Below are 66,553 nucleotides of genomic sequence, written 5' to 3'. Positions count from 1 at the left end.
AAAGTCGTAGAGCTACAATCATGTCAGATTGTTGTTGTTGTGATGATTTTTTGAATTTAGAGATTAGTGAGGAAGAAATTTTATGTGCAGTTAAAAAATTGAAAAATAATAAGGCCGCAGGCTACGACCAGTTGTTAAATGAACACATTTCATCAACAATAGCTATATTTTTGCCTGTATTATATAAGAAATTGTTTAATTTGATTTTCGATAGTGGAATCATTCCAGACGAATGGCTCACGGGTATTGTCAAACCGATTTTTAAAAATAAAGGTGACCCAACAAATCCAGAAAATTATCGTCCAATAACACTTTTAAGTTGCCTTGGTAAGGTTTTTACCTCCATTTTATGTAAACGCTTGGAATGTTATGTAGAGAAGCGAAAGTCAAACTGGCTTCCGGAAAGGTTATTCTACCTTGGATAACATACTTAGTTTACATTTTCTTACAAACATGGTGATGTCCCTCAAAAAGAAACTTTTTTGTGCTTTTATTGATTTCAAACAGGCATTCGACACTGTGTGAAGAAATGGACTTTGGTACAAACTGTTGAATAATGGCATCAGCGGTAAATGTTTTACTTTTATTAAAAACATGTATAATGGAGTCAAGTCCCTTGTGACTATGAATGGTCTTTCATCTGAATTTTACAATTGTAATATTGGTGTCCGCCAAGGAGAAAATTTATCACCTCTCCTGTATTTTAAATTATTTATTCTGTTCTATGATGACGATACAGTTATAATGTCTGAATCTGCAGAGGGTTTACAGCATGCTCTTAATGAGTTTCATTCGTATTGTGTACAATGGAAATTGAATGTCAATGTAGACAAAACAAAAATTATGATTTTTTCGAAAGGTCTATCTGTTAAAAATGTATTTTATTACAATAATTCTGTTATTGAAATTGTGAACGAATTTAAATACCTAGGTATACTCTTTTCCCGATCAGGCTCATTCTGTAAAACTAAAAAACATTTATGTGAGCAAGCTCAAAAAGCCATGTATGGAATTATACGAAAAATTAGACAATTTAATTTACCAGTAGATTGCCAGCTTGATTTGTTCGATAAAGTTGTCACTCCACTACTTCTGTATGGATGTGAGATATGGGGTTTTGAGAACATTGAAATAATTGAACGCGTTCATCTTAAATTTTTGAAATTTATTTTTAATCTAAAAAGTAGTACTCCTAGTTATATGGTTTATGGCGAAACAGGTCGCTTCTCTTTGTATATAACAGTGTATTCAAGAATGATATCCTATTGGGCAAAATTATTGGTAAGCCCTGAAAATAAGATTGTTTATGTTACATATAGACATTTATTTGAACAGTTTTGTTCAGGGAGTCATAAGAACCCTTGGATTTTATGTACATGTATTAAGAATATACTTGATAGCTGTGGCTTCTCAAATGTATGGAATGAACAGAACTTTTTAAATATTAAATGGCTAAAAGCTATAGTTGAACAACGTCTTAAAGATCAGTACATACAGAAGTGGAGAAGTAATATGCGCGATTCGTCTAAAGGTCTCAATTATAGTTTCTTCAAAACAGAATTTGGACTTGAAAAATATTTAGCCTTACTACCAAAAAAGTTTAGAACAATTTTAATTAAACTAAGAACAGCAAATCATCGTCTTCCAGTTGAGACTGTCCAGATGGTTTGGAATTCCCAAAAATGATAGACTATGTAATCTTTGTAATAATGGACAAATAGCTGATGAGTATCACTATATTTTAGAATGTAAATTTTTTTCCGAATGTAGAAAAAAATATCTTCCTAGTAGATATTGTAATAGACCAAATTTTTTCAAATTCTCAGAACTGTTGTCATCTGCTGACTCCAAGGTATTAATTAAACTTTGCAGTTACATAAATAGAGTATATGAAAAAGTCTGTCCTCCTTAATTATTTTTTTTTTACTTCATATGAATGTATTTCCGCCATTTCACGTGTATCTTGTATATCATTTTTTGTATATATTGTACATATATTGTTGAACCTCATGTACCATTTATATGGTTTGAGCGAATAAACTGAACTTGTCAGAGACTTATGTTACACTGCATCTTCCAAAGCCAAGCTGAAGAAGGCATACATGAGTCGTGAGTTAAGAAAGTTAAGTAGGACAGGTTTCATTCTGCAATAACAGGTAATGGCCTCCCTTACTATATATAAGTTAAAAAGAAATGTTTATTTGTTTACAGTTTGCAATTTTATTTGAGTGAGTTATTTCAGTTTCCATTTTTTTTCTTGCATCTTTTTTTCCTTTCCCAGTATATCAGCTCCTGAAGGGAAAACCATTGGAATTAAGGTATTTTTCATTTTTTTTGTTATTGCTCAACATTTAAGAGATATATTTAGTTGAAAAGGCCATATGGACGCAATGCGTTATGAATTTTAATAATGCTTCAGCGTATTTTTTAAAATAAAACGACAGACTTGTATTACGACTGGTATTACACAAACAATACTCTTTTTTTTAATCTTTCAGTGATTGTTGAGATTGTAATTCATGTTTGAAGAACTCGCTGTCAATTGATTGTGTAGAGGTATCGGAATACACAAATAACATTATATTTACAACTTTTTATCATACTGTGCATGTGGGCTTAATTCAGAAAATATTTCATATTTTAAAATGGAATTTTTTTTAGGCACGAGGCTGTATAAATTAATTTGAACCCCCTCCAAGATCTAACGTAAGTACATATTGAGAGAGAACATGTGTTTAAAACATACGAAATATATTGTTTATATTATTTATATAACACAATTTTTGCGTATTTAATCCTGAAACACATGCAGGTTCGTCCCATGCCCAAAAATCCCCTCTAAAACACCAGAGGCGGGATCGTGTGCCATGAAGGAGTGAACTGACTGGTCACGCTCGCCGAGTGCGCTTGCCCTGATCTAGAAAAACGAAATAATCCGTAGACAACTCAGCTGAAAATGTAAAAAAAAAAATATGGCCCAACAATTAGTATGAAAAGCATCATTCACCATTTGTCTAAATGATTAAGTTGTATTTGCTGACAAGGGCATTGTATGGACCATAGAACTTGCGAAATGATGACTTAAAACGAGGCTGCTGATATTCTTGTTTTATTAACTTGTTTGTCAATAGCTTGCTTTGTTTTAGAAATTGTTCATACGTAGAGCATGCTCTTGCATATCGAATCACCTGAGAGTCAGAACAAATGTGTCAGGCTGTTTGGTATCTTTTATTTCAATCTCATACTTGAGATTCCTTACGTAGATCGAGTTGACATATGAATGGAAGTAACTATTGTTTATTGATTCGTCGTCTGACAGTATATCTAAATATTGAGTTGAAGACCTCAACAAGTGTTTTCTTCTCTTCATGTTAAGGATTTTGAATACATTTTACTTCATATGAATACAAACATAGGTCTGTGAAGAACGTGGCACAATTGGTATCCATTGCAATTCCGAAGATAGTTGGAAGACATTATCTGTAAAAACTACATAGATATTTTCAATCAGAAACTCAAGTATCATTCAGAGTACTTGTGTGTTCTGTATAATATGAATGTTTTAAACAAAATAATTTGGCAAATTACCAAAAAAACAAGGTTAGTGAATTTACGAGTTCCATTTATTATTGAAAAATATTTAAAAAGAATTCCTTTTAATACTGTACAACTGTTGCCAATGCTAGCATTTCTTGATTTATTTTTAATGCTGTTAACTAGGTGAAAATTTTTCTTCTTTCTCTCTTTTATGCAATATTTGTCCAAGCCTTTCCAATTTGTACATTCAGGCATCTGAAAATGGAAAAGATTTTAAATTTCCCTTCATTAAAATTTATCTTCCACTACATTTTCCAAATATGTTAATAAGGCACGTAATTGTGTCATATTCTCAGAAGTTTTACGAATCTTGCCTCTAGTAAAAAGCCATGCTGAGATCGTAAAGACGGCATGAATACAAAGCAGTGTTAAGATGGTAGAAGTTTATAAATATTTGACAGAGTAATCTTAGGTTGAAAACATTAGAAAGTAAAAATTGGCATAAATGTGTAAACAACAAAAACACTTTATGCCCAAGAAATGCAGAAATGCGACCTAGAAATACAAGTTAATCGTTTTCCAAGAAAAGTTGTATTCAGTTATTGCTCATGAGTAATGCAGACCATCCAGAAGAACAGCATTAAAGCCAATTTTAAATGGCATTCGAATAAAATATTAGCATCTACCAGGTCGAACCATTCAGGCAACGTGGTTGTTTTGAAAAAAAAGAACTCGTGACACTTGCATTACATGTTTATTGTTAATATGAAAATAATCTTGTTTATTTATGATTTATTTACCTATTTTGGACATCTTTTACATGATGATTTGTCTAGGTTAAGCAGAGAAAAACATTAAAAAATGATAATCTAATAAAACGCATAACCTTAATAGCTTTTAAAAGCACTCCTAGATTGCAAAGTTTTCGATTTTAATACTATTATCCGTTAATCTTCAAAACAGTTTTTAAAAAGTATAAATATTATGTTCTTGATCCTGTGTTTAAATTAAACTATAGCTATAATTGTCACATTTTGGAGAGCTTGCATGGGTTAACTTCGTTTTAATTGATCGAATTATAATCGAGAAGTATTTTAAAATGCAAATGATTCAGAAATGTAATTGTATCATAAGTGTAACATGTGAGTTCTAGATCAAGGATGTATCCTATATTTATATACACATATTTAACGATACATGCAGATAAGTAACATTGCTGAAAGGAATCCCTACATGAGAAACATAGAATTACATTAAATTAACCAGAATTCCAACTGCTGCAGGATTTTGATCGTGAAATAATAAAATTGTTATATGGTCGAGAATTGCTAAATTTCGATTCAAATTTTAAGGATGAACGTGTTGAAAGAAAGTAAATCACTGATGAATCATATATGAACTAAACATTGAGATAATTATGGATATTTAAATCTTTTAGTTAATGGTAATGTAGAGGAACCATTTAAATTCTCTAAGTTGTTGCCAGATTTGTGTTGATTTTGCATGACAGATTACATAATTTTGATCTAGATAATGGTAAAAAAGTTAAAATCATCAGCTACATGAAGAACTGTGTTCTAAATATGATAAAATAAATGAATAAAAGAAAAAAAAGGTCATGTATGCTTGATTATCTCTTGAAAAATATTCACGTCTATAATCTTGAGAAAAACTTTATAATGTGTTTCCTGCTTTCTGAAAAATATTTTACTTTCATAATTCGAATTCTATGCGCTTTATATAAAAACAATATATTTTTAAAAATAGATATTATTTGTAATAATTGTACCCGGGTAATATTTGTGAAGAAGAGTATTTAATTATAAGAATTAATTAAAGTCATTTATGTAAACATAAAGACGAATAAACAACACGAGTAAACAAAGATGAATCTATAATATGTGACCTTCTTTTCCTTCAACCAGACAAAGGCAAATATATTATAATTATTATAATCAATCGCTCCTCATCTTGAATAGACTAGTAACACACCGTATTTCTCGATTTTCTTCATATGTCTCTGAGCAAAATCTGTTTACTATTGCATTTTACGCAATGTATTTTCAGATTACCGGAATTAAGATTAAAAATTTGATACCAAAGTCTTCAAACAGAATACAATGATGTTAAGTTAAATACTGAAGGAACTAAAATAATTACTACCGTATATTAAACCCCCAAAATTTTCCATCGAAATAAACCTGAAAAGTTTCCCTAGAAAAAGCTGTCGCCATTTCAGTTTTATTAAGAGAAAATCCGTTTAGAATTGCACTGAAATCAGATGATAAAAATCAGTTTTATCTTTAAAACCGGGATGTTGAAACGGATGTTAGAAAAATATTTGTATTTCGTATGATTTCAAAGTTTAATTAGTTACACAGAAACTACAATGAAGGAGGCTTAGGGTAAGTACAGACCTAATAATAAAATTTTAGCTAAGTTTAGTTAGTTTAAAAAAATTATTTCATGCAACTTAATTAATGGATAAATAAATTAATCATTTATTGATCGTATTCTAATGATTATAATATATGCATTCTTTAAATATCTAAAACTAATCTATAAATCAATACTTTGCTTGGTTGTTACAAATTTATCGATTTTTGAAGAAAAATGACATTAAAATTCCAACAATATATATAAAAAAAACTGGTACTTGATCAATAATTCTGAAATTAAAATATATATATAGTAATATTACTATGGACGAATATTTATGATAGAAACAAGCACCTTGATCAATCACTTAATTCTGTTATTGTTTTGAATTAAATCATGATAAAAAAAAAATGGTCATAACGGATTTTTGACCAGCGGATTTTGAAACAAAATCTTGCATTCTTAGTCGAGTCGAAGATAAACCAATACTGTTTAGTTAAATGATTTGTCGTTGCTGGACTATATGTAATCTGAATATAATTATATTTATTTGTTTTACCTATGAATTATGAATGTAAGCTTATTAAATTTTGAATTTCCTTTCGTGTGCATATCTATAAATCAGTAATGTTACATGTATTGTCAGTCAAGGCAAACAAAAGCATCTTTACCGATCTAGGTACATGTATAGATTACTTAAATAGAATTATCTCATTGAAGATCTTTAGTTGGAAAGTTTAAAATGTAGTGCTTTCATGTATTGTTTAACTTAATATGTTTCTTGTTGCCTGAAAATCATGAAGAACAATATGCATTTTTTAAATTTTGCCTACATAATAAGTATACTTTTGTTTCCAACAATTAGTTGTAATCCCAAGGATGTTATGAGTTATTGTATGATAATATCTGAGTTTGGATCTGTTATCTAGTGGCTGCTGAGGGCAACCAATGAAAATAAATATTACAAACTTTGTTATACTTCCTTAACAACACCGACATTTTTTAAAGAACGATGATAAAATGGCTATCCTTTAGGAATGGCACCGACATCTGCTCTGGACATATATTTCAAGTCTAGAAAACACAATTAAGACAAAGCCCCATTTGTTTTCTATGATATAATTATGTAGTACTTTTTTGCTCAGATATTTTCAAATTAAAGAGATTTGGAACATGCAATTTTTGACATTTACTGTAAAATGGTGAGAAAAATTAACACAGCATGAACAAAATGCATTTTGCAACTTGTCATAAAAATACTTAAACAAATACATTGTATATGAATACAAGAAAGAAAGATGATTACTAATTTTCATGTTTTTAACATTTAAATAGTCTTTTATGTAAGAAAAAAAACATGTAGAAGACCTTTTCTTTGCTTTACAAAGAAGATACAAAAAATCTTTAGTTGTGAGTTTCCTGTTAAATCCTGACAGAATGCAAGAATGTCGAAATTTAACGTCCCTGTGTTTTGGCTCAATCGAGCAAGCCAGGAACGTGATTGAATCAGTTCTATTTTTCCGATTTTGTTGCATTTCTCACCTTTTTTTGTTTTCTTCGCCTTTGAAGAACTGGAAAATATTTTGTAGGTTTAGAACTTATAATAATAAATTACCTATTGAAGTTGAAAGATGGCATAATGTATCAAGAGAAAATAGAATTTGTGAACTATGTTCCAAAAATGAAATTGGCTATGAATTTCACTACTTATTTAATTGTAATAATTCATTTATCTTGAAGTCAAAATTATCATTAATACCAAAATATCACTATTCACATCCAAATGTGTTTAAATTTGATCAACGTTTTAATACAAAAATACAGTTAAATTGACAAAACTGTAAAAATTTATAAAAATTATTTTTGAGAGAGTTGGCTCTCCTGGTTAGCTCATTGTTAGTTTTGTAATTTTTTTCTTTTTCACGCATGCACATATGTTTGACTATACTTGTAATCTGTCTCTACATTGCACTTTATGTCAGCTTATGAGAATAAATTCACTGTCAGTGTCATCGTGTTTCTCCCCTATTTTTTTTTTTTTTAATTTTGTAACGTTTCCCTTCTGTTCTATGTTTTAGTTTTGCTTAATTATTGTTCGTTTTATGATGGATTTGTCAGATGTATAATAATTATCGTTGGACTTATTATTATTATTATTATTATCATTATTTTTTTTTTTTTTTTTTTTTACATTTCTTCGTTATTTTTTTTTAAAAATAAAGATACGTACATATATTTTTTATCTAATATAAAATGTGAAATATTTATAGTGTTCTGAAGCAGTCGTTTAGTGTCAGAATTTTGTTAAATTAGAATTCTTAGAATCTCAGTATCTTTTCATCTGACTTAATGCTTTATTAGGTTTTATTAGAGTCTGTCGGAGACACGTATATTCCTCAACAATACTCAATGTATGTTTTTTTTTTTAAATCTTGAACCTCTGTTATAAATCTTTAAACTTTCCCTGTTTATATTTTTTCTCGGTTTATCTGGTAAAAGGCAAGTCTTTTTAGCACAGTGGCCATTAGATAATAAGTCATATATTCCTTACAACATTTGTGGAACTGACATTTATCGAAATTATTAGTTAAAGACAGCATTTAATACTTTTATTTAAAAAGTTTATATATTAGTGAAAAGAGTCAACAGTTTTTGAAAGTACAAAGTCTAATACTAGTAGTTACAGTGATATGACCCACATAAAAAATCTTCTAGGACAATAGTTTCAAGAAATTTGTTGTAAGTTCATTAATGCATCAGCTTTTCTACGTAAAAAACATGACAGGTTAGTTCAATTTATTTTATTTGCTGACTACCATGGCACATGTAACACATAGCATAACATAAAATACAGGTGAAAAATGAGGAAGATGCTTACAAAGTTCATTTTAAGAAGGTTAAACCATTAATTTTTGTCATAAATTTACAAATTGTTCTGTTAATCACACCATAACAATACTTAATTAAAATAAATAGAGAATTACATTTCCTACTTAAAAAAATCACAAAAAATATTTTGGAATAACAGAGATAAAATTACAATATGTGAGTAAAGTTTTTAAGGTACAAAATCAATTTTCACCTTATATGTCCGGTTTAATTTTTTAGATGTAAATACAAAGTTTCATAGAATGAAACATATGGAGATAACGAACAGTATTCAAGATCAAAAGTCAATAAAACAATGCAAAAATAATTACAGAAATGAAATAATTGAATGAAATGAAACAGAAATGATTACAATATGTAACATGTGAAGATAACAAACACAATCAATCAATAAATCCAGTAAACAAAATGAACCATGGACAGGAAAACACGGACGCCAGAAAATACTCGGGATGTAATCAGGTGCCCAAGAGAAGAAAACATCCTCAGTTAACAGGTCACATCCGCCTTCAGATAAGGTAGATTAAATGGGTATGTGGAATTCTTATATAAAAGCAATGACCTAAAAATGGCATGAAACATTCCAAACAAAGTACGATTCAACTATTGAATGTATTTACAAGCAAGGTCATTATAACTACTGTAAAATTTGAGAAAAGCTGACTTTGTTGAAGTCCTTGTAACAACTATCTGTTTGTTAGCAGCTTGTTTGGTTTGAAGGAGACGTAGTGGTAATCTAGCAACAATATTTTTATGAACGTGATGGCTTACACTTTTCTTTTATCGACCCTCTTATTTTTTGTGGCAATAATCTTATTGTATGACTAATGAGTCTGTCTCCCAGCTGATTTCATACGCAAGAGCATGTTCTACGCACATCTTTTGAATTGATGCCGGGTATCAACAAATAAGTTGATGACACAAAAATATCGAAAGTATTGTTTAAGGTCATCATTTTGTATATATCATTGATACAATGACTTTATCAATATATATAATTCATCAATAAGTGGAATGTTGGCTTACGTTTTTCATACAAATTGTTAAGCAATTAGTTTAACACTGATTTGTCTACCGATTCTTCAGTTTGCCCCATCATGACGAGGAGCACACACACATCGAGTGTAAATGGTCGACATGGGAAGCTTGTCCTCCAATGGCACCTGATCCCACCTCTGTTGTTTTGGAGGCCCGTGTTTGATTTGCTCAGATTTCTGTTGTTTTGGAGGCCCGTGTTTGATTTGCTCAGATTTTGTACCGTTTCAAAAGATTCATATTATATCAATTGTATTTAGTGTTTATTTTTGAGTATCGAATCAATGTCAAAAATATTTTTAAAAAATTAAATTATCATTTTCACAGTTTTCACGTTTTTTAGGATCATTTTTTTTTGTTTTTTCCAATTTCCAAACAAAATTTACATAATTTTTGCATTGAGAAGAAAGTTTTTCATATTTATGTACCTTCAATGTCAATTTTAAAAGGTGTACCACATGAAAATAGCATGCTTGTATAAACATTTACTCTACTTCGCAGGAATATTAGAGTTAAATGATCTTAATATAGCATTTTATGCATTGAAAGTTGCGATCTTCGTGCCTTACTGTGCCTATATATTTACGTACACCTTTACTCTAGGGAAATCACCTTCATTCTTCTCAATAAAATTTATAGCCATCCACAGGCACATTTTATGCCTTAAGTTGTCAGAACATTTCATTAAAAAACCTTGACCTCCATAAAAAATGAAATTAATTAGGATAAATAATGAAACCGGAAAGAACAAGTTTGTTACATGTACATGCTGCCAAAGGCGGAATACTTACAGATATTTGTTTACAATACTTGGGCTATGGTTTAAATCTTATGCGGGATGCAGAAACGAAGATATGCAGATAAAAATGTAGGAGTGACAAGTCACTCTCAAATCTGCATGTTATGTTAATTACTTCTCTGTTTTGAATTCATTTGTCACTTTTGTTGGTCGGGATTTTCTCTTTTTTCATATTTTTTGTGAAAAACCCAAATGGAAGGTGAAGTCGTAAAAACTTTAAGGTATCGCAAGTTTTAGCATGACTGCATTTCTGCTTAACGCAGGAATATATCTTATTTCTCATCCTAGTCAGCATTAAAACTTTGATCCTTTAGGTATTTAACTCTAATAAGAAACTTTATGAGGTCTCCCTTAAGTGTGTTAAATTCTTTGCAGACGGCATATCGATTGTTTTTGCATAGCATTCATCCTTATGTCGGTTATTATTACGACATGAGCTCCAAAATACATTTGTAAAAAAATCGTAAGTGATATCAAAAACTGGTTCAAGAAGGTTTTGCTGAACCTGCAAGTAGACGGAACATTTTTTTTACCTTTTCAAGTAAACTTTTTAAAATTACAACAAAAAATAATGCCAACTGTCAGGGAAAAGGAAAAAATGAATTTTTCAGACATTTTTTATAATCTTAACCAAGAAGACGAAGACATTCTATATACGAAGTCAATCCTCAGATTTTCCATAGGCGATTCAGGGTTAAATGGATAATGATTAAAACGAATTGAATAATATATTTAAGGTGAATATTGCTATTATATGCTGATAAACTTTTTTTTATACGAAAATTGATTTGATAATCATAACGCGCTGAATGTTATTTTTGACTACTTGTCTTAATGTGTTTATTTTTTCTTGCAATATGTTTTTTATTGTTGTAATTTCTAAATATAAAAAGGAAAGGGAATCATATCACTATACTTTAGGATCGTTCTATAAATCTTAAAATCTCATTTCACAACATGCATTTGACCAATGGAATGCTTAAATAGCAGGTAATATTCCGAGTCTTAGAACAAAAACTTTAAAACCTCTATAAAATTCGGATGTTTTCTGGGGAAAAAATAGAAATAAAAAGGAGTTTATATTATGGAAATAGGTCTTCTCCGATCTTAATAAAGTTTTTTTTTTAATTACGATAAATCAAGTGACATGTGTTAGCGCCATTTCAAGAATGCATTTTTTCCTTGAATTCCAAAAATACATACTGCTAAGAACTCGTAAGAAACCTGTCAGTGACACCAATTTACACATCCCATTCTTAATATATTTATTCCTGTTTAAAGATTCTTCGTTAGATTTTTCAAAAATGAGCATTTATTTGGAGGTTACACATTTTTAAGATAATTTGATATCTTCTTTTATTTTGGTTTAAAAAAAGGATTTTTCCCGGCAAGGAAGTATAACCAGTAGCACTCACACAGAGTGTTCTGTAAAGGTACAACTTCTCTGGTAGCACTAGTTTCCCCTATAAAATATGATAATAACGAATATTAATTGAACTAAAGAGTTCATTGAAACAAGGCAAATTAGATGCAGAGCAGACATTATCCTCTAAAACATCAGAGGTTGGATCAGATGACATGGAGAAGTAAGCATCCCCGGGCCAAAATCAGGCAAACAGAAAAAAATCTCGCTGTGGACAATTCTGTGTGAAAAAAGTGACCTATCAATGAAAATCTTCAGTCAACATTTGACTGGATATAGATTGTCTTTCCTGACAAGTCTATGCATCGACCATAGCATTTGCGAAATGTTGACTTTAAACGAGACTATTGATAATCTTTATAATTAATTACTCTGATTATCATTTGTTTCCTATCACTTTTAAAAAATCTATGAAAATTATTGCTGTTTACTTTGGATTTGATATTTTTATTTCAACTTTTGTTTTATCTAGATGTTCATGGAAATATTTCTTGAATAACTTGTTATTTTCGTACCTAATGTTGTTATAATTGTTGTAAATATCAATGTGATACTTATTTTCAAATCACTCATTTCCGTGGAGTAAAATTTTTGTAGATTGAGGAAAAATATCCTTCAAAGGGATTTGAAGTTGTGGTTGAAAGAGAAACTTTCAGGAAGGACATGAATCTCTTTACACCACAAAAACGGCAAAAATTTAACCTTTACGAATATTATTTATTTTTAAAGTAATTATGTAATAACTATTTTTTCCATCTACAACTATTATTGTAGATTGTTTGTTTGTTTGATGTTTAACGTCCCTTTCGAGAATTTTTTTTACTTTTTATGGAGATCTCACCACTTGCCCGTGGAGAGCTGCATTTGTCCTATACTGGGCACTTAGGGCCATTTAGCAGTGAGGGATCTTTTCTGAGCCAGCACCTACTGCGACACGGTCTTACCTGAAGGACCGTTCTCTGCGTCCCACAGCTGGGTTCGAAACCGCGACGTAAGGAACAACTCTTTACTAGGCGACTCTGGAGCAGACGCTCTAACCACTGCATCACGTGGGCGACCTTATTATTGTTCCTATACTATTTCAGGAATAAATTGTTCTTCTTGTACCCATTGTTGTTATAAATGATCCGTAACATCGCGGGTTCGAATCTAACTGTAGGTCGTAGAGATCGATCCTTCGGACCGATAAACCCCCGTGTCACAGTCGGTGTTGGCATGAAAAAAGAAATCACCGTTCAAAGGCCATACGTGCCAAGAACAAGTTAAAATATGCATCCCACAACCGACAAGTGGTAGTGACTCAATAATATGATAGAAATTCTCGAAGAGACTTTATAGAAACAAACAATCTGTTGTTAAATTCAGAAAGCCTATTTTTATTTTACCTACTATTGTTAAATTTAGATATTTCTGAGATAATTTGCTATTTTTGTGTCTACTTTTGTCAACCATCTCTTTGCTTCTGTGTCTAACATTAGTGAAGAGTCAGAGCACTTTTCAGTCAATGTACCTTTTTAATCAACTTTTCATGTCAGCATTCTTAATAATACTCTTCTGTGTGCACTTATATTATTTTTAAAAGCGGTTAAGCAGCATTTTACGTCATCAGAGTGACATGCATCATTTCCTCCCCTTTTAAATTCATCAAAACCACAAACCCATTTCGTTTACGATCTCACCCGACAATACACTAAACACGGCCTTTAAATTATCCCTCTGGTATTTCATGTAGCAACAGAGATATTATATGTCTGGACATAATACCAAACGGGGTTGACCAATCAAACCTTGCTATTTTCCATCAAATATCGGTCCTTTTGTCCTCTTTAAACTTCCTTGCAGAGTATAATCAATTAAAAGCATCTGCAACAAAGAAATAATTAATTTAATGAATCAATACGGTACTTTGTTTACGAGAATATTGAAAAAAATCAACAAAGTGCATTGAGAGTGATCTGATCCAATGTATACTTTTTGACCCATTTAACTTCCTTTTTTAATTAAGCACATATTGTTTGACTAAAACCGAATGCTTCATTTTGCGGTCAGCTTTGAGGCCTTCCTTTTAGATTTACCAAGGTCAAGTTCAGATATACTTACTCTCTTATAATTTTGATGTATATATATTTCCTAAAACATTCACAAATGCAAAATTCTGATTTAAGTTGTTGAAAGTATTTAAGATATCAAAATATAAAACATGTATCGATAGTGTTTTTAAAAAGTGTTTGCCTGACATGGTATTAGTCATTAGGGATTTTAAAGGATTTTTCCAAACATATCCTTATATGCATTTTATTTCAAGTACACTACATATCGCTGTTATTTTATTTTTTTTAGATAAATATCATGCTTTCCTTGAGCACTATAAAATAAAATAAAATACACACAATGCATATCCTTAACTCTTATACAACCTTATACCATTTATCCTGTGTATATTAATTTATGATTTAAGGAGCCATCACTTCGTGCAGCGATGCACAAACCGATATACACGTAGTACGAGATATAAGAAGATAACGAACACAATTCAAGCTCAACACAAATCAGGAGCAGAGCAAACACAAACCTCTAAAATATCATGAGTGGGATCAGGTGCCATGGAGGTCATTGTATCGGCCACAGAACTTACGAAATAATGACGAGACTGTTGGTATATATTGCTTTCATAGATTTTTTTATGCTATTCAATCCTTGAAATCTAGGATCCAGCAAAATTTTAATATATTTTTACTATAATAGTATACATGTACCTAAGAAAAGTCGTGAGAAGTTTTCGCCAGAATGAACATTCATTCATAAAATTTGACAACACCCTACTACGCGACATGTTTACTATCAGATAAATATAGTTGTATAAATAATTGGGACATGACGTCAATAGGTGACATGAAAATTATTCCAAAGCTTCCAAAACTATTAAAATGTTTTCTAAAACTAAAACGGAAAAAGAAAATGAGGCATGGTCATAGAAAAAAAACAACATTCTTTTCAGATTTTTAATTGTGTTGAATTTGAAGCTGTCTAATTACTTAATAAATTAACATATAAGAAAAAAAAACTGTTTATTGATTAACTTAAAGGGTGCTAAAACGTATTTGTAGAATGAACACAATCATATGTTTGAAAAGTGCAACCTGCTTAATATCAAACTATAAAGTCACCTAGAACAAAAATAATTAATATTTTTTGTTCTGATGATTTGTGTAATTGCGTTTTAAATCTTTACGTCTAGGACTCATTTTTGTGCACTTCACGTCTTTCACTCTACAAACTGTCCAAAATGCAAAATTTGTATTTGCTATCGATTGTCGTAGTTCAGATACCAAATGCGATCATCAAGTAAATATTTGGCATAGCCCATAATAAAACAATCGCATACATGAACACGATTTAAGGATATAGAGGGAACAATGATTTTCAGTCGAGTGCTTCATTTAGTTTAGTCACCAAAACCTATTTTGAACGCCTGTCATCCATGTATTGAAGCAATTTTTAAAGTTTTAAAAACTAAGTCTTACGTGTTTTAATTATGTGTTTGGAATTAATATCTTTATTTATCTAACAGAACATTTAAATACACAGGGCACACCCCTATCTTGTGAACTTAAGTTCACTCGACCTTCTGACGACCTTGCACTGAATGACACAGGTGTAGCTATGGCTCGACTTTTTATCGGATATTCGGACTAAATTTAGATATTGACTCAATTAAAAATAAAAAGGTGTTTTCCAACTACGTTTGATTCACCGACTTTTAATCAAGAAGGGAAATACGAGAAATTCTACAGTTGAATCATATACTAGTTAGTATCATTCTTATGATTTAAACAAAGTTTATTTTCGTTAGAAATGAAAATGGAGATAAAGAACAGTGATCATTTTTAAAAGTCCATTTAAACTAAAAATTAGAAGCAGAAACAAATATAGCAGTATGCTTTATTATTTGATAATTTTGAAAATGCAACGATTCAATTACAAAGGCAATGTTAAAGGAACGAAATAAAAAAAAAAATCATTGCAATATTTAAAAAAAAAATTGAAACCCAAAATTCTTCTAATAATTGTAAAGTCAAGTTCATATGAAATCCAGCATTTGTTGAGGATTACTTAGAAGACAATTATCAAATTAATTTTCTTAAGAAATGTTCATTTCAAATTATTCTACTTTATACATGTACATTAAAATCGACTCCTGTTAGTTTCACACCATCAAGCATCGACTAAAGGGTCAATTGTGCGATAATGCGATGCCACGATGACGATGATGCGAAGGTCCTATAACGCGATGATGATGCGATGATGCGATGGTGCGACAATGCGATGATGTTATGGTCATCGCTATCGCACCATGGCATCATCTTGCTATCTTTTCATTGTGCAATCGCATCATCTTCATCGCATTATCGCAATTCCAACACCACTTCATTGTTATTGTATTGTCATTCATCAGTTCATATAAACATGCATACTTAAAAATACGATTCATTTAAGGCACAATCAGTTTACTAGCCGCTACTGTAGTAAGTTTACTTTTTCCAAGTAAAGTCCAGGTGGTTTATACGATTTGCTATAAATGCTTTATTGACAAAGGATGTATCTGATATTATTGATAATGTTTTAAGCAATTTATTGCCAAGAAAGAGAAGTGTTCTAATGAAATGTAGTTTCCAACTGTATTATCACGTTTGTTGTTACACAAAATTGACAAATAATAAAACAATGATTAAATTCGATTTTGGGCGGTAACATCACGGATCTTACAATTTTTTTTATCTGAAAGGACAGCATTGCATACACAATAGTCGGTAACCATAAGTCATGGATCTTCCATTTCAAGAACCTTTTTTTTTCCTAAATCTCCGATGCGATAATAATTTGTAAAATTATAAAGATATTCCCCTTATGAATTCAATATTTAATTATTTTGTCCTTGACATTTATTAATTATTATTAATAATTTAATAATGTTAAATGAGTCGGCGTTATCTTATCTTACTGTGAACTTTACAAATAAACTTCTAAAATCTTCAACCCCTTACTGTTTGTGTGAAATTTAGAGAGCATTTTATTTACATGTAGATATATCCATATCTGTGGTCCAAGCTGCAATAAAATAATGTTATAAATACCATTACATTTATCAATAAATCAGTTTCCATGGGGTCACATGTACATGTTAAACAAACTTATCAAGAACTACTCAGAATGAATTAATCATGACAACAAACGAATGTCTTTATAAATCAATGTACAATTGAAAAAGATACTTATTCACCACCACAGGCAATAAATCGTTTAGATTTTCGTATACGACAGTCAACTGCTGAATGCCAGTATAAACTGCCTAATGCTCAACGCTTTAGGCTGATCTATACATTTGTGCTATCTTTGATATGCATGTTTAAATACCCCCCCCCCCCCCAAAAAAAAGCAACAATATTACACAATCAAAATAGGAAGAGACGGGTCAAGATGTTTTTTTCCTGGGAGGGAGGAAGAAGGAGATTTTTTTTCTTGAATTAAATGAAATATGCTGAAGTAATAAAAAGTTATTCATCTCAATAAATTCTGCAGAAGAAATCCAAGAAAAGGGCACAAATCACCTGTAACACTCCTGAAATTACGAAGGTGGGATCGGGTGCCTAGCAGGCGTAAACATCCCCTATTGCCTGGTTAAATGAAGACCGAACTTTACAATAAGTCAGAAGCTTCTTTGGCAAGCAAAGGGGATACCATTGATAAAGAGAAAGAAAAACAGAAGGAAAGAAAACAAATCCAACTCTCGATTTTCAATATGTACGAGTAGGGTCATTTAAAGGAGGAGCGGATCACATCAATAACCTCTAATTAGGTCTTGGATTACACCAAAAGAAGATAAATTCATCAGAACTATTATGTAAGGACCACAAGTTATTTCGCTTAAAATGTATTCATACGAAGCAGAATTTGTCCCAAAAGAAGAAAACACTTGCAGTGGCCTTCAACTCGACATTTAGATATATTGACGACGTATTGTCAACTAACAATGGTTATTTCCATTCTTATGTCGATACGATGTGTCCTGTTGAGCATGAGGTAAAAGATACCAAAGGGTCTGACACATCTGTTTCATATCTGTATATTTTACTCGAAAAAGACGTTAATGCTAATCTAACAACCGAGCTTCATGATAAAACATGATGACTTTAACATTACAATCGTCAACTTCCCTTACTTATGCAGCAATATACCTTCATCACCTGCATACGGAGTTTATATATATCTCATTTGATTCAATACGCAGGAGCATGCTCTACGTATGAACAATTTATAAAAACGAGGTAAATTTTTGACAAAAAAGCTGAGGAAACAAGAATATCAGCTGTCTCGTTAAAAGTCATCATTTTCCTAAGTTCTATGGTCGACACAATCACCTTGTCAGCAAATACAATTAACCATTGAGTCAAATGCCGACTGACGTTTTTCATACTAATTGTTAGTCCATTCTGTATACACTGAATTGGCGACGGATTTTTTCTTATTTTCTGAGCTCGACAAAGAGCACATGGCGTGTGTGACCAGTCGACAGGGGGTGCTCACTTCTCAAAGCACTTGATCCCACCTCTGATGTTTTGGAGGTCCGTGTTTGCTGTGCTCCTATTTTGTATTGTTTTATGGACTTTTGATCTTGAATACAGTTCGTTCTCTCCATATCAATACCTTTTAGAAATTTCCTTATCACCAAAACTACTCTAGAATTATTTTGTTTAATTTTACACAAAATTATTTGTGATTATTTATAAGTGTTTCTAATTTTAATCATTGCCATGTTAATGTTATTCGTAATCTTATGAAGAGAATATTCAGCGTCCTTCAACCATCTGCGTGTACCGTGATACACCTAGTGGAATTTTTCACTTTTTTCATTAAAGTGTATCTCGTATTCCTTTACGTTTCGTCATCAAGAGAAAATATCCTCTCCACTTCATTTTTTTAAATACATGTTCAAAACTTGGGATTTTATATTGTGTATTTGTAATAAAATGACATTTTCATCTGCATGCAGTAGCAATTAGCAATGACAGAAGAATATCGTTTATGAGATTTTAATCTCATCAATATGGAATTCTATATACGACAGCAAGCTGCCAATGCATATACCGTGTATTGCCTGTTATTTTATCTTTACAAATATATTAATTTTATTTCTTGTTTTAAGAGATAATATAATACAATTTTTTTAAAATAACAACCAGTATTTTATTTCAGCCAAATTAAAAGTACATATTTAGATTTTGTTTTCTCTTATTCACTTTTTGTGCCTCTGCTTTTCTATTGCAAATTTCTTTTACTATAATATGTTATTCTCAGTTGTAAGCAAGAATAATGTCCAAAATTAATCTTTCATATGATGTATGATTACTAATTAGCGCACTGTGTACACCTGGTGCAATGTCAAAAGATTTTTTTTGATATTTAATCAACTCCCACAGAATACATTTAAGAATTTAAAGCCGAGTTTAATAATATTTGCAAATGATTATCCAAAAAAAAAATTCACAAAGGCATATGGGTTCTGCAAAACATACAGAATATCATAAACTTAATCTAGATACAAATGCTCTAATTTTATCATTTTGACTCCGACTTTTGAAATATTATTCCTATATCAGTATATTTATTTACATTTAAATTTTTTTTTTAAAGATCAAAATGAAATGATTCCTTTTCCTTTGCTTAAATTCTAGGTACTCTTCTTTCTTTGTTCTTAAAGTTTGTTTAATTTAATACATGGCACATTGAAAGGGGTTAATATCTAATTCCCAGATTTTCTCCCAAATCAATATGTTTTTAAAAATTTCAAATACCAAATTATAACGTGCCTTTGCATTTGCCGTTTGAACTTGCGGAAACAAATTAGATTTGCAATTAGAACTTTGTTTTACAGGTAGGTTACATAAGAAAATTATATATTGCCTTTAAAGTCTTCCAAACATTTATCAATCATTCCAGAGGTAACCTGGAAGTGCCATTAGATTTGTAGACAGTTGACATTCTTGTTAAAAATGATTTTAAAGGCCTACTAAACATGTTTTTGTACTTATTATTTATTTAATCAGATTTAAATGCTAAAATTTAATGACAACTTAATTACAAGCTCTAATAATTCTCCGTTGCTGCTAAGGAGAATCAACGTTCTAGCTTGGAAAATGAATTTCACACATGACATTGTGATGAGGGAATGTTTGTAAATATACCTAGCTGTGTAAATGCTACAATAAGATACTATATTTTCTTTTAAAAGACACATTTTATGCCTCAGTATATATGCAGTGGCATTACAAATCCATTAAATTAAATCAAATCTCAGTTTCAATGACGTCTAAATATTTCTTTTCTTAGACATACAAGAATTTCAACCATGATATGACGTAATAACTGTCATTCATTCATGCCTTTTAATAAATTCTCACAGTGATAAAGCTAAGAAGGTTTTATAATAAAAATTCTAGATCATTGCTCCCTTTGATTTAATATGTTTAAAAGGGTTTCTTTTACTTAAATCTAATTTAATGCACATATCTTATCCATTTATTCATGCTTTTACTGAACGAAATATTTTCATACGAAATTAATATTTAAATAGGAAATTTAAATAGTTAATAGAATTAAAATAAATTTGTCAATCTCCGCAAGGGCATTGGCAAAGGTTTTCTTTTTATGAGTTCTTTGCTTAAAGAAATTTCAGTGATCACACTGCGAGAAAAAAAAAACAAACAAACAATTTCTTAAGATAAAAAAACTTGGAAAAATATTTGAAAGCTTGTTTTTGGATGAATAATTTTTTCTCTCCTGTTAAAAGAGAAGCAGGCTAACTGTGTAACAAACCTCGTAATATCAATATATTAAAGTATACTTTGTGAACTAGAAAACTGACACAGTCAGAGAGGAAAAGTGACAAGCGAAATTCACACAGCAATGTAAGATTCAAAGATCACACAAGGAAATAACACCTGTTTGTTTTAGAATGGTTAGAATTTAATGAAATACTGTAGTTACCAATTTATTTGCCTATTTTTCAACGTAATTCAAAATGTGAGAAAGAAAAATATCATGTAAAAATCTATAGATGTGTTTCATTATATTACAGCGGATATGATCGGTCGGCACCTGATCCCACCTCTGATGTTTTGGAGGTCCGTGTTTGCTCTGCTCCTATTTTGTATTTTTTTATTGATTTTTTTTTCTTGTTTATCTTGAATACTGTTAGTTATCTCCATATGTTTCATTATTATCTTCTTATCTTGTATTCATTTCGAAATTTACATTTATTACGCAGATTTGTTTTTTATCATGCAATGATTGATGAATTACATGCAAACATATTAACAAACTTTAATAATTTAGCTTCCAATTAGATCCATAGGTACCAGTATTTTTACTGCATACTTTTTCTTTCTGTACAGCACCTGAAATCGATAATGTAAAAGCAGTTGGAGAAATCACTCACAATAAGTGTTGACAAACAGACATAAACATAGGAGTCATTATGTTATGGTACTTTTGTCAACTTCTTCCATTAATTTGAAATAATTTTTGATTTATTCATAGAGACATTCATTGGGACAAACAGGGGGATAATATCTTAGTGTTTTAAGGCGTCTTTCTCTTATTGTAAAGTAAACTTGGAAAAAATTCAGCATCATTTAATGGAGGAAAACAAGGAGAACAATCAAAGTATTGCCCATGTAAGTATATTGTCCAGATGTACTGAAGAATATTTTGAGGCTGAAGGCCAATTTCTACCTGTTTCATGTATAAGTGCCCTGTTCTGAAAAAAAGTTTAATCTTTTCTGAGATATATGGAGTGAAAAGGTATGCTTTTCGTCTTATCAAGCAATGAACTGTAAAAATCAGATCAATAGCAAGAATGATTTAAAGAAAATTATTGAGTCCACCAAAATTGCAATACCAAGATCATTGACTTTACACAAAAAGGGACTCTCTGTCGAAATTAATTAAATTGGTGTCAACGCACGAATCGCTCTAAATATTCTGAAAAGACAACTCAACACGGTGTTATGTATGGATACACAAAGAATGGATTCTTAAAACAAAATGTTATTTTGCTCTGAAAAGTAATGCAAAAGTCACTAAAAGCCGTCTTACGATGTTATATTTTTTTATGCATGGTTATTTATTCTTTACGTGTTTCAACGTCTTATTGACCGAACAAAGACCTTTTTGTAACAGTTTTCTACAGTAAACAGATTTCCTTTTTTCTTGGAAAAAGATACCATTACCCCCAATAAGAGCATATTTTTATTGTGTACAGGTTTATCAAAGATGATCTTCGTTTAGGAACGTAATTAAAAAGTTAAAGACAGATGTCAAACTTGTAAAATCGGTAATCCTATGTTTCGTAAAAAAGCAATATCGTAATTTCAAAGTGCCTTCTTCGGTAACCTAAGCATTGATGATGAAAAGATATTTTATTGAAACTAAAAAGTAACAATCAGGATATTTTTGGAAGCAGGTGGCAAACATCGTGCCAACAGATGGCGCGTGTGTAGCGTATGGACCAACAGGATACACGAAGTTTGCGATGTAATAAGAGGTCATGTACAATATACCCATAAATGATAATACATGTATTTTGTATTTATTTAGAGATATTATGAATTTACAGTTATTATGAATAAATTGTTCAGAGAAATAAAATCACATAAACACCTGTTGATAGTGCTTTTTGTAAAGAAAATACGTAGATAACTTTGCCATAAAACTATTAAAGGAACACTCGCATCAAACTTTGAATTTAATGTTCAGTTTAGAAAAAAGTATGAATATTATAAAATATCAAAATGTGCAAAGAAGAAAAGTAAATAAAAGGGGGATTTATAAATATATTTTCGAAGGGTTTTAAGCAGTTTTTAAAACTTTTATACGGGGTTTATATCTCTCACTTGATTAAATACGCAAAAATATGGTCTATTGATTCAATACGCAAGAACATGTTCTACCTATGTACAATTTCTAAAACGAGGTGAATTATTGACAAACAAGTTGATGAAACAGGAATATCAGCAGTCCCATTTAAAGTCATCATTTCGTAAGTTCAATGGTCGATGCAATTTCCTTGTCAGCAAATACACTTTATCATTGAGTCAAATGCTGACAGACCTTTATCATATTGATTGTTAATCCATTATTTTCACACTGAATTGACGACGGTGTTTCCGTTATTTGCCGATTATGACAAGGAGCACACGGCGGGTGTAACCGGTCGACAGGGGATGCTCACTCCTCCATGGCACCTGATCTCACCTTATGTTTTGGAGGTCTGTGTTTGCTGTGCTCCTATTTTGTATTGTTTCACTGACTGTTGAGCTTGAATACTGTTCATTATCTCCATACATTGCATGCTTTGTGAAAAACAGTAAATGAAGCTATGACTTCAAATTCGACAAATGATGCCTGCTTCAAAGTGCTCACGAATCTCCAAGCAAATAGGCTTTGTGTACTCATGGATTTTAAAATGTCAATGTAATCATGTGTCATTTCATATTTTGTTTAAAAAAATTGCAAAGGACATTGATTTGTTTCAACATAAATGCTTGCAAGGACACAATAAAATTGGCGTTAAGTAATAAATGGCTTGAAGATCAATATAAAGAAAAAAATATAGAAACTGATTTTCTCATTACAAATACTCATAATGTTAATTTTACTTTTACAAACTTTATCATATGAAAGTGATGTTTAAATAATGAAATCAGTCAGAATTAAAGACCGAGGACGGATATTGAAAGATAAGTTGGCGTTCAAGGGATTTCTTCGACCTAGGTCGAAAGGGGAATGCGTTATACTTCTCCCACCTCTGGAATTTCCAGGGGTCCGTGTTCTGTGCCCTCTTCACAGACATGTATTGTTTTAATCTTTTTTTTTTTAGATCGATCACTGATCGTTATCTTCACATTGAACATGAAAGTCAGTAATTTGTAAATTATATGGTCGTTATAAAGAATATTGAAAACAAATATAACTATAATACATATGGTCGTATTATTTCTGACATATTTCATTTAAATTTTGAAGGTTTAATTTTTTTAATACTAAATTTATCCACAGAACATGTATTTTCCTTATCAGTACAAAGGTCTTATAGTGTGTGTGTCTGGTAGACTTGTGATGCTTACTTTGCAAAGGTTCCTGATCCCCCCGCTAGAATTTTCTGGGGTTCCCAGTTTTATGACCTGTTCACAGAATTGTATTGTTTATATTTTCTATACATCGAATACACTTTATCTTCGCCATTACGATATGTTTTATCAATAATTGTACAGAGAATGCTTAAAAGAATTTTATAATACGACGCTGCTTCCTATTCCAGTTCATAGTCGACAAATAGTGATAAATAAAGTGTTATGTATCTATTACCTAAAGCTTTGTTTGCTTTGATTTAGAAAACTTACAGGTTAACCAAGTCTAATGAGCACGTTATGAATGGTATTACGCGCACGTGTTGACGCGCAAATTGTATATTGGATATTACTGTAACTTTTCTTTTTTTGGAAGAATTTTTTTGAAACCATAATATAAGGATACATTAGTTGTCAGTCAACAATGGCAGACCTTTACGTTTACTGAAATCTTTTGTAATTTTGAACGTAGTCCTACATTATAAAGATCTACAGCATGATATATAAAAATTTCAACGACATTTGTATCTGAGAAACTTTAAATGGCGTTTTTTGTGCATTGAAATTTGAAACAGGCATTTCAAGGCATGAAATCACGCGCATGGTGTGCTGCAATTATTGGCTGAAACTATATGGCTATATCTCCTTTGTTTTTTGACGAAATGTTTTTTTAATATAGATTCATTTAGATACCCTTCAATACGATAAAGATAAAAATTTATGAAATCACACGCATGTATGTGTGCTGCAATCTGATTGGCTGAAAATTCAAATGGCTATAACTCCTTTGTTTTTCAACGGGATGGGATTTAGAACATAGATAAATATAAGGGACTCCTAAAAGAAGGTGTAGTCATTATGCACGTGCTTGCACGTGCGTGCACGCAAAATGAGTAAAATTAAAAATACATTCGAATGAGTGTATTTTTTAATACTTATGGATTAAATGCTTTGATATTAAGTATATTAAAATTTTAGATAGTGTAGACAAGATAATATGGTCGTTACGCAAATGAACACGCGTATTTCTTATTTAATAGAGATTACAGGGAATATGGCACCAAAAGGGAGGTGGGGAGAGTTTGGGGAACATCTGTAACGGTCCCCGTTACAATTAACACTAGTTATTATTATTATTATTTTTTTTCTTATTTGTTCTCCGGTACTTTTTTGTCCGCGAGTGTTCTCAGGTGTGCGGAACGAAGGTCATTTTGCGCGCATACGCCTGCAAATGAGTGAATTGACTGACTTAATATAGCTATAACTTTTACATTTTTTGAAAATGCTTTGTCATTACATAAGTGTTGCACGTGCGCCTTTCTCTGATTTGAAACAAAAATTTCAATATCTCTTTTGTTTTTCGACGAAATGTTTGAAATTTTAAACATTTCATGAATTGGGATATCCTACAACATAATATGGAAAAAATTTCATGAAATCACGCGCATGCACGTGCGCTACAATCTGATTGGCTGAAACTTTAAATTGCTATATCTCCTTTGTTTTTTGACGAAATGCTTTGAAATTTAAAACATGGTCATGCATTAGGATATCCTGCAATATGATATACAAAAAATTTCAAGAAATCACGTGCATGTACGTGTGCTGCAATCTGATTGGTTGAAACTTTAAATGGCTATATCTCCTTTGTTTTTTGACAAAATGCTTAGAAATTTAAAGCATAGTCATGCATTAGAATATCCTGCAATATGATATACAAAAAATTCAAGAAATGTGCGCATGGACGTTTGGCTGAAACTTTAAATGGCCATATCTCCTTTGTTTTTTTGTCGAAACGCTTTGAAATCTAAAACATAGTCATGCATTAGGATATTCTACAATATGATTTAGAAAAAAATTCTTGAAATCACATAAAACGTGTGCTGCAATCTGATTGGCTGAAATTGAAATGGCTATGATTCAATTGTTTGCAAAAACAATATATTAAAATGTAGGAAAATTACTATATAGGGATTAACTAGATTTTTTAAAGTGGATTTTTAAAATTTTTATATAGTATATTTAAATATATAGAAATGGAATTTCCAGTATGCACGTTCAATGTTAAAATTTAAATTCTTTTGAAAATTCCAAAAATGAGAGTTGTTATAAAATATATGGAGATAACGAAAAGTATTCAAGCTCAAACGTCCATAAAACAATACAAAATTGGAGCAGAGTCAAACAATGGCAGACCTTTACGTTTACTGAACTAGGCGACCGCAACCTCTTAAACATCAGAGGTTATTGGAATATTTCAGTGTTTTAATGACATTATAAAAGCTGTCCCTTAATGGGGAGATTCTGAGTAAATTTACCTGTTAATTTATTTACAATATTACGTTTATTATCTTGAGGACACACCAGGAAGTTTGTGTGTTGCGTTTTCAAATGTTGCATTTTAAAGCAACCTGGTCAAATAGCAAGCAAATATTTCCACACTAAAACGCTAACATGATTAAATTGAGGAAAATTACTATATAGGGATTAACTAGATTTTTTAAAGTGGATTTTTAAAATTTTTATCTTAATTCGAAATGGAATTTCCAGTATGCACGTTCAAGATCTCATTCTTTTGAAAATTCCAAAAGAGAGTTGTTATAAAATATATGGAGATAACGAAAAGTATTCAAGCTCAAACGTCCATAAAACAATACAAAATTGGAGCAGTCTTACATCGCTCACACCTGCCTTTTGTTACTTGTCATGATTGGGTAATAACGGAAAATCCGTCCGTCGACAACTCAATGTGTACATACTACATTATATAACAATTAGTATGAAAAACGTCAGTCAGCATTTGACTTAATGATGATTTGTATTTGCTGACAAGGTCATTGTATCGACCATAGAATCTGCATTTGACTTAATGATAAATTGTATTTGTTGACAAGGTCATTATCAAAAATGTTATGCAAAACCTTTGCTTTGCAACAAATCATTTATTGCTTAGTACACTTATTAACCATATAAAAATACATGTGTGAATCTTTTACAGCAAAAACATGTTTTAAAAAATCAGGTTTAAATTGATATATAATTCCGTTTGTCTGATCATGGCAAGAAGCACACGGCTAGCATGACTTGTTGATAAAGGATGTTTACTCTTCCATGGCATCTGGTTCCACCTCCAGTGTTTTAAAATTCCATGTTTGCTCTGCTCCAAATTTGCATTGTTTAAATGGACCTTTGAGCATAATTACTGTTCGCTATCTCCATATTTCATCCTATAAAAATCAATAAACCTGTAATAGACAAACATATATACATGACATGCATGTCTGAAGTACTAATGATACATTATGAATGGCATAGATGCCGTCTATAAATGCAGATATGAATAAAATATACAAGGCGTATTTCTTCATAATTATGCAATGTCCATTACGAATACACGACAAGACATGTTAAACGAAACGTTTCTTTATAATCTTCATTTTAAAATATTACGGGAATTCCCATTTTCTTTTGTCTTACGCCACGAGAGATAGATGCCAACATTTTATGTTCAGATGAGCCACTTTAACTGTCACACATTTATAATGTAATCTGCTTTATCAAACAAAATAAACCTGCCTACATCACTTTACATTATATATTTCAATGGTACTTTTTCTAGTTATTTTTTAATTGTTCTCATCAATTACTCTAAATGTCACCAAAAACACAGAAAAATCACTGTGCTTTTTTTTGTAAAATGTCACTGTTATAATTTTTTACTGTTATGCTAAAAAGTTTCTATGGTAATTAAAGGTTTTTAATAAATTGCGATATACCGTTGAAAAAGTGGAATTCGATCAACTGTTATGAGCAGCAGATAACAGGTGGTATCATGCAGATAATGAGGAGATTTAGATACCCCGTGGATAACAAAAGGCTCCGTAAAATAGCTTCAGGCATCTGAAACTAACAGCGTGTATGAAATAAGTTTTTTTTTGTTACAGTTTAACATGTTGCAGATGACATTAGATATTATATGTAGAATTTAAGCAGATATTCTTAGAATATCATGAAAACCTGTACGTTGACTTAACCTTTAGGTAGACGTCTTCAAAAACCGTATGCTAAATAAATCCGTATAGTACAATGTCAATAAATTCTATATATTAATAAATCTTTTTATATACTAGATGACTACTAAGATAACCGATCTAGTAGAAAGGTTTTTAGTATTTGTATAATATACGTTTGACAAGTAGTAACTAATTTTTGTTACGGTAGCCATATTGCAGATTAATTAGTCATTTTAAGCAGTTTCATGGTGCCATTAGTTACATGGTTTGCTGTATATTCCTACAGAAATTAAATGCTGAACGAAGGGAGGGTCTTAATAAAATGTCAACACATGTACATTTATGCATATTTATTAACTTTCAAATTAACTTGTAAAAGTGTTAAATTAATTTATATATGCTTAAGAAAAATATTCATATATTTTTTTCCGCAACCAAAGTTTTAATTGTTTTTTTTTTTCCATTTTATAGCAATTTGATTTCATTGATTCAGAAATTAACAACAAATAATCCAAGGACATGATGATTTTCTATAAACAATTACAGCTAATCTAGAATTATATTTCACCTAGGAATTTTGTTTTGTTTTGCTTGTTTTTTTATATTCCAACACTAAATGACTGGAATAAAATTATTCCAATATTTAATGTCAGAAGTCCAAAAACTCCATTGTACAATTACTTTTGTTCCGAATTTTTGCTCCATCAGGAACACGGAGATTAGATATTTTTCTCTCACAGATTTTATGTCATATTAGGAATGAAAAAACCCCACATAATATCCATAATATCAAACTGGCAACTTTCTGATGAAGTTTTTTTTACTTTTTCCTAAAGTTTGAGAATGTTTGCTGATTATATTTTCTGCCTAACTCTCTCAGGCTTTGCATAATTGAATATTCCTGAAATTTTTCATTGAGATGAACGTGACTTTTTCTCAGTTAAAGCATGTTGGTGGATGAGTAAGCAAATAATCATTACAATTTGGTGAAAGTGTAAAAATAAACTGGCTTATAATTCCAATTGATAAAACCTGCCACTATTAATGTTTCACCCTGCTTTATCGGTGTTAAATCTGTACATTGTATTCATTCTTAAGACTTGCTAAATACGAAGTAAAATGATAATTAAGGTATACATTACTATACAGTTGCTTTGCAGCATTTTACATACCGTTAAGAATAGCATTACGTACGTCATCGTTTTCTTATGAAAAAATAGAGAAATTCTCGATTATTTTATAAAACAACCATAATTTGAAGCAAAAAAATTGATTGACATATTCTTTTCACAGATTTAACGTAATTATCATTTCATATCACTTGAACGAAAACTAGACAGGAAGACGTAACTTTACTATAGCTGGTGAATTTAAATGATCATTTGATTTTTTTGTTTGTTTAACATCCCTCTCGAGAATTTTTCATTAATATAATGGAGACGCCACCACTTGTCGATGGAGAGCTGCTTTGTCCTATACTCGGCTCGTACGGTCACTGAGAATTGAGGAATCTTGTTCGTACCAGCACTTACTGCGACACGCGACTGCGTTTTATACGGTCTCATGCAAAAAGACCGGTCTATACGCCCCACAATGGGATTCGAATCCGCGACGTAAGGATCAACTCTAACTCCGCGACTCTAATTCAGACGCTCTAACCACTGCGCCACGGAGGAAAACATCTATTAAATTTCTTAAACTGAATTATACAGTATTTAAATTATTTTATACCCTTTTAAGTCAAAAAGTTTAAACAACGTTGAAATTTGAACTTAATTAAAATTAAAAATTATCTTTATTTCTTCCAAGTCTATTAAATAATGGTGCTTTAGCTTTTATGATTTAATATGTAAGAAACTTCAGCTCTGATCGAGAGTTGTAAAAGGAAAGATAGAGTCTAACTGACGTGATGAAGTTTATATAGTGAGTCAATAATATGTACATGATTCAGTTCATAATATGTACATGTTATATTTTAAGGAATAACTGTCTTATTTTTCGATTTCATGAAGTGATCAATCGATTGGCTTGCGTGATAATTTGCCGAAGGCGTTTATGCATAAAATTATCACGCAAGCCAATCGATTGATCATCTTCATGAAATTGAAAAATCTGACAGTTATTCCTTATATTTACATGCTTTGATTCCGCCAATCCAGTGCTCCAAGCCCTGCTTCTGTCCAGCTGTTTGTCCCGCCCTGCACGTGTTTTTTTTTGGAACCGCGCCAATACATTGATGGGGAAATAAAGTACATTTACATTTGGTAATTTTATCTCGGACAAAGACATTGGAAATGTAAATATATATATATATATATATATATATATATATATATATATATATATATATATATATATATATATATATATATATATATATATATACACCATAAATACTAATTATTTAACATCATGTACATAGTAGTTTATGTTAAATTATTCAATTAAATAACTTAAAACATTATTTATTCGACATATATTAATTGTTGTCAATGGGATATAATAAAAAAGTTAATAACACTACTAATCTGAAATGCAACACTTTTTTCGATAATAAGATAAACGGATGTTAATTATGGTGAATGAAATTTTATCTAAAAATACAATAGCGCTTGAGTATAAAAACTTCTGCCATTCACAGGTGTTGATACATTTCAACAGTAGTAAAATTGGTCAATTACAAAAAAAATCATCGCAAAATATAACATTTTGTCCAGTAAAATTGAAACTCAAGCAGACCTGTTGATATTACTATACTTTTGTGAGTTTCATCCGCTGTCATCATAATCTATAGTATAAATTAAAACGTGACGGCATTTGCTAAAGGTAATGGCCTTGAAATCAACAGATGTCTACAATATTATTTATTCGACATTGTTTATCAAATTTATTTTTTATAAAAAAAATTCAATTCAATTTATATATATATATATATATATATATATATATATATATATATATATATATATATATATATATATATATTCATTGAAAAAATCTTATTTATCACTGAATAAGTAACAGATTTAATAAAATAAATTAAACAAATGCAGTGTATGCTATTCAGATGTTAACGGTTTATATTTTAGTTGTCGTAAATAATTAATAATTTAATGTACTATTTTTTGCATCTTCTAAATTGTTGCATTCAAATAAAACGATATTAATAATATTGATTTCAAATCCTAAAGCTGTTGTTTGCAAAGAATAATAAATTCAAACTTGTCATTTAATGGAATGATTTATCATTGCTAAACAAATGAAAGGTGAAACATACTAAGTATTTGATTTGCTTGCATATTTTGACATGCATATATACCTTACATTCCTTAATTCAAGCACATTACATTGTTATGTAATACATTACATTGCTTTAAGAATGTGGGCATTAAATAAACATTACCATTACTTTTTTTTTCTTAAAGTAATGCTTTACAATACCATTACTTAATTTCAAGAAAGTTTTCAAAAATTAAAAATACTCTTTGTATTTATTACATATTTATTTGTACATCTTTTTATTATTAATAGGAACTTCGAATGTTTCAATAGCTAATAAGAAAAAAAATCACGTACAACATGCATTGTTTAACTATTAAAGCAATATATCTTTTGAAGCAATATACTTCCTACCCAAAACTAAGACAAGTAAAGTTTATTTTGATCTAGTACCTTAAATTATAATAGAAATATAATGCATTAGCAGACTTGTAAAAAAGGGTTAGACAATATGTAAATTTTCTGCTTTCCAATAAGTAGAATGCCTGTTTTCTATTCCATTTGGTGCAATGGATTTGTTATGGTTAGCTTAAGGTAGACCGGCTCAATTAATGTTTTACAGACACAGTCAGAAATCTTTGGCCGATTTTTAGTACTGCTCAAAACAATGCATTGTTTTATATGTTAGATTACCTTAAAGGCATTGTGTATTTTGATGACAAGGTTGCAAATATAAGTTTACAGTTAACATAAACAATTAGTGTGCTTCATACTAGAATCATCTTTAAAGAAGTTTTTAAAATATCTTTACAATATTCTTTGAAACTAGATTTGATCTAAAATAAGTAAGAAAATTTCTATGTGTGATCACTATACTTTCAACAGAATACAAATATATTTCAACAGATACAGGTAGCTTATTTATCTTTATAGAAATGGAAATCATAGCTCATTTCTATAATTAAAAAAATGGGTATTCGCAAAATAATAATTTGCGAGAACTTTATTTTCGCGTAATTACGTGATACAGTGTGCTCGCGAAAATTTAAGTCTCGCGTATAATAGTATTCATTGTGATTAAATAAAACAATAACCACAATTCGTGAAAATTTTGTCTCGCTAATCAAGATTCAATTACTATCTCGCAAAAATAAGGTGTCGCGAAAATGTTATTGATCTCAGTTATTTTTCTGTCAAATGACATTTTCTTTGCAATTTAATTTTCACACTTATTTCAGTCATAAACTTTTATTTCAAAGAAGATTTAAATAAGTTTGAAATCCTTTGAAATTTAATTCAAGTACGAGGTACACTTATTATGAAAAAAGAAACAATGTATAGTGATGATTGCCACCTTTTGTATATACTGGGACAATTAATTAAACACACAGTGTATAAAGGATTATGTAACAAAGCAGGCAATTGCAATGTATTGTTTTGAGAAATGCTGCAAAAACCAATCCTTTTCTGTTGTCTTAAAAAACAAAGAGCCGGTCTTATTCGAGTCAGTCATGACAATATCATTAATAAGTCCAAAAGGGTAAGAAAACAGACATGATACTTATAGAAAAAACAAAATGTCATTTTTTTTTCAAAAGAGTTCAGGGTTCGGAGTAGGAGTTAAAATGTCTGAAAAGTTTAAGTTCTCTGGCATATGTTGCACATGATTGAATTTTATTTATTTGTTGGTGATGGGTAGATTTCTTCTGAATAGAAAAATGAGACTAAATAAATCTAATTTACAGTTTTGAGTCAACATTGATCACATTGGTAGGATTTTGGTGTTTATAATAATAGTAGCACAAGGTTGTGTACTGACTAATCAAAGTAGTGATGATAATTAAAATGTAATGCAATACCAAGGTAAAGGCCACAAAAATTAACTTTTATGAATACGTTTTAAAATTAGTATTACCATTTCTTATTGATTCAATATATTTCAATAATAATTGATTTATATGTTACAAAACAAGGAAGTGCAATCTCATTCCTCTAAAAAATTAAAAATGTAAAAATTCCAGTAAAACATCAAAGACTGAACAAAATATAAATTTGATCTATACCTCATAAAGGTAAACTCACACCAAAATCAACTCAATCTCTGCAAGGACACACAGGAAAAAAGTGTGAAAAACCAAAAAAAAAAACTGGTTTTCCTTAAAAAATCCAAAAAAAGAAAAACAAACAAACAAACAAACTTAATTTTATGAGAAAATTATTGAAGCAAAACGAAAACTAATCTGATCTGTAACTTTTCAAAATAACCTTACACTCCGATGATGAGCTCAATATCTGTAAGCGTTTAGAAAAAGCTGCGGAAAACTTAGTGGGACAGGCTAAAAGACGAGTAGGAGGACAGAAAACAGACACTTGGGCAGTCTTATAGACGGACAGATGAGGGGAAACCTTAAAGCACCCTCTAATTTCACCGGTGGGGGGCTAATGAGTCTTTTTTGTGTCATGCAATAGAGTTAAATGAACGAACTGACTTTGAAAAAAAGCATTCTGTGGCTGTGCAAACATAACCGCCTACGTGGCTTATTTGATATTATACAGAATTGGGCATTCCATGCTTCAAATAAATAATGGTATACAAAAAATCTAAGTGTCATTTTAAAGGATATTCCCATTAAGTTGCAACACAAAACACCATGCATTTAATGCAGAAAACATGATAGCCCCATTATTTTAAAGATATTTTAGAAAACTCCGCGAAAACAGGAAAATAAGCAAATCATTTAATATATAGATCAGTATATGTTAATTTTCTACATTAAAAAATCGTCAATATTTTACCTAGGAAAAAATATCATCAGTACCTGAAATTCTGAGATTTTATTAAATTTTCAATTTCCATCACTTCCTGCTGAGCGCATGTTTGGTATGGTCGGTCGAGGTGGTACTTACTCTTTAATGACTTCTAATTTCACCTCTGATTTTTTTTTGGAGGTCCGTGTTTTTCTTTTCCGAATTCTTTATGTATCAAAGGACTTTAAGCTTGATAAGTACTCGGTATATTTTAATTTTCTGACCTTATAGAAATCTCCGATTGCATTTTAATGTCTTGAACATATATACACCCGTTAAGTTTATATTTCTGAACACCTTGCGAGTTATAACAGGCAAATTATTTTTTTAAAAAATATTTGCATAATGATGCATACCTAAATGATATACCACTATATCTGTATCTTTCAATATTCCAAATTTGATCTTGATTTCATTGTGCTTATAGTTTAGCATGAAAATGTTAAATGTATTTTTTAAAAAATATATATAAAGAAGAAGAGGAGTAAAAAAAAAATCTAGAAATAAAACTCTACACAAAATGCTGTGAAATCGCAAATTTTCGTGAGGGGGTTAATTTTCGTTGTTTTTGAGGTATGAAGAGACCCACAAATTCATGTCCACCATGAAATGTAAAATGTTACATATAAACTGTAAAATCACATATTTTCGTGGGGTCAAATTTGGTTTGAGTAAAAACTCTTGGTTCGTTGGGATTTGAATTCGTGGATGAGGAATTGTTGAGTAGTTATGTATGTAACATTTTACATTTTGTGGTGGACATGAATTCATGGGTCTCTTCATACCATGAAAACAACGAAAATTAAACCCCATGAAAATTTGTGATTTCACAGTAACTACTGAACAATTCTTCTTCCACGAATTCATATCCCCACGAACCAAGAGTTTTACTCAAACCACGAAAATTTGACCCCACGAAAATATGTCGATTTTACAGTAGGCCTATTCATAAGACTTATGAGTGCAAAGTGATAATATTTGGAAAGTATAGAACGCTCTAAAGAATCTTTAAAGGAAACAGTCATGAACAGAAAAAATGCTTAAATTTCACTCAATATTATATCATATTGGCATTTTATTCATTTATCATAAAATACAAAGTAGATTTTTTGTTGATTTTTTTTAGCTTTCAAAACTACAATTTATTAATGTAAAAATAGTTATTTTAGTTGTTCTTTGAGAATTTATTTTTATTTGTATTCCTGTTTTAATGATAAGATTGGCAAGCATAAAATATAAAGTTGACATGTTTCTGCCTTGTCTATATTTAAAAAACACACCTTGTTGAAAAAAAAAAATTCAAAGCAATGCAAAAAAGATTGTATCGTGTGCAAATTCAGAGAATTTGACGTCATTTGTAGTTAAATGTATCTTGGTCATTTAAACCTAGAGCACGCGCACTCAAGCCGTTCGATTTTCGTGTCGTGTTTTGGGATAGAACGAGGAATCAACGCATAAAAATAAAAATACAATACAAACCACTTTGTGGTTATATTGACTTCAGAATGACTTTGTTAAATTGCATCGATCCAGCTGAAGCCAGACTAATTTAATGAAAAATATTTGTTCGTCAATAAACGGTTGTTTTTTAATTAAATTTCAGTTTTAAAAAAATATACAAATTAATATCCCTTCGAAGATAAATTTATCAATCATATGTTTACAACAAAATGAAGAAATAAATGCTATAACGCTGATACAGGTACACCAAGTAACCTAGAGCGTATTCTAGATAGTGTGTAAATGTGACCTATTTCAATGTTTACAATATCCCAGTTAGGAGGAGGGGCGGAGTTTTAAATCAACCAATCAAAATTGGATTGACGTAAGGGTTTTTCCAAATACAGTCGTCCTACACTTTTTATAAAGAATACTTTCCGAGAGTATACGAATGGGTCCCTTTTATTTTGTTTAACAGATTTTTCATTGATTCAATAGTCACGTGTTCTACTACGGAATATATGTTTTCTCGGTTAATGTTAAACTCTAACAGTTTGATTCTATGTTTCATATCATAAAGACGGACAAATAACATATCTTAAGTATGCATACCGGTAGGAATTTATCTGCAAACAATACATTTATTTATACTTGATATTTATGCAATTTCTAGATATGGACATTTTATTATTTTAAAGACATTTTATGCTATTTCTTTTTTTTCAGAATTTTCAGCACTTAATCAGTATCTTGAAGCAAGCCAATTTGCCCAAGAAGCTACAATGGACTTTCATGTAGATCAGAAGGTAATGCGATTATACGTTATAATTTTTTTTTAATTTTATTTTTTGTTTTTGCTTGACATGTTGTTACAATACATCTTGATTTCTTATAGGTTCCCCAGAAAACCTGTATTCTCGGATCAGAAAGTTTGAACTACCCAAACATTGTTAGTGAAGGACAGTTTACTTGCTCACTGAACAATTTCTTAGAAAATATGGGAGAATTTGCCCCCAGATCACACACTGTTGTGCCTGTTATGGAGACACCCCAAGAATTCCAAAATCCAGAGAGTCCCAAAAGTTTCATCGATATGGACAGTCATAATGATCCGACAGATCATGACATTTCATTATATGATCCAAACTGTGTTGTGAAAACGGAAAAAAATTACGTGCCATGTTCGATGTCTTCAATAAACACCGTTTCAAATCTACCGAACTTTTGTAGTATAAACAATGAACCCTACGTCCCGCCTGTAAAGACGGAAACATTGGAATCTCTCTCATGTGGAGATCAGTTTGGAAGTTGTGATATAGGCTCCGCTGTTGTTCTGGCTCTGAAGAATGAAATTAATCAAGTTTGCAGAATATTGGGAATTTCACCAGGTATGGACTTAACCCTTTTGAGAGGATTTTTAAGACAAACACGAAAAAATCATGCTGTTTATATTTTATATTGAAAAACACTGCCCTAATGATGGGATGGGTGCGTGTATAAACAACGTTTGCTATGTTTAAACGTGATATTACTCTTAGAGTACATGAAATCAATAAAAACCGAAAAAATCAGTCAATTAGAACGAATAGCTTTTGCGAAAATATAACTTAAGATTTGATTAATGATAACAATAATGACACTGCACACATCAGTTAGCAGAGTAATATTTTTTAATCGGTAGACCATGACGCTCTGTGTGCAGTTTTCAGTCTATTTATCTTGTGTATTTGAAGTAGCAATCGGCTCTTACCTGTAGTATGTTTCAAGGTATTGAACTTTTTTCATTGTATTTTATTAGATCCACGTATGTGGTCTGAATCCGATGTTCAGAGGTGGATGGAATGGCATGGCAATCAGTTCCAGGCATCTTATGGCGTCACAGAGGCTTTCAGAATGTGTGGAGCACAGTTATGCCGACTGAGTAGTGAAGATTTTAGAAGAAGATCTCCCGAGGCAGGAGCCAATTTGTATGCACAACTGGATGTTTGGAAAAATGGTATAAAATAAAATCCTTACATTAAATTAAAATACCTTTTCGACATTGAATATAAATGTATCACGGTTACACAAAATTCCAATAAAATTCAGATGTATAATACCTGTCATTGTTAGTTTCGTATAAATCCTAGACTTTCATAAATGTGACTAAAATTTCATTTCATTCCTTTAATTTGATCAATCTAAATTTTTTTGCTCACACATTTCATGCCTTTTCCAGCTTGCAGTTTGCCAAATCCGCAAATAAAGCAGACGACACCAGATTTTTATTATCCGCCAGCGCCCCAAGAGTCCTTCGTGCCAGCGTCTCTCTCCCCCACTCCCAGTGTAGCCAGCGAAGAAAGCTACCGTAGCAGTTCGCCGATCAGTTCTCATTCAGATGAAGAAGTCACCACACCGAATTGTAAGTGTATAAAGAAGATTCCTTTGTGTAAGAAAAACAACCAAAACAAATAAATTCATTCTTCTTTCACGTGATTGTTTTCTTACCTGTCCTATTTATTAAATCTGTTGTAGATCATAGTAATGTAAACAGTGGAAAACAAACAATCCATCTGTGGGAGTTTTTAAAGGAACTTCTACTGCAACCAGACAATTACAGTGGCTGTATCAAATGGGTTAGTCGTACTGATGGTATTTTCAAAATTGAAGATTCATCTCGTGTTGCTAGGCTTTGGGGAAAACGAAAGAATCGACCAGCCATGAACTACGATAAACTGAGCAGGTCTATTCGCCAATATTACAAGAAGGGGATCATAAAGAAGACAGAGCATTCCAAGCGACTTGTGTACCAATTCTGTCAACCCTATCTCTGAAAAGAAACATTTTACTAATCAGTCAATTTTAAGGACTTTCCCCAAAATGTCCATTTCACGCTTTCTGCGTGATTCATTAAAATGGTTACTGTTTAGTAATTCACGTTATGTTCCATAGTTTCCAGTTTCCCCATTGTGACTGGCTTATATAATTGATGTATTCCTAAAAACTGGCAGCTGTTGTTTCATGTTGCTCTGGTGCAGGCACCAGTTGATATCTCATAGAGTGCTGGCACCAACTGATATCTCATTGTGACATATTCATCTGAGATAGGTAGATTTTTTAATATTATTCTTGCCACACTTCTTACCCGGTGGCCATAATGCTATGTATTTGAATTCCACTACACAGGCAAATTAAAACATTGCTTGTGTTTGTTTTTTATATAATTATGTATGTTGTAAGAGTAAATGGTATCTGAGGCGTTTTCTTCTCAATTGTATTTATATTTGTTAGATATTGATTATTATTCTTTTAATTTTTTTTTCTAGATATTGCTAAATGCTGATAATTGATTTTCTCATACTTAGTTTTATCTATAGTACTGCAATTGAAGGCATTTATGTGATATTTGAAAATAATATGACCATATTTTAACATGTTTCCAGACAATAAATCAATTTGAAAACATGCATAAACTTTCTTCTTGACTACACATGGAGTCTTCTTTCTTTTCAATATAACGACAAGTTATGGAGATGACAGAGTCCGAAAGACGCAATAGGCATTGAAGAAAAAAAATTCCGCAAGATATTTCTTTTGAGTAAAAACTTGTTTAATGAAATGTTTAACTTGTAAAACTTGTTTAAATTTCCAAGAATCATTTTGAATTTTTTCCCACAGCTATTCTCTTTTGAATTTCTATACGAAGTGTTCGCATATTTTTCTTAACAGAATATTTTATTTTCAATCACTGTAAATAAATTGTGAAAAAATATGTGTATAATTTAGTAAATTTATTCTGAATTCCGGGAATTTCCCTAAAAAATAGTGACTGTAAAAAAAAATATTGCATAATTGTTTGATTAATCTTATGTACTCAGTCTGACAATGAGGACTAAACCAATCCCAGTGACAATGTCAGACATTGCATTAATTAACGTAATTCTTATAACAAATTTGTTAATTTTATGTTATTTCATCAGCTGACATCCAAGACTTTTTCTGTCTGTTTACAAACATTTATTCCATCCAAAGTTGTTCTATCTGTAAACAAGCATTTTCATGTATTCCAGTTCGAAAACATGGATTTTTATAAAACTAGCTTTTACGCTAAATAATTCATAATTGCATGTATATGATTTTATAAGAGAAAAAAATAATTTAATACTATTTAACCAGCTGATATCCTAACCTCTGCCTGTAAACAAACAATCTCAACTGTAGGAATTATGTATTTTTTTTCTGTTTAAACTAAAGTCGGTTTTATGAAATTAACTACTAAGGTAAACATTTCATAAAATTATTTATTGACGGAATATAATATTTTTTTCAGGATATGAATTTGCTGTTATAATTAAATTCTAATTTTTAAAATTAATTTTCCTTTTCATTGTTAGTAAAATGAACGACGAATATGAATATTTGAAAAATGCATATTTCATTTTTTTTAATTCATTGTTTTGTTTTGAACATATTTTATTGAAAGAATCAAATGGATTAGAAACAAATTCTTATAACTTACTAGTTCCTCTCCATAAATATAACAATGTGTCATGCAAATAATACACTAAAATATAATATTTATAATATTTCCAAGTGATATAAGTTAATAGCAAGTCAATTTAAAATCTACGTGTTTCAGTAATAAATCTATGGACAGCAGCAAAAATATTATTATTAGTTGATACAGGCAAATCTCTATCACCCCATATTAACAGGTTAGTGTCAATTGTTACCAATTCTTCAAGCATGAACAGGTGGTTAAAAAGATTGTTTCTACAAGCAAAAAAAAAAAATAATGGTAAACATCTTCATACTTTCCACATGAACAAAGAGGACTGTTGATAATATTGCGTTTATATATAGATCATAATTAAGTAAAGAGTTGTGTCTTAGTTTAGTATGAAGTATGTTTGTGTAGCGTTTGCCAAAAGAAAAATACGTTGGCGGATTGATGATTTTTGTACAAGCTCTAATTCATTGGGAACCATCTTATCTCCTTTAAAGTTTAAGGAGATTTGTGTTACTATAGATCAAATTCTGTACGACATGTGATTTTCCTCGTATCATTAGCATGTACATTGGAATATCCTGACTTTATCCATTTTTCTCACTTTTTATTATATATTATAAAAATTTTCTCACTTAATCTCTCTCTCTCTCTCTCTCTCTCTCTCTCTCCATATATATAATTTTTTGGTATTGGTATGAGTGTTCAGATGAAAAACCCATCGATGACCCGAGCTTTGTTACAAATACATTTAAGACACTTAACTTCAAGTCGAATCATAACAATCTATACGACGCTTTGTTTTATTATCATGTGAATTCACTACATTTATTTCTATTTTTAAATGGAATAAACATAGTGCTCACGAAATATTTATGCAAACATATCTGATTAATTCAAAAATATTTTTTTTTATTTCCACTTGCTATCAACGAATTTTTTTAAAAAGAGAACGCATGTCATGTATGTTCATTTCACATGTCCATTAAATATTACATATAAATAAGCCAAACTTCAACGACAACTAGGTATTTAGTATGTTTTTATCTTTGTTTAGCATATGATTATCATACCTAGAATTTAAATAGGTTCTTCAGTTTGTTCTATACTTATCAGAAACAGTTAATCTGCTGAAATGTATTCAATTCTTGTTTGGCGATTATACTTCTTTTTAAAAGATATTTACGTTGCTTTTTATAAACTTTGCAGAAAATACAAACTGGGTCTGTATTTTATTTAATCTTTAATATCAATGAAATCATTTCAATTCTAACAGAAAACCTAAAAAATAAAATATCAAAGATTTCAATAGATATTTGGTAGAATAGTATCTTGTTCTCTCATGTCATTCTTTTTGCTGTATTTCTAGTCCAAACTTGAAAAGCAATTTCAAGAAAGACAAAATAAGAAAAAAAAACTTTTCTTTAAACAAGAGTTGGAAGCATTACTTACAATAATTAAGATGATTAAAAAAAAATTGTTCATAGACGTTTCAGAACAAATAAATGTGTTCTAAAAATAATGAGGTAATCGTGTCATAAAGTTTGGTTTTCCAATTTTCGTTGTTTTTCTTGAATACATTTTTATTTAAATCAAAAACTACATGTAAGTCCATGTATGTTACACGTATTGATTTGAGATTGTATCTTGTTTGGAACGCTTTGCTTAATCCTTACAAACGAAAACAAGGCAAATGGTAAAAAAAAAAACATTAACAAAAAGAATGCATATTTTTTCTGAAAAGTTTCCTCTATAAAAATTCTTAAACTACTTATTAGATAAACCTTTTATTTTTTCTTGAAAAAAACATATGGCGATACAGAGTACATGGTAATGGCCGAAGTAAAGTTTTACTTTTTCTATATCCATCTTCATTTCTCTATCAACTTAAATTTGAATATAAAAATTACATAGATTTATTTTTTTTTATTTGTTTTAGATTTTTTTCTTTTCTACTTTTGCCGACTTTTGTAAGATCTGCTTACGGATACAAGAACCAGGAAGTGAATAGTGATAGAAAATTACAAAAGGTAACAAGAGACGATTTTTAAAAAAATCACAAAAGGTAAACAGATGTTTTTTTCTAAATTCTTAAAAGCATGTCATTAAACAGGAAAGAAATCAATAGAAAGATATTTGCATGCATAATCATTTACATATATTTATAAATAGTATTTGTTATGTCCTAGGTCACCGTATCTTAGCGATGCATAGTCAAACTAGCAAAACAGAAACAACATTGTAGCGGGCATTCAACATAATAAACAAATAAAAAAAAAATAAGGATAAATACTTCATTTTTCTTAATGGGGGATTCCTTTTCGCTTGTTTTCTTTGAGCATCTCCAGGGATCTGAAAAGAAACCAGAATGAGTAATATCTAGGTCAAATGGAATTAAAGTATTGTTTGTTTATTTTTAAACATTTTATTTATTTACATGCATGAACTGTTTCCTGGTTGTGAAGGAAAAAGTTTTCATTCTTGTTTATTCCAAAATTATCGAATGATTGTAAGTTTTATAAAAAGCTAGGTTTAGGTGTAATAAAAATTCATATGAATTAATTGTATTGTATGCATTATTAATAAATTGCATTGTTATTATAGATTTTGTGAATAAACTGCGAATAAATAAAGTTATTGTTATTAATAGAGCAATCAAAAGTAATATTTAGATGAAAGACACAAATACTAAATAATGTGCATAAAGGCTTTAAAACAAAAACTGTATTTCAAATGTGAGCTCAGAGGAAGTACATCTACTAGCACAAGTTCTACACTTTTTTATATAATAATTTTGTTTATATTGAGAAAATGATACTTAAGATTAACATTATTATTGAAAAAAAAACTGTTCATGAATTAGATATTTGTTTGCGAATGTTACAATGAATTGAATCGGGTTGTACAAAAAATATCCAAGAAAAATGGAAATAAATCTTTTGTACTAATATATAATTGTATACTGTATAATATAAATTTCCTTTGTTTTTTCTTGATTAATTTTAAAGGACTTCTGAGTTTTGCATTTTCCCTAAATATTAGTAAGTTTCACGAATTGATTGTAATATAAAGTTGACACATATATTTTTGTGCGGTTAATGCAAATACAGCTATATTTTATTACTTGCTTTTTTGTACTATTATTCTGACTTACATACAATATTGCACAATAATACTCATCTTAAAATTAAATCTGTAATTGACATGCCATAGAATCAAACCAGGAAGTCAAATTGTCCAGACATGCATCCCCTTAACTATGCTCTACTTAGTTAAACTGACAAAACAGACAGAAATACCTTTGCTTAGTAAACAGATAAGTGATATAATATTATTTAGCTTGTGTCCTTGAGTCTTCTCTTAGCATTGAGATAAATAAAAGTAAATATCAGAGTGTAAAAGTGTTAGTTATAATGCAATCAATCTTAATCACAGTCTATTTAAGGCCTAAATGTTTGATGTATTATAATATTTGTTGAGTAAATCTGAAAACAAATTTATCAAACGTTCTCCTGACACAACCTACAGTAAATATTTATAATAGTTCATCCTTAACAAAAAACTGCAGCAAAAAAAATCGTCATCTTGTTAATTTCTATCACTTTTAAAGAAAATTAAAACAATTCAAGCGTTAAACTACATCTTTCAACCACATCTTCAAATCATAGATCCGCCAACATAAGGCTAAAATATTGCCATATCGGCGATAAACAATAAAACAATTAATCACCAATCAATCAATCAATCATAAAAATAAACATTTCAAAAACGTAATCACATTATCATTTACAAAATATAGATTAGAGAAAGACTAAACTGCAAAAGTGCGAACGTTATGATAATATGCAAGCCATAGCGATATACGCGCAAATACCTTTTATCAATGAATTATCTACCAGATAAATTAAGTCATAGTACGGGACTACACGGTATAATAAACTTTCTGGTCAAAAGCTACTACAGAGTAAAAAAAAATGAACATCTTGTTCTTCATTAATGAGGTTTTTTTGTATAAGCACTGTATCTATACAGGACAGATTAATTTTGTCAGGTATTGTACAAAGATCATACGATACATTTTTTTGTGTCATGACTTCATAACAAAGATTTTTTATTTAATGGTAAAAAAAATAACAAAAGTATTTATTGCTGATTATAAGTGCATTATATTTTCTCTCTGGATTCCAATATCTTATCTAAATTTGGCATCTATTATCTATTAGATTTCTTTCCTGTCAACCTTCAATAATGCGGATTTTTTTCAAGGTCTGTTTACAGATACAAAATTTGTACAGGGAAGTCTCTAATGGTCAAAAAAACTACAAGTGGTAAACAGAGATTTATTTTTAATTTTCAATGGGTTAAAAATAAATTATTTCTATTTAAAAAATATAGACATTCTATAGATATCATTCAATTGAAAGATTTTTGGCATGAATAATTCTATACATGCATTTACAATTAGGTAAAGGTATGTCCTAGATCACCGTAGCTATGCATTTCAGAGTTAAAACGCCGATCTTAGAAACATCATTGCTGAAATAAATAAATAAATAAAAAATGATTTATTCCTGGTATGTTTTCTTTGAGCATCTCTAGGAACTATAATAAAACATGACTACTTTCAGCATAGTCAGAAGGTGTCATCAAATTAAGCAAAACAAACATACCCAATAAGTTCCGCCTGACTATGTGTTTGGTATTTTGTAATATTGTTCAATATATCTGAAAATGTTATAATATGAAAATATGAGCTCTTGCGTTATCTTTTGAATTATTATCTGATGATATGTTTGGAAACTCGCTAATTTTTTCATTGCAGAAATATTTTTCAAAAAAGTATTTTTAAAATATTTTTTAATTTATCTAATCATTTAAAAACGGGGTTATGGTAAAATTCTGGTTCCTGTTTACTTGTTGTGATGTGATTATACTCATTTCAAATTCATCGAAAGTTTATATATTTATATAACTAAGGTAGAAAAACCATAGATACAATAAAGATAGCCATGGTAATGTTAAGATGAACAATGTAACTAATTAATTTTGCACACAAAGGCTTAAAATAAATGCATGGTGTTCTAATAGGATGTAATTATTATAAGTCTTGAAAGTTTCCATGTTTTAATTAATTCATTTAACTTAAAACTAGTGCAAGTTTTTTTTTTTTCAAACAAAGCTTTGTGAATCTTTAGAATTGTAAAATAATAACATACGTGTTTAGGTTATGACAAATCTAACCAAACTGTGGAAAACAACAAATATACCAATTAAACAATGCAAAAATAATATTTCCCTCGACTATATCATTTTAAAATTAAGTTTATGTACCTTTTCTAAATCGATGGATGGATTTCCTCTTATGATTCATGATATTTTCCCCTACATTTTCTAATTCATAGAATGCAGGATAAATAGATTTGGCCATATTTTATTATTTTTTTTAAAATATAAAATTATTATGAATATGTGTCTTTCAATTTTATGAGTACATTGAAAATTGTTGTATCATAACACAATACTGTATATAACTGGTTCTGTGACTGTGCGTTTTTTTTTTTTTTGGATTATAACTTTGCTTTATTTTTCAACAGTTATCTGTACTTGCAGGATATACATACAGATATCAAAATACACCAGGAAGTCTCAAAATGGTCTAGATGGATTTTTTGAAAAATAAAATGCAATCGGTCAATTGAAAGTTATTTGCACAATAAATAATAAACTTACAATGGTGGTATACATGTATTATAACCTAAGATCCTTGTATCTAGAAAAATTGATGAGGGTCGAAAGAACCATGGAAACAACCCTACTCAGGGCGTTTGACCCAAGAAACAGATGAATTTTTTTTCTGTTTCTTTTTAGAAGAAAGTTATTCCAAGAACTGGCAATGATTAAGCGATGAGCCATTACTGATCATACTGTGCAAAGTTAGGAAATGCAATCAAACCAAGCACATCAAATTTACAGGTACATTTATATTTACTGATACTTTAATGGTAATTCTGTAAAAATGCCTGTTTTTATTCCACTTTAGAGTTAATTTTAAAATATTTAACACTATCAAAAATGAGCCAATCACAAAACATTTATACATGTATATGGAACAAACTTGTAAAAGTAAAGATTATTAGGTTACATGGGTTAGAAACGGAAGTTGTCATAGCGAAATTAAAAATATTTGTGATTATTTTTAAAACTTTTTATTTGCAAGCAGTGTGGTGTTAACGATTTTCATTTCCTGGTTGCAAGGGAAAAGCTTCATTGTTATCGGTTCCAAATTTTATGGAATGATCAATTTAGAAAAAAAATGGGTCAACTATTAAAGCTTCCCTTTCCTCTTTCTTATAAACAGTTCTGATTTATTGTCTGTGTTGTCATGACGGTATCTGATCATGATTTCAAATTTAAATTTCTGTTAAATCCAATAATCAGCTTCCTAACAAACTCCTAGTTTTATGATATAGATGTGTGAAAAAATCTTCATGGCAACTTTTAAGAAAATGCATGTAGTACATTCAATATTTGTTTTACAAAGAACAATTAATAAGCAATATTTATCTATCAATTGATTTAAAATAAAGATAGACTTAAAATAAAACATTTTTTTTTAAAGGAAAACGTATCCTGCTCCCTGAATAAATTTTCATATCTACTATCATCATATTAAGTAAGATGGAGATCACTGTAATCAATAAATACAAAATTTATATAATGATTATACTTCAAATAAATATACATTTTAAATATAAATTGCAACTTAAGCACTTTATGGGCTGTCTATTATACGTAACATGAATCGTTGTAATATTTAAAACAACAAAACATTATGCAACAACACAAGTGATTTCCAAAAATATTGTTGCAACTCAAGATGAGTGCAAGTGTTCTATACTGACAAATAAATCTTTGTGGTTGAATTTAAATAGAAAAAAATTTAATGGATGGGTATTTTTGTAGCCACATACATTAGACAAACCAGGTAGACTTTCTTTACCGCACGATTGTGCTATATAACATCAAGAAAATAAGGCAAAAGTATGCATGCTAAATGCTTTTCAATTTTACACTTTTATTCTTATTTTTTATTATTTAGTTCTTTATTTTTTTGTCCATATTTCCTACATATTTCAGGGATAAACTTTTATAAATAAATAAATATTAAATAAATAAAAATATATCAGTTTTCATTCAAAAACCTGATTTTTAAGTACTTGGGAAATTATCTAATGGTAGGTGTTTGCTTACAACTGGAATCGCCATAGTTTAAAAATAATATAAAAGAAGTGCTGTTCCAACGGGATTTATTCTCCCTAAATGTACACGTGAAATAGTCTCTGTTTAAAACACAGAAATGCAAGAACTGGATATGAAATATATGGAGATAATAAACAGTATTCAAGCTCAAAAGTCCATAAAACAAAACAAATAGGAGCAGAGCAAACACGAATCTCCGAAACATCAGAGATGGGATCAGGTGCCATGGAGGAGATAACATCCCCTTGCCGACCGATCATACCTGCGATGTGCTCCCTGTCATGATCGGGAAATAACGGAAAACCCCGTCGTCAATTCAGTGTGTAAATAATGGACTAACAATTGGTATGTCAGTTCAACGTCAGTTAGCATTTGACTAAATACTAAATTGCATTTGCTGACGTCATTGTATCGACTTTAAACGAGACTATTGAAATTCTTGTTTCATTAACTTGTTTGTCAATAATTTACCTCGTTTTAGAAATTATACATACCTAGAGCATGTTTTTGCGTATTGTATCAACTGTATTTATGCCAATTCTTCCATTCATATGAAACTCTCTAGTCAAACCTCTCGTTAAACAACAGTATGGACATGTTAGAATTTATACACTTCCTAAATCTTGTTCTAAAATTAACCATGGGTCAACCGTCAAAGTTATGTAACACATTTTAAAAAAATGATATGAAGGTCATTGTTACAAATACAAAACTATTAATGAAGTCTACCTCCAAGTTAGAGAGACACAGGACATTTATTCCTGCATTCTATCAGAATTTGACCTTGTTTATTTGGTCATCTCCGGACCAGGACGAACCCACTGGTTAGAAGTTACATCAGTGTCAGCTTCTTCACCATGAAGTTATACACATAACATTTTTAACTCCGAATCCCCGTATCCTTGATTCAGTTCCATGCGTTTTCTTCTAAAAATTAACAAAGACTATTGTTTTACTTTATATGCTTTATTTCAGATAATTTACCCCAAGAAAAGATTAAAAGAGGGAAAAAGATACAAACAAGAATGGTTTCTTGAAAATATGTGTAAAACATATCAAATTACAAAGCTTTGAAGATAGCATAAATTACATTCATTGAGAATGCAAGTCTCTTTTCTCACGTGGGAGTCATAATGCGTTACACACCTACATGTGGGAATTAGAGATGTGAATTTCACCAAAAGTATACCAGCTTATTCATCTATGCATGTCTTTGGTTACTAACAATTATTATAGGTAATTTCAATTTATACCGTACATGTACAAGCAGAATTTTTAGCGAGAATTTAATTTTGGCATTATTTGCGAGGATGTTGAGATCGCTAAAATAAATTGAACACCTCAAATAATTTATTGCTTTTTATTTGTATTAGTTTCTTTAGTGAGAATTCTAAAATCGCTAAAATTACATTTTCCTTAAAATAAAATACCAATTTTAAGGACAAATCGCTTAATTTTAAAATTACCAATTAAACGGTAGTTTTATGGCATCGGTTATACTTTCAATGTTAAAAAAGCAAGTTCATTAATATAAACCTCGATAATTATAAGTCTCCAAGTTCTAATTCCACCTGTACACTTGAGACAAATTACAACTATCGTTTCTCTGACTATAAAATGTACCTTTCTATTTTTCAATTTTTATCAATTTTTTTTCACAAGATAACTTTATAGTTCATGTTTGTTTCGAGTATAACTGCAAAAATTACAATATAGTAAAAGTATATTGTTTTTGTTACTAGAAATGAAACATAGAATAACGTTTGGCCGATTTTAATAAAATATACACGATTACACGGTATTTAGACGTTACACATCTGAGCAGTGCTTTCAGTTATACGACGAATGACTCAAATGCTGTTGCTGATAAACAGCAAACTTTCTTATATGATTTTTACTCTTTACTTTTCCTACCGTTTTTGAATATGCGAACTTGATAAAACTACATAATGATGTACTCTTTTTGAACTTATTTGTTAACGACAGAATATTTCCCATTTGTTTCATATTTGAAATACAATCTGTCACGGAGTCGAATTTTCATACCAATCAATTGCAAGGCCTTTGTTTCAAAGCTGAATTTGACTACGGATCACTCCGTCTACCATATCTATATAATGGGCAAACAGTGTTGGAAGGGGGTTCCTTCTGCTTCTAAGCACCTCTTAAATTTCCAGGGGACCGTACTTTATGCCCTTTTCCAAAGTTATGTATTGGTTCTAGGTTTGTTGTCTTTTCAAAATTCCAATCACTGTTTTTTAAATATTATTTCTAACGAATTTCGTTCATGTATTTGCATACTTTAAGTGATTATTTAAAGTTGAACACTTGTTATGGAAATTGAAAGTAGTTTTCACACTTTGGAAATACTATGAGACTATGTATAGATAATACATATTTTTTAAGAGTAACTCATAAATTAACGGATACAGATCATAATCTGTAAAGAGGTAAGTAAAATAAACAATCTTCTATCAAGAGTCTCACGTTCTATACCATGACTATCAGGTGTCAGGCACTTGAATGAAGAGCTGATTTTAATTGCCCGGATAAAAACAATAACTTTTACATTTTTTTCTAAAACGTGAATTTAGTACACCCACACTTTGTATGTACCGAGATTAGGTATTGACAGCTCATGATACTGGTCATGTCTTTTCTTTAACCACAGGATGTGTCATGTGGGGTCAAAAATGTGATTAATGTTGTGAAAAAAGGTTTCAATAATAAACAGTCATACTTTATTATTAAACAATGAAAAGACAATTGTCCCATTGCATGTCACGTGGGATTTATTTCTGACTTCTCTGAAACTTTCATGATTACTTTTTATTTCAAATACTGAACACGTTCTTATAGAATTTTACTTAAAAGATGTTTTAGCTCAACAAAGTTTTGGCTGATTACGACATAAATTGTCATTTGAATGACTGTTTTCAACCAAATGTTAGGCCTTTGTTTTGATACTACCTTATCAAGAAATAGGGCTCATGACGTGAGTAACCGGTCAAAAAGGGATGCTTACGCCTTGTAGGCACCCAATCTCACCTCTTTATCTTCTGGGACTCAATGTTTAATGTCCTGTTCGTAGATTTGTAATAGTCGTAAAAGGTTAGATAGATCATTGTTCATTATTTTAAGTTTTTTTTTTTTTTATAAAAACTGTTTTCATTTATTTAAAAATGTGTCTTTCTATTCATTTTTAAAAAGAGCAATAAGCTGTTCAAACTTTTTTTTAATGATAGATTGAAAAAAATAAAGATAGAGAACCATAGATTTCACATGATGTTTCTGTCTCATGATAGGCATCTCATTGTTGTGCGACTTTATCCTTAAGAAAGGTCATCAAATAACAAAACGTGGCTTGTTATTTATAAGCATGTCATCAGATTCACAACATAATAATTATAGTCAAGGGCTACTCTGGCCTTGTCTATCTATTTCATAATATTGATATTTTTAGGAAGATATTTCCGAGTATATTATTAGTGTCTGATGTAATATTTTCCTAAAGACAATAATATTTTTAATTATCCATACTTATATGTGTTAATATTCTTTTTATGATCACGTATCCAGTATCTATATGTAATAACAATGTGCTCCTAAAAATTAAAATTTATCAGAAGGAACACATTTGAAAAAAATATATACCAAATTTACCAAAATAATATCACTTAAAATATGTTTTAATACATTTTTCTTAAATCACATTTTTTAGAACTTACTAAATAAACATTTTTAACATTTTTCAACACAGAATTAAACCAGATCTCACATGTACATGTATATATATGGATTCTTTACTATTTAAATGTATTTTTTAAAAAACACACACTTTTTCTTTCTTTTTGACCATGTAGTTTAATCTTATTGATAAACAAGCACCACAGTAAGATTTTTCTAAGATCTAATTCTTCTTTTTTTGTCCAAACCTGAGAATGGTTAACCAAAATTTACTCTAAAAAGGACTTTAAAATAAACTTTTTATGTTGCAAAAACTTATCAACAATATTGGACCTCAAAGTATCAGTCGTTGAAAGATTTAAAATTTGGTTTATTATCTAAAAAATATTTATTTCTGTGTTAATTACAAATTGAAGGTATTCTAAAATTTGATTCGATCATCCATTTGGAGAATTACCCGAAAAGAACTAGCGCCTAATTTTTGAATGAAATAAATTTGCATATTCTATAGTCACAAAGTCATTACCACAATTAAATTAGTTATAAGCTGCTTTTGACTAAAGTTTTATTCAGTCAAAAGCATTCGGGCAATGAATCACCCTTTTCCTTAATTTATCGAAAAACTTTATATATATTCGATTGTGGACTGAGATTTAATCGGTAGTTTTATCACCATAGCTTTCGACTTTTGTATTCATTCGACGCATCTGTAGAACCTACCGCTCCTAAGAGTCTCAAAAGTGCGTGTAGCCTACCTAACTAAGATGGGTTACCTATAAAATCAACTTTCTCGTTTAAAAAGTTTAAATCTGTCACGACCCCAGATCTTATTGGTTACTTCTACCTTTGAGGCAACCAGTAGATTTCACTTACGTATTTTATTGAAATGTATAGATTATATCTATTGTGTAAATAAGGCATTATAGTCAATAAATACCTGTTTTCAATATAATGTTAATACCCAAAATCTCACAATTTTGAGCTCATGGTAAATTGTTTTTAATTTATTGTCAGGAGACAAAGTATTCAACCGTCATTTCCTTTTTATATCCTTCGTTTGAAAAGCAGGCAGATACATGTATGTATTGATGGGGTGTCCCTCTAACTCTCTGTCCGTCAGTTACGCTTTGGGGTAGTCATCTATTATATCCATATCCCTCCTTTACCACTGAACAAAATTTGATGAGACGTTACAGAATCTTTGTTAAATAGTGCAATTGTGACCTCATTTTGATTACTCAATTTTGGGTCTCCCATAGCAAAGCATGGACACTGTCATTCTTTTTATAATATTGAAGGATACCCATCTCTTATCCGCAACTCCTATGCCAATGAATAAAATTTAATAATATTTTCACTTAGTGCCAATGTGACCTCCTGTTTTACTTTTTGATCTGACACTTAATTCGGGTCTTCCATAGCAAATGTGGACTTTGCCATTATAATCTTTTGGGAGGGGGTATCATTTTGTGAGTTCAGTGCTTACAGTGTATCTAGTTCTTTTTTTTTTTTTTATAAGAGAGTATAAACTGGAGTTCTAGCTTAAAATAATTAAATTTACAAAAAACAACCAAACTAAACAAAAAAGATTTGTAAAAGTCAATTAAACAAACTTTTAAAAATGAAAAAGAAAAAAATTGTCTGAAGGCAGATTGATGGACAGAGTGCAATTGCACTAAACATAAAGGGAAGCGTTACGTTATTTATACAGCTTTTAAATGCACTCAGATAAATGCTGTCGTCATCGATTTCATGGATAAATATTTTACCCTTTTTCCACTTCGAAAGTTCACAGGTAAAATAAGAGAAAAAGCCATTGTATTCGCGTTTATAGAAGTACACATGTTATTTGAATTCTATGGACAAATTGACCGTGCAGAAAGCAAAAATAAACCAATGCGTAATACAGACATTTAAAACGACACTTAAATTAAAAAAAGAGTAATTTTTAGTGTTAAAAAAATAAACCGAAATTAAAAGACATCTTTTCTTCTTTTATATCAACAAAAGATGACCTTTTATAAACTCCTTAGTGGTTTTTTGTGAAGTTATAAAACAAATTTATGCATCAGCTTTTTATTAATACACCAGGCGGAATTATACAATATCGATGACCGAGTATTTAATTTATATCAATATTTTCGATTAGGAATAAAAATGCGGAATTAATTGCACATAGTGAGTATCAACATTTTGTCACACGACTGAACAAAGGATAAATCAGCATTCAGCTTAAAATAATGAGTTTGTATTTTCCAATGCGAAAGAGAATCATATGTGAATGTTCATAAAAATCACGTGTAATTAAATTAATGAAAATGATCATTTGATGTTTTCGGTATGAAAATAAATTTTCACTTAGATGATATTAATCTTCCTGTTATTTTATTATAATAATGCTCTCTCTCTCTCTCTCTCTCTCTCTCTCTCTCTCTCTCTCTCTCTCTACAAAATTAATACATCATTTTAATTTTTCTATAGATTTATAATTTATGCTACATTTAGCAGGGAAGTAGGCGTATTTGAGACGAATGTAAATCGTATAACGTCATTTGATATTTAAAGGGATATTAAAGTAATGAAAAAACAGATTCATATATAAACCTGTTTTTCTTAATTATTTTATTTTATTTCCTAGATGAATGAAAAGCGCAAGCGATGCATTTCATCACGATTTCCATAAGGCGTGTTAAATAGGTCAATACAAAATACTTTTTTATCTATTAACTGGTGTACTTTAGCTGGTTTATGTTTAAATGTATCTTTCAAAGTATTTATGTATTTCAGATGTATTATGATTCAATGCATTTTTTCCCTCTTTTTTGGGTTTAATTCTAAGTTTAATTTGATAATTGTCATCATAATTTTGTCATTTATTATGTAATTTCTTTCTTTTCTTTCTAGAGTGTAGATAAGCATTTCTTAAGGACAGATAATACAAACAAATTTTTTCTTTGAAAAAGATTTAATATCATGTCACAAGTTTAGAAAAGTGGATGGTTCTTAGAATTTTTTCTCCTAAGAACTGGAATATGAAAAAGACTTGGAAAATATTAGTAATATTTCAATGAAAAAACAACTTGGAAAATATTAGTAATATTTCAATGAAAAAACAAATATAGACAAATCACATCCAGTATATAAATATAAACTTAGGTGAATTTTATTAGGAAAAGCTAAATGGTAAAAATCAGCCTATGTGATATTGCTAATTTTTTGTCATTTTGTTCGTCCTCTTAAAATTTACCTGGCTTGGTATATTTTTCTAAAGTTTATATTACACTTTTAGCACCAAGGTAATATATTCTGAAATTTGTTTTCACCTGTAAACCTTTACTGCATGTGATTTGTCTATATTTGTTGTTTTTTTTTTAATTGAAATATTACTAATATTTTCCAAGTCTATTTCATTTTCGGTTCAAGAACCCTTTTTCTAAACTTGTGACATGATATTAAATCTTTTTCAAAGAAAAAAATTGTTTGTATCATCTGTCCTTAAAAGGTGAGATTTTTATATTTTACATGTGCATAATTATGTCTTTTGAGAGAAGAGTACGAGTATTTTGTGTTGTTTTTCACTTTTACGATAAGAATGATCATGATAAAGTCCATGATGCTAATGATAATGATGATCATGATCATTATGATTTTGATATGAATAATTATTATTTCAGGTAAGAGGTTCTTTATCAAATATCCCAAACATCTGATAAGTTGATATTAAATCAAAAAAAGATTTTCTCTCAAAACTATACTGTAATCATCAAAAAACTATGCCAAATCCTTACGACTGTAGTATTTGATATCATGACAACTGTCACCAGTGGTAGACGCTTCCCACACAAAGCCGCCTTCTATAGTTCTAAGGATGCATGATTAACATTTACTATGAATCAAATTATTATTATTATTATGCAAAATCATTAAAATGATAATTGAACACCTACACTTACCATAAAAAAGACATTCGTGATTGTTCTACTGACTGGTGGATTTCGTGTTGTATATTTATCATAATTTATTTTGCCTCATTTCTGATGTAGGTAATGTAGATTTTTTGTTTTGCTAATTCATTTAATTAACTTAAATTACTTAATTCAATGACACATGAGATGACCAGCTTTTTCATCGTTATTTTTTATGTACGTATTAATATCCCACTATCATCTGCTTTATGGTTTTTATGTTTCCCAACTTATTCGCTACTCCAAAGCTTAATTGATCTGAGAAAATACTACTCACCAAATAAGTTGATGTTACAGGAATTTCAACAACCTCGTTTAAAGACAGCATTTCGTACATTTTATGGTCGTCAAAATAATCTTGTTAGCAAGTATACTTTTTCGTTGAGTTGTATATTTGGCTGAGGTGTTTCATACACATTGTTAGCCTAGCATGAAATATCTAGGGAAAGTTCCGTCTATTCGATCAATATATAAGGCTCACAGCGGATGCTTACTCCTTCTAGGCACCTGATTCCACCTCTGAAAGTTCCACGGGTCCGTGTTTTATGCTCCCTCCACACACTTGTATTGGTTTTGTTATTTTATTTTAGAATGATCACCTTTTCGTTATCTTAATTCACCTTTTTCAGCAATATTTGTATTTTAACAATATCATTTGTTTTATATGCAAAAGATACAGTTTTATTTCAGAATCAATTGAACAGTTTTATCATCTTATTGTAATAAATGAAACGAGATTAATTTTGGAAGACAATTAAATGTCAAGGGACATATAAAATATCACTCTCAAATATCTCGAAATTAAATGTTCTTATTAATGATGACAAAAGAGCATGCGACTAAAAAGCCAATAAGGCTTTGTATGGTGTTTTAAAAAAAAAATAACGTTTTTTCAAAATGGTCATCTTTGGTGACAATGGTCAATTACTTTACAGATTGCAAGATGAAAATGGTAAAATTAATTAACAGTTGTCAATCTAAATAAAAAAAAAGCAATAAACAAAACAAATCTGTGAAGAGGACATAAGACATAAATACACACTTCTGGAACATTCTAGAGGTGGAAGCAGGCGCGTAAGAGGAGAGGGCATCCCCTGTTGACCGGTCACACTTGCCGTTGGCCCTATGTACCGTAAATCTGGAAATTTTTGCTGTAGATAAATTTTTAGTTTCAAATTTGCCGAGTTCAATTTATAGTGCGCAAAAATAAATTTTTGTCCCAATGTGAAAATTTAAACAAAGCAGTGGTAACTTTGCAAAATTTTGAAACAGAAAAAAGTTTGGGTCAATTATAAGTTAAGTCAAAACACCATTTCTTTTGTCATTAGTGTTACTTCTATACACGTTTTGAATAAAGAAGCAAAAAAAAAAAATTTTCAAAAAAAAAAATTGCCTACCTACCTACCCTATATTTTCAAGTAAAGCGGAAACAAACATATTTTTTTTTCTAGGCCTCATTATAAAAACAAAAAGGCTAACAATTGATATGAATGCAAAAATACGAATCCATGATAAGTATATATTTTTGCTAGCAAGGTCAAAATAATAACCAAAAGAATTTTCTTACTGATGTCTGAAAACGAGGTTGCTAAAACCCTTGTTATTATGTCAGTAACATGCCTCGCTTTAAGGATTGGTCGTACCCGGGATATGCTCTTTAGACTTGAAAAAGTTGGAAGATGAACACACCATATGCAGACGATAGTTAGATGCTACTAAATAGATAAGGAAAGTTAAAGAAGGAAAAGTTGAAATAATCTTTCTTATCATTCAGTTTATTAATAACATGACCCTTATCTTCTAAAGTCAGAAAAACATCCGAATAAGAAATAGATTTGACAAAGTCTGAAATAAATTCTACCAAGGTTTATTCCCTCTTATCATAAGTAACCATTTAAAAACAAGAAAGATGAAACGGCAATTAAAAAATTATAGAACATTTTTTTAAATAAAATAAAACACATTCTAGAAAAATTCATTACATTTAATGTAAATCATTTCAAATTATGTAAGCAAATCTTACATGTTGATATTGTGTTGGTATATCACAAAAATTGTTAACATCTCTAACAGTGTAAATACTTGTAAGAATGTTTAACCTTCTGCTTTTTGATCCATATAGTATAACATATTCCAGTCAAAAACAATTTGTAAATGTATAATTATCTTTTCCATTCAGTCATTTATATTATCCCATTTGTGTCATGTTATAATAATTTTTAATACAAACTAAGATATATATATTTTTCTAAACAGTTAAATCATCTATTTGTTTGCAAGGTCAGACAATCATAATTGATTTGCCCTGAAGGTGACAGTTGCATTAGATACTGTGCACAATAAGCAAATATGCAGGATGTATTCACATAAGTTCTATGGTATTCAATTTTAAAACAAAAGTGATTATTTTTAGGTCGGACACCGATACCATTGAAATTTCCTTGTTAAGTTTTAAAAACAAGTTGACATTAAACACTTTGTTTTCATATTTAAGTGTACAGGAATTAAAGTGATGCAATAGTGAACATTTATATCGAGGGGATAGCCCAAGTGAACTTTCGATATATTAATCGTGACATTCACGTATTCATCTTGACCTGCAATATGATAACGATATGTATGCAAATAAATGCACTTGAGGTGAAATAAAAATCCTTCGTGCAATATAGTCCATCTTAGTTTTGTCAATTTAAAAAATCAATATATAATAAAACTCTCTTTTTATAGTCAGATAAAAAAAGATTTCTGGGATTTTGAAAAAAGTATGAAGAAATGAATTAATCCTTTCACTAACCCCCCACCCCATTCCTTCCATCCCCTATAAACTAGAGAAAATTTCTTATTTGATAATGCAGAAGTCATTTATTTTTTCCTCTTAAATAATTATTTAAGAGTCTTGTTTCTTGCATTTTTTTTCAGGTTCTTATTAAACAACAGCAAAGGCATTATGTTTTGTCCTTAACATATCCATAAACACACAGATAAAATTTATACATGAATTACACATAGGAGGATATTTTTGTTTTTAAGAGCTTAGTGTAGATTTAAATGTTGAGGCATGCATACACAATACTCGAGAATGATACTTGTTCAAAAGCCACCAGTGACGTCAAACCTGCTTCCGAGTGTTTGCAATTGTTGATAAATACTGCTGACACGAACAACAAGGTATTTCTTGAAGACAGTTAAAGGTGAATCTGCGATAAACTGTAAGAAATCCCGTTATATAAACACCATAAACAAAATAAAAACCTCCGACGCTTTTGTGGATGCATGTTTATGTGATTTTCCCCTCAAGTTTAAAGTTTAAGCATTTACGTATTTGATTCTCTTCATTAGATGTCTAAACAAACAATTGTCCCCCGCTTTTGCGAAAGCAGAAGGCATTAAATCTCATTCCCTTGTGAGTTTGTTCGTCACAAAAACTGTATCCTTTGTCATAATTTTGGTTTGAGAAGAGCAAGGGTTTGCATATTTCAGACTCTTCCAAATATATTTTCTTTTGAAGACATGGCTTTGACGTTTGGGGTTCTTTTCATAAATTTTGACATTATTACCCATGACCGGGCCCTTCCAAACATTTTGACCTTGTGACCTTGAAGTTATTGATATAGTTTTACCACCGTAATCGAAGATTCGGGGAAAATAGTTTTTCGATGTCCTTCCGTTTATCTTTCAATACTGTCTCTCTGGATATGTATCCAAAAACCTGAACATTTGCCATAACGTTTGCAAAACATTTACCAAACTTTCACCTTGTTCAAAACGTTTGAACAGTTGGTAGCAGAGCTTTCATACTTACGTGTGTATTTCTTGTGACAAGATCTTTGCTTGGGTATAAATATGTTTGCCTTGTTCTCCTTGACCTCAGAGCTTGATCCACTTATCATTTATACTTTGTCCATAACTTTTGAAAAGTTTCATATTTCACAGGTGTATTTCTTGTGTATTTCATTAGATAACAATAATTTTTATCCTTTGACCTTGACCTGAAGTTTAACTTTTTTTTTTAAAAAAAACCCCAAACTTTTCAACAACTTTCAAAATGGTACATAATTTTTGACTTTATGATTTTGAAATTGAATTTTGACCAACTTATCAAAATCTATAAAGGTGGCATTAACTTTTGCTTTAAAAGTGACAGGACGTATGAATATTTTCACTTGTGAATTACTTGTGACAAGACCTTTCGAAGTTATTGTGATATTTTACCTCATGACCTTGACTTTGAAGTTTGGTGCAATTTTGAGAACAGATAACACTTATGCATAAACGACTACATGTATATCACAAGCAGTTAGATACCTAAAATGGAAATCTAAAATTCTTGAATTTGCTTAATATTTCAACTTTGCACTCGCCATAAATCTTACATTAAATGGTGGTCATTGTGCAAACAAAAAAATGAAGTAGAGACATCAATTGTTTTTTATTTTAAAAAAGTGACCATGTCTTATCATTTACAAGGAGTTGCACTACAAATCTGGAGGTATCGTGTACTGTACGAAATTGGCTTCCACTGGTACATGTACACGGAAGACCGGAAATAATTCACTCAACTCAACAGCAGACGGCCTTGCTCACGTTCCATCTACGTCAGTACCCCATCTACTGAAAGGTACACTGTAACACAACAGTGCTAAGTACGTGTCAAAGTGTGTGAAAAAAGATAATTGAGGAAAAGTGTCAGTTGCTTGCTAAATCTTCCGGAATCTGGACTCTTCACCCATTTTCCACTCTGGCATTTGTAACTGTGGATTTGAAACAAATCCCTCTGTATATTGCATCTGCGTTTTGTGTCACATTGAATGGACACAAAAGAGGTTGATTGCGACATGTGTATATGGTGTAAATGACATTAGCTATACCCCCTATCCACTCTGAATTCTTTTTTTTTCGACACCTCAAACATATATATACGACGAGACGTATAAGGTTTAAAAATGAAAGTTTGTACACCAATAATTAAATCATTAAAATAATAAAAAAAAAGCATTCAAGTTTTCCAAATGACGTATTTCGTCAAAACTGTATTTAAAATTATAACAGTTGACCTTTATCATTTATCCAAGCATTTACATTTGTCGTTATGGTCGATTTGAGATAATTTTCACGGCTCTTGTTGACTATAACAATAATAAACTTGACTGGAGACAGACCTTGAGTTTAACGCAAAACAACTTTTTAAAAAACATCAAAGATTTTCCTACTTTTTTTCTTTATGCGCTTAAAATAAATACCTATACACCAAAAAATCTAATCTTTATGAACTTTAAATAAGCCTCAAGTAACCAATGGCTGACGTTTCGGTTTATCCATCACATTTTAACAGGTAACATCTAAATTATCATCTAAATTATCGTCTTGTGACACGCCGTACCAGCAACAACATCTACCTCATAACGGCATTGCTATAATATCAATGTTTATTTATCACTAAAATTTTCTTTTGGATTTTACATTTCGAGTACAATTTCATTTTTTAAAAATATATATACCTGTATTCAAATTCCACCGTGTAGAAAAAAAATATTTGGTGAGAAAACCCTGTTTGATTTTATTGACTCCAAAAACGTGTCCGTGATGTATTTATTAACTTTCCTTTGATAGCAACAGTAAACGTGGCATCCTTCCCGACGTTAAATAGACTTCTCTTTATCACAAAAAAATTAATTTCGCTTTTTCCCCTCCTTAAATGTCGCAGGAAAAGCTAAGACATAGTGCGATAATGGATTTTTGCGCTACAACTAACTTATTGTTTTTGCAAGAGTACATGTACGTATTGTAAAAAAAAAAAAAGGACAAAAGGTATTTGAACAAATCCGAATTACTGGCCGTAAACGTTCCAATGAAACGTGTTGTAGTTGGTCATTCGGTACTTATCAATAAATTGTCTTCCTTTATCGGTCATAGTTTAATATTTTAACGATGCATAATATAGAAATCCCGCCATAGAAACGGAGTTAATAAAATAACAAAAGTAAGTTTGTAATTTTGATTCCATTTCTTTGCTTTAGAGATGAACAAGAATTTCTCAAAGTAGGTCAAACTCCAAGGTCAATGCCAAGAGATAAAAAAAACAAAACAACAAACGCTGGTTCTAAAACATAAATCTTATCACAATAAAACTATCAATGAAGAATAAAAGCTCTAAGCACCGTTCAAAAATTTTTTAAGTTATAAACCAACATCAAATTTTTTTTAAAAAAGTACTTCGAGATCAAAGTCAAAGGGTCAAAACTGTTTTTGGAATACACTTGTGAAATATGATAGACCTTGCTTTAACTGTTCAAAAATCATGACCAAGTTAAGATTATCCAAAAGTAGGTCAAAGTTCAAGGTTAATGAAAAAAGGTCAAAACTGTTCACACAATAGGGAATTTCTTGTCACAATAAAGTTGTAAAATATGAAAACCTTAGCACCAAAGTAATGGTCAAGATTTTTTTTGAAGATAGGTCAACTTTTAATGTCAAAGGGCCAAATTATTGAAACCAATGAGGTCTTGTCATAAGGAGTACATATGTGAAATATGAAAACCTAAGTACCATCATTAAAAATTATGGTTTAATATTAATATCAAAGGATAAAAATCATTGTATCGAAGAGAAGGTCTTGTCAAAAGAAATACACATGTTAAATAGGAAAGCCATAACAAAAACTGCTCAAATAATATGGCTATGGCTAGATTTGTTCCAAAAGATGTAAACTTAAGAATTCCAAGGAACTTCTGGACAATTTGAAATCACAAGATTTTACCAAAATAAACAGCTTAAAAACATATACGAAGGTTAAACTCTATACACAACCATTCCCCACGATAAATTAAAGTTCAGACTTAATTATTGACAACTGCATTTTCAATAAAAATGGAGCTCGTAAATTTACTTACCTTGTCATTGATCATTTGCAAAATTAGTTAAAAATATTCTGATTGTACACACAAATATTCTGAAATTGACATAAAAAAGATGCTTGAGTTTCTGATTGACAATGTTTATGTTTATATTTTTGGAAACCATGTCTACCGAGAATCTATTGGGATTCACATGGGTACCACTTGCGCCCCGTTATTTTGATCTTGGATACTGTTCATTATCTCCATATGTTTCATGATACCTATAAAAAATTCTTGTCACAAGAAATTCACACGTTCACGAAATATGAAAGTCCTTGCACTATCCGTTTCAAAAATATGACCAAGGTATTTTATTAAATTCAAACTCTAAAGTTAAAAGGTCAAAATTGTTGGTAGCTCATGGAAATCTTGTTCCAAGAAATAAAAGTGAAATAGGATAGCCTAAGCATTAAATTTATGACCAAGTTGTAAGTTTTCGAAGTTAAAAAGATCAAAATTGTTGAATCCAAGGGAAGGTCATTTTACAAGAAATGTAAACGTAACGTAAAATGTGAAAGCCCTAGCTCCGATCATTAATTTAAAATATATGCCCAAGGTTAAGTCTTATTTAAAATAGGTTAAACTCTAAGGTCATAGTGGAAAGGTAAAGAGTCTTTGTAACTAGAAAAATTAAATTGTATGATAAGGAATACACATTTGGGTATGAAAGTTGTAATAATGACCCATCAAAAATTATGAGCAAGGTTAAGTTCGATAAAAATTGTAAAATAGGGTAACTCCAAAGTCACGAGGTAAAATACAGTATGTTGGTACTCATGTCTTGACACAAGAAATACACATGTGAAATATGAATGCAATAATTCCATCTAGTAAAAGTTATGGACTAGGTAGCCAATAGAGCAAAAAAAATGCCCCCCTCCAAATCTTCAATAAAAGGGTCATAAAAATGTATGTTAGGTGTAGTATTCAACTTATGGCGATACAATCAAAAAATCCTAGAGGTCAACTCATTTCCAACTCAATGCGCAATTCGACCATTTCTTTAAAGCGATGCCTCGCCCTTAATGTTGATGGCACATATAAGTGTACTTGTATGTACAATTTTCAAATTGAGATCCAAGGTTTTTAATGATGTTATTAACAGAATCATTTTAACCTTGGCTAAGAAAAAAGATTTATTTTTTCTAGCAAACAGTACACAAAATTGTATTCCTTTCACGTAATTAAGTGTTGACAAGGCTTGAAAATGGTAAGTTTGATATCTGGTAAGCCACAAAACCAGAAACAACTTGTCTTTGTCATATACTAGAATACGTGTTCTCGTTACCTGGTAAAGATTGTTCTTAAGGATCACAAAAATGTATATAAATATGTAGTCAATTTCCAGTCTGAAAATGGTAGCACTTGATTGCTCATTGTTTTAGGGTTGTTCCGATTTTTGTGGACTGGTTTAGGTTAAATATACAGAAATTACATCATTGTGGAAACCAAGCTATATCATTACTAAGGGTTTACATGTAACACAAACCTGATAGAAGCTGTATTTTCAGACGGTATGAACAGACAGAAAGGTCAGTTTCTACCTGCCCCTCTTTATCCAGGAAATGTCAACTGTATGTCAACTGCATATATACGAAAGTTCGACATGAGTTAGTAATCACTATATCATATGTCCAAGGTCAATAACACTTTAGATTATGATGGTCATTTTCCTCCTACTTAAGCATCCTAAGCATCCTTGGACAAAGGAATGTTTAAGAGAACTGCTAACATGTTGGATATCATACATTTAACCCCCTCCCCTTTACGCCTCAACCCCACCGCTTTCCCTGTTATTCTACCTCTGTGTGCTCTCTGTAATTCAAAAAAGCTTTAGAGTTTTTTCAATGACATTTTATATCACAGCTACCTCTAGCCTCAATAAGACTGCTTCTAGCCATATCAATTTTCAAGGCCAGAATTCCATACTTTGCAAATTATTGATGATAATTATGTACTTTTATGGAATAAGATCACTTTTTAGTTCAAGGTCAAAAGGTCAAGATTAAAAGGCATATATTGTAAAAAATGGTTTCATGTTGATAATTTTTTTTTCTTTTGAGGTTTTGCAATGAGATTTTTTATTCTAAGTCAATATTATTTTTAAAAAATTCTCCAAATGATATTGAGGCCGAAAAGAGCAAAGATTAGAACTACGAAAAATGACGGACTGTGTTAGAGAACAAACCCTTTCCTTTTTTTCCAATGATATTAAAAGTCTTATTCCGAGAGTTGGTAGACTTGGCAAAAATATTTTCTTATAGAGAACCTGTCGGTAAAAATGTTCTTTTAAAAAGTATGCTATTATGGCAATTTGTCATGGAACAAAGTTGTAGGCTCAAAGATGCCTTTATACATGTAATAAAGACTTCTCGCTATGACCTACTTTATGAAATAGAGTTCAATCAAGACTTCCTCTTGTCTTATTTTCAAGAAATCTTTTCGTATTTTAACAACTTCCTTTATAAGAAGACCAAAATTTACAATGGATTCTTAGAATTTATTTATTTTTGTTGATTTATTTTTTTTAGCATTCTCCGAGTATATCATTTATCTGTAGTAATCAGATAATTCGAATTAAAAAAAATCTCATATTCTCTTGTTGTGGTGTGTAATTCATTGTGTGTCAAACCAAAGTCTTTGTGTGGTTCCTCGTTAAATAGTTTTAAATTACAAGATTTACAAAAATTTAACAGTTTTCAATTCTCAAATTTACATTTTTAATGCTGTATAATCAAAAATATTATTCTCATCAACTCCCACGCTGTCTGCCCATTTCAGTGTCCACCAGGAAGAAGTAAATCGTACGCTACCATCCTAAGAGCACCTTAATAGATTGTATAACTATGGAACTACGAAATCGAACGCTACCACCCTAGGAGTACCTTATTAAACTGTATAACCATTTATTGATAAGTGTTGAATTTGTGTAAGGTGAACACAGACACAGAGGGTAATTCAGTACAAACGCATGCAATGTTTATCAACATGACCCTTATCGAAATTCCTCGGGTTTATACCACTGGGTGCTTTTGATAAAACAATGACCATAGAGAACTCGACGAAATTCAATATATCAATTTTAAATTTGAAATTAATGAAATTAAAACTTGGTGAAATTAATTGTTTTATGGACCTTTGAGATTGAATACTATTACTGTATTGTTATCTCAATATATTTCATGGTAATATCTTTCGTAGTTACTTTGTAATATATGAAGACATTTTACAAAACCATACACCTTTATTAAACAAACATGATACTTATGCCTCAAGTTGATGATTTGAAATATGAATTTAGATCTTTTGATGTACTTGTACAATTGATGTACATTTTATGCATATATTTATATTTTATAGATCTATTACATAGAACAAAAGTCAGTTTTAAAGGATTTGGCCAGAAGTGTAGGTTCTTGAAACCAATCCTCATCCTAGATTGCTCCGTATATCGTTATTCAGCAATATTGCAATAAAAACCTATATGTATAATGCCCTCTATGCTATGATCATATAGATACGAGATCAATTCAAAACATACTCAAACACAAGGATCTAAAGGACTTATTTCTACATGCCTTATCCTTGCAAAGAGAAACTTCCTTCATTTCCGTAACAGGAATTCAATCTATGTATGTTTTATGAAATGATTCTACAAGTGTTCAAAGGATTTTAAAAAAATTGCAAAATGAACAATTCTTAGATTTAAATGAATTTAACAGCCTCTCATATATACTGATAGTAAAAATGTTGATTGCTCTCTCTCTCTCTCTCTCAGGGAAATATCACTCAATATACATGTAGCTATATTTTAGCACTTAAAATCAACACAATTGAACTGAATGTCATGCTCTGAAAACAAATTTGAATATTTAAGTTTGGCTCTACATTCGACATCAAGGTCGTAGATACGAGTATTTTATCAGTTAAAACAAACAGGGGGCTTTGAGTGCAGACTGTTTTAAGGTAAACGGGTTTTCTTTTAAGATTTGTACTTGAGGTGAAATGAATTCAACTCGATCTTGTAACATAATGTATATAATTAAAAGTAGAGGTATACATCGTCTGAATATTTACATCTATATTTATTGACGTATAAGATGGGTATTTCAAAAAGTAAAATATTTATAGATTGTTTCATGATAAAATGTTTTGATTATTTGACGTCCCTCTTGTAATTACTTTTTTTTACTCATCGTCATATTGAGATGCCACCACTTGTAGGTGGAAAGTTGCAAATTTTGACCTACCGTATATACTCGCCTATAAGTCGGTCCGCCTCTAAGTCGGTTGTAATTTTTGACGTTATTTTGGTGGGATTTGCTATTGACCCGCTTATAAGTCGAACTTTTTTGCCAAAATCTGGTGACAATTTCAAGTAAATCCATTGATATCTTAACCCTGGTTTCAATTAATATTTTTCTTTATTTAATCTTAAATTATCAAACATAAAGACAATGTCACTTAAAATGCAAATAAAATTATTAAAATATGTATATACTTGCACTTTTTTATATAATCTAAGAATG

The 66,553-nt window shown here is 30.3% G+C and overlaps 1 protein-coding gene across 3 annotated transcripts; it reads left to right on the top strand.

Moving 5' to 3' along the window:
- The first annotated feature begins 5,921 nt into the window (after window positions 1-5,921).
- LOC134238022 (SAM pointed domain-containing Ets transcription factor-like) lies at window positions 5,922-39,258 on the top strand. 3 transcript variants are annotated; one of them, XM_062720155.1, is made up of 6 exons: window positions 5,922-5,942; window positions 36,457-36,536; window positions 36,626-37,118; window positions 37,529-37,726; window positions 37,949-38,131; window positions 38,245-39,258. In XM_062720155.1, exons 2-6 carry the CDS (start codon window positions 36,513-36,515, stop codon window positions 38,541-38,543), a joined length of 1,197 nt encoding a protein of 398 aa, XP_062576139.1. In that variant the 5' UTR covers window positions 5,922-5,942; window positions 36,457-36,512; the 3' UTR covers window positions 38,544-39,258. The 3 variants fall into 3 exon arrangements, with proteins under 3 accessions (XP_062576139.1, XP_062576138.1, XP_062576136.1); XM_062720154.1 differs by lacking the exon at window positions 5,922-5,942 and adding an exon at window positions 36,196-36,332; XM_062720152.1 differs by lacking the exon at window positions 5,922-5,942 and adding an exon at window positions 36,201-36,344.
- Window positions 39,259-66,553: the final 27,295 nt, after the last annotated feature.

This window comes from Saccostrea cucullata, unplaced genomic scaffold (assembly GCF_032062105.1).
Source record: "Saccostrea cucullata isolate Sc308-1 unplaced genomic scaffold, CSIRO_AGI_Scuc_v1 ctg40, whole genome shotgun sequence".
Classification (NCBI taxonomy): Eukaryota; Metazoa; Mollusca; class Bivalvia; order Ostreida; family Ostreidae; genus Saccostrea; species Saccostrea cuccullata.
Note: the sequence above shows the minus strand (reverse complement) of the source record. Positions and strands in the feature narration are given on the sequence as shown.

Excerpts from the sequence above, each read along its gene's own strand:
- LOC134238022 (XM_062720152.1), top strand. Across the intron at positions 36,537-36,625 it reads ACTTTCATGTAGATCAGAAG|GTTCCCCAGAAAACCTGTAT; the intron begins GTAATGCGATTA and ends GATTTCTTATAG. Across the intron at positions 37,727-37,948 it reads ACTGGATGTTTGGAAAAATG|CTTGCAGTTTGCCAAATCCG; the intron begins GTATAAAATAAA and ends TGCCTTTTCCAG.